At 43.0% G+C, this 71,087-nt stretch overlaps 2 protein-coding genes, 2 long non-coding RNA genes and 1 other non-coding gene across 5 annotated transcripts in view; 3 read left to right on the top strand and 2 right to left on the bottom strand.

Moving 5' to 3' along the window:
* LOC123640048 overlaps window positions 1-219 on the bottom strand; it is a 1,368-nt gene extending 1,149 nt beyond the window's left edge. The window contains exon 1 of the long non-coding RNA XR_006735857.1: window positions 67-219. This is a non-coding gene — a long non-coding RNA (uncharacterized LOC123640048). The remainder of the gene's footprint in view (window positions 1-66) is intronic.
* A 22,291-nt stretch (window positions 220-22,510) lies between these two features.
* Window positions 22,511-28,029, top strand: GDF3 (growth differentiation factor 3). The gene is made up of 2 exons (XM_045554388.1): window positions 22,511-22,837; window positions 27,141-28,029. Exons 1-2 carry the CDS (start codon window positions 22,570-22,572, stop codon window positions 27,968-27,970), a joined length of 1,098 nt encoding a protein of 365 aa, XP_045410344.1. The 5' UTR covers window positions 22,511-22,569; the 3' UTR covers window positions 27,971-28,029.
* Window positions 28,030-35,107: 7,078 nt separating this feature from the next.
* Window positions 35,108-35,169, top strand: LOC123640892. Its single transcript, XR_006736126.1, has one exon. It is a non-coding gene; the product is annotated as a U7 small nuclear RNA (small nuclear RNA).
* Window positions 35,170-39,329: 4,160 nt separating this feature from the next.
* On the top strand, window positions 39,330-51,849 carry APOBEC1 (apolipoprotein B mRNA editing enzyme catalytic subunit 1). Its single transcript, XM_045554387.1, has 5 exons — window positions 39,330-39,369; window positions 47,776-47,803; window positions 49,354-49,751; window positions 50,124-50,242; window positions 51,557-51,849. Exons 1-5 carry the CDS (start codon window positions 39,354-39,356, stop codon window positions 51,704-51,706), a joined length of 711 nt encoding a protein of 236 aa, XP_045410343.1. The 5' UTR covers window positions 39,330-39,353; the 3' UTR covers window positions 51,707-51,849.
* A 17,265-nt stretch (window positions 51,850-69,114) lies between these two features.
* Window positions 69,115-70,058, bottom strand: LOC123640045. Its single transcript, XR_006735856.1, has 2 exons — window positions 69,902-70,058; window positions 69,115-69,368 (listed from the first exon to the last, which is right to left on the bottom strand). It is a non-coding gene; the product is annotated as an uncharacterized LOC123640045 (long non-coding RNA).
* Between the last annotated feature and the right edge of the window lie 1,029 nt (window positions 70,059-71,087).

The raw sequence follows: 71,087 nt of genomic DNA, 5'->3' as shown, positions 1-71,087 counted from the left end.
AGCATAAGCCACTGGGGCCTGGCCTATTATGTGAGTGTCTCCCCTGCCCATATGACATAAGCTCACCCGAGAATATCCGTTGTTGAGTAAAAGATATCGCAGTCTTGCCAGCCTATCTCTCCGCTCAGACAACAGTGTCCTCACTCCTCTTCTTCTGTAAGGCCCAGCATCTCGGATATCCTGAGAGATGCGTCGTCTTCTAGCCTGTCGTTGGGTTAATTGTTGGGGCAAATCTTCCGGGAGAGGGGAAGGGAAATTGGTGCCAGCGCTGAGACTCAGTTGACTAAGGTTCCTTATTAAAGTTTCGGAGAAGTTATGAGGAGACCCTGAAAGAGAAAGTTAAGAACCATTAGAGTTAACTGCAACATCCAGAAGTAATTTGCTCCACACTCAAGCTAGCTCTGCTCTTAAGCCGGTGAACAATACACTGCATGGCAGATTCCTCAGGGTGGAAGCCTGCGCATGGGAAGTGATGCACGGTCCCGGGAATTTTCTCAAAAAGAGGAAAATCAAGGCCGGGCGTGGTGGCTCACGCCTGTAATCCTAGCAGTCTGGGAGGTGGAGGCGGAGGCGGGTAGATCGCTCCAGGTCAGGAGTTCAAGACCATCCTGAACAAGAGTGAGACCCCTGTCTCTACTAAAAATAGAAATTAGCTGGACAACTAAAAATATATAAAAAAAAAATTAGCTGGGCATGGTGGCGCATGCCTGTAGTCCCAGCTACTCGGGAGGCTGAGGCAGGAGGATTGCTTGAGCCCAGGAGTTGGAGGTTGCTGTGAGCTAGGCTGACGCCACGGCACTCTAGCCCGGGCAACAGAGCAAGACTCTGTCTCCAAAATAAATAATTAATGAAAAAAAACAAGAGGAAAATCAAGACAGAGCAAAATCACTTTTACGGGGACACATGGCAACACAGTTGGCCCTTGAACAACAGAGGTTTGAACTGTGAGGGGCCACTTCTGTGTGGATTTTTGCCAACCAGTCACAGGATGTGAAACATTTAGGCTCAACTTTGTTTGCAAAGCGCCAACTGTAGGACTTAGTATGTGTGATATGGGGGACACCTAGAACCAATCCCCAGAGTATGCTTAGGGATGACTGTAACCCCCTGGTCTCTGGGCTGGTTTTTAATGTTCACTTACACTTCCAAAGAATGTACTGTCTCACAAGCATTTCCTGCTATGCACTCAGTGGAACCCTGTGGGATAGACGAATGGAGCCCACATACAAGTGTCTCCCAGGATCCTCATCTTTAAGCAGAAGTGGTGGTTAAGTTGAAGCGGTGTTATCTCCAGTTAGTCCTTAGTTACCCAGCTCCTTCATGGTGTTAGATCTTTCCACTCAAACCCAATTATTTTGGGAAATCACCCATTCGTTCTTGCCTCTTCCCATGCAAGCTATTAGGCATATCCCATAATACCCGTATCTCATACAGTAAGAAAGTTATCATGACTCCACATGTTAAAGTATTAAGTAAAAGGCTCGGGATGATTCAACTTCTAGGGACCCATGCACATGGAAACGAGGATGTCGCGTTGTGGAACTGCCGGGCACCAAAGGCAGATCCAAGGAAAGGGAGGCCGAGGAGACCATGCAGATATTCTTTTCCTTAATTCCTCCTCCGCCCCCAGATAGAGCCACCGGGATTCTTCCTTTAAGACCCAGGGGATGCGGCCAGCGCGCTTCCGGCCGACTCCCTCCCTGCGCGGGGTGCGGGTGCGGGGCGTCGGCCGCAGGGCATCCGCCCCCCGCCCCGCCCTCAGTCACGCTAACGAGCTTTCAGCCTGGGCCGGGTGGGCCTCGGGGCCCAAGCCAGGGTCGGGCGAGGCCCCCTTAGGACGAGAATTCCTGCGCCGCAGAGTCCCGGGAAGCGGCCTGATTAGCAGTTTCCGAGACAGCGGCCTCCGGTCTCGCTCCCATTAGCAATTTACATGATAGAGCACTTTCACTGCCCCTTCCTCCCCTTTGCCCGAAAGCCACTGGCCCGCTGATTAACATTCCTAAAGCGTAGATTCAGCTGGAAAGCCTGCCTCGAAACTGTCGCGGAGAAGCGGGGCGCGGCGGCCCACGCCGGGGTCCCAGCTACGCTGGAGGCCGAAGCGGGAGGATCGCTTGAGCCCGGGAGTTCGAGACCACCCTGGGCAACACCGCGGGTAAAAGAGCAAAAAACTGCTGGCGAGAGATCAGAACTGGGATGTGAAACCAGGGAGTATTTCTTTACTTGACACACTTACATTCTTTTAACATGTTTACAAAGAGTACCTATTACCTTCTGAATAAAAATATTGGCAGTGATTGCTCAAGGTTAAAAAGAAAACTTTTTAGGTTAACTTGAACCTTAAGTTTGTGTTTGTTCCTTTTTACGGTCCCTGTCATGTATTGCTGACAAGGAAACATGGACCCTATGAGGCTACGACCCGCGTTCTAGGTTTCCAATTGCTTGTCCCCCAAAAACTAGTCTTAGAAATCTTAAGTAGACGGGGGGCTGTGGCTCAGGCTTGTAACCCTAGCACTCTGGGAGGCCCAGGCAGGAAGATCGCTGGCGGTCAGGAGTTCGAGACCAGCCTGAGCAAGAGCGAGACCCCGTCTCTACTAAAAAATAGAGGGAAATTATCTGGACGACTAAAAATATACAGAGGAATATAGCCGGGCATGGTGGCACATGCCTGTAGTCCCAGCTACTCGGGAGGCTGAGGCAGGGGGATTGCTTGAGCCCAGGAGTCTGAGGTTGCTGCAAGCTAGGCCGACGCTAGGGCACTCTAGCCCGGGCAACAGACTGAGACTGTCTCAAAAATAAAAAGTAGACAGAGCGCTGTGGCTCAGGCTTGTAATCCTGGCACTCTGGGAGGCCGAGGCGGGAGTATCGCTTGAGCTCAGGAGTTCGAGATCAGCCTGAGCAAGAGCGAGACCCCGTCTCTACTAAACATAGAAAAATTAGCGGGCCTCACGGTTGCACTGAGCTACAGTGGCGCCACTGCACTCTATCCAGGGCAGCAGAGCAAGACTCCGTCTCTCAAAAGAAAAAAAAATGTCAGAGGTATTCCTAACCTCAGTCGTGAACAAATACTGCAATTCTCACACACACGTGCACACAGCCCCCCCCCTTTCCTTTTTTCCCCTTCTCTTTGACCCCTGTTTGGTCACTGGAGGAAGCTACATCCCCTGGCCCTACTTTGGTTTGAGGTTTACTTCAATGGATTCCTCTTGCAATGCCTGGAGTTAATATAAAAAATGAGGGGCATCCTTTTGACTTCCAAACCCCCTGTAGCCAAGGACATTATCTGTCTTACCTGGATTGTCTTGAGAATTTTCTTCAGTGAGCATTTGTGAAGACTCTGGGATCAAAGTTGGGTCAGGCATTTCTGACCGGTCCATTGCAGTCTAGTCACAACTGCTGGATCTTTGGGTCCCAGCAGAACGACAGGGAAACCTGGAAAGAACTCTGTAGCTCAGAAGGAGCCTGAAAACTGGAACTCCAAAGGTGCTGGAAGAACTGATCTCAAACTTCAAGTCCGGTTTCCTCTGAAACTACAGATAAGCCAATCTTCCAGGCTATTTTAATGTTAATGATCCAATGATAAAAGGAGTCAAATGATTAAAAGTGAGTGGGCGTAGTTTGGACTAATGGGATAACTCTTCATCTGCTTTGCATTAAAATAATCATGTCCCTTGTCCAAACTCCTGGAAAATTTATCTAAGTTCTCTTTAGTGGTTCTGTTTCTCTAAAGCTGCCTTAAATATAAGTTTGTTGTTTTTGTGCCCCGCAAACTCTACTCCTGGAGATGGCTACTGGTTTGTGAACTGGGTTTAAGTGTTCTAGTGCAGAGAGAATGGCAGTTTTCTCCCCAACTGCCCATTAACTCCCAATTAACTGAGAAAGTATCCTCAAAGCTTTCCTGGCCTGAATCATCTTAAACCTTTGAAGCCTGTTCCACCTTGTTTGCCACTAAGGGAAAGTAGAGGAAAAATAAACAAGTATCCACTATGAACACTTTTTTTTTTCTTTGCCTACCCTCACATGAATACTTTCATACTTGGTGTTTTGTAGGCATGTATTTGTTTTTGATCTGTAATTTTAGTTTTTTTCATAGACTATAAATTTAATTGTATTCTAACATTTTTGAGCAACTGAAAGTAACTAAATTTATAAATTTCTACTCCCTCTCCACCAAAAAGATACTTGTATTGAATTCTGTCAAAGCTCTCTACACAGGGCTCATGTGGGAATAGAAAAAAAACAAAGGAAGAAAGGAAAAAGCATTCTGGCAAAGAGTGTCAATATTAACCACTGATTGTCTGCAGGAGGTGAGAGAACAAGTCCCCAGCTGCCCCTCTCTTGTTCCCTCTTATCCTTCCCCATTCCCCCTTTAGCTGGAAACTGTGAGAAAATACTCCAAGGTAATCTTGTTTGGTTTTGGTAAAAAGCAAAAAAATTGAAGTTAGGATCAATAAATATGTTTGTAGTGGCTAAGAAGCCATAGACATAGATCATGTCCCCACACTATTCAAATAGTTCTCGAAAATGTAGTCTCCAGACAGGCAGTATCAACAGCACCTGTTTAACTTGTTAGGCGAATTCTTGAGCTCCAACCCAGACCTACTGAATCAGAAACTGGGGCCCAGCAATCAATGCTTTAACAAGCCTCCCAGGTGATTCTGATGTGTGCTAACGTTTAAACAGTCCTGCTTCATGGCCCTTTGAACTTTCCACTCCTGTTGTCTCCCTCTTGCCCTGGGAACCTCTCCTAGATCAGTCTCTGTGAATTCCATTATAGAAGTGAGTGTGAAAAATCAGATTGCAGATTTATGATTAGGAGGTGAGACAGCAAAAATGGCTGAAATAGACTCTCATTGGAGAAAGTCAGGTTTAATGTTTAAGAAGGTGAGAGACTCATAGCTAGAGAAAGAAATGGGATGTTGATGCAGTTGGCTTCAACATGGCAGAAACTGGGCCAAAAGAGGCAGAACATAAAATTACTGTGAGGATGGTTGACAGCACAATCTTTACATGTTTTAAAGAGTCAGATACAGATAAAAATGTTTAAAAATTTATAACTTAAAAATTATGGGAGGACATTGTTTTGACTGAGCTCGTGCATTAGGCCCCCGAACAGAGCAGACCAAACAAAAATGAAGTCATTCCTTCTAAAAGCCACATAAACTAAAACTTTAGGAAAGCAGTTGGATCCCCAAACAGACCAGTTTTTCCTGAAAACAGAAGATTCCAGTCTTCCTGAGTCAATGTAATAAGGAAGTCCCCTCTGCTTTAACTCTTACAAAAAAGTAACTTAATATAACCTAATGTTAATGAATCAGGTTTTTTTTATTGTTCTGTTTTCTTGTTCAAATCTTACAAAACCCATTCTTCTGCTATTGCCCAGTGGGAGCTCTCATTCTATTTTGTAGAATGGAAGCTGCTCTACTGATGAATCATAAGTAAAAGCCAATTAGATCTATAACTAAATTTGTTGTAATTTTGCCTTTTGACACAACTTTCTAGTTAACGTGTTTTCTTCATAATATGCAAGATGAGACAAAAAGCCAAACAGAATGAAGCAACTTGAAAAAAACACTATAAAAGAACAGGTCAAGAAAACTATCACTAATTTTTTTAAGAAACCATATAATCTTTTTCAAACAAACTGGATGTTCAAGAAAGGAAAACTCATAGCAAAAAAGAGTACTTGGAAATTAGAAGTTTGATATTAGAAACAAAAAAACTTAAAAGAGGGCTTGAAAAAAATCAAAGATATTCCCTTAGTGAGCAGAGTAAAAACACAAAGATGTAAATAAAAGGGAAAAAAATACAAGAAAATAATAATCTAGAATCAGGAATTAGAATGGCTTCAGATTCCTTAGTAACAACGCTAAGCTTGGCGTGGTGGCTCAGGCCTATAATCCTAGCACTTTGGGAGGCCAAGGCGGGAGTACGAACCACTTGAGGCCAGAAATTCGAGACTAGCCTGAGCAACATAGCAAGACCCCATCTCTTAAAAAAAAAAATTAGAAAAAATTGGCTGGGTTTGGTGGCCTTTGCCTGTAGTCCCAGCTACTCAGGAGGCTGAGGCAGGCAGGAGGATCATTTGAGCCAAGGAGTTGGAGGTTTCTGTGAGCTAGGATAACATCACTGCACTCTACCCAGAGGGAGACTCTGTCTCCAAAAAAAAAGAAAAAGAAAATTCAGAGGTCGTAACTGTTAACTTCTGACCAACCTCTCAACCTCTCCCTTGGTAAGGTGGACTCTAGCCAAATTGACCCTTCAGGCATGTTCAACAGTGAAATGGCTTAATCTGCAGGACTGAAGGAGGAGGAACATGGATACAATCTGGTGAACGGGGCAGGGTGTGGCGGCTCACACCTGTAATCCTACCACTTTGGGAGGTCCAGGCGGGAAGACCGCTTGAGCCCGGGAGTTCAAGGTTGCCGTTAACTTTGGCTATGCCACTGCACGCTGCACTGGCGTCAGAGCCAGATTGGGAGGCGGGGGCTGGGGTGGGAGGGGGCAGGGAGAGTCCCTTGAATGTACTTTTAAAATTCTAACCTGCCCCAGGAATGTAAGTTAATGTTGATGTCAAAATCGTGGCTCAACTTTCTCTCTAATCAGTTGAGCCCACCTTTCCTCTCCAGGTGCCTTCTCTAACTCGGAAATTTTTTCATTCTACTACACCTGGCTGGTTTCAGATCAGGGAGTGAAACCCGCAAGCGAAATAAAAAGTTTTGCCTTCAAGGAGCATGGTGAAGACAAGGACAACCATCATCAATCTAAGTGATAGGTGTTTTAGAGACGTAAAGCCGGGGAAGGGGAGGGGGGAGGGCTGCTGTTGTGGAAAATTCTCCCAGACGCACAGCTAAGGAATCACCTGCCCGCTCCAGGGCTTTCCAGCCTGGCTGCCCCGCGGCTCCGCCCCAACTCGAGCTCCCTTTGCTCTCGCTTTCACTTTCCCCCGAGCTTTGTGCTGTACCCACGCGACGTTTCCACCAGGCTCTGAAGGTCATTCGCCCTGGATTGACGCAGCGGAAGCGCTATGGCCAGGGCGGGGTCCCGCAGCCCCGCAGGGGGGACGGCCGGGGGTCCGGCGTTCGCCCCGCGTGGAACAGGCCCTGGCTTGGTCGCATCCTGCGCTCCCCGCACCGCCCATAGTTGCCCTCCTTTCCGGGAGTCCACCTTGGTTCTTGCAATTCCACAGTGAGAAATCAGTACTCCCAGGGCTGGAAGCCTGCCTCAATTATTTGACGGGTTAGTGGAAAACGCTTCATGACGGCTTTGCACTGTGACAGCCCACTGAAGAGGAGCGTGCTGGAACGGACGGTGGTTGTGATGGGAATAGGGAAGTATGGGTGATAGATTTCCCAAAATGTGTGGTTTGAGTGAGGACATCTGGAACCATGGCTGACTGGTCAATTCGGCTAATTTTTTTTGTTTCTATTTTTAGTTGCCCGGTTAATTTTTTCTGTTTTTAGTAGAGACAGGGTCTCGCTTGCTCAGGCTGGTCTCCAACTCCTGAGCTCAAGCAGTCCACCCACCTCAGCCTCCCAGAGTGCTAGGATTACAGGCGTGAGCCCCTGTGCCCAGTGCTCCTGTTCTTTGGAGAAAGGAAATGTGACCTGGGGAGGAGGCTCATCCTTGTAATACTAGCACTTTGAGAGACCAAGGTGGGAAGATTCCCTTGAAGTCAGGAGTTGAAAACCAGGTAGAGCGATAGCAAGACCCAAAAAATAAAAAATTAGCCAGGCATGGTGGTGCACGCCTGTAGTCCCAGCTACTAAGGAGGCTGAGGCAGGAGGATCACTTGAGCCCAGGAGTTGGAGGTTGCAGTGAACTATGATGATGCCACTGCACTCCAGCCTGGGCAACAGAGCAAGACCCTGTCTCAAAACAAAAAAAAAAAGGAAAAGAAATCCAAGGATCAAGCATTGTCTTTCCTCTGGTCTACTATTCCCAAAGAACTTCTTGTGCATACAAGTTAAGAATAAAAAGACATATGTAATAACCCAGTTTTAAAATTTACAGACTTGTGTATTACATTTGCATAATTACAAAATTACAGACTTGTATATAGACATTGCTATAAACATACATGTTTTGCTCTGTCAGCCCAAAGAGACTAAAAAAATGAGACCCCAGCAGTAGTGAGCACTCTAGTGCCTAGATCATATTTTCTAATAACATTCTTCAGTATAAGAAACCAGGGATCCTTGGAGAAATGGCCAACTCTAGAACTGGGTAGATAATATTATATAAGATAAATCTAGAACACTTTGAAGTGCCAGAAAATAAGGACATGTTTAAAAAAAACAAAAACAAACAATACACATGTTAATAAGGTATGTAAAAGGATCATAGGAGCCAACTGAAAGAAACACCTGGAACAATTTGAGCAACAAAATAAATAGTATTGTATTATAACTGAAAGTATAAGTAAATATCCCTGAATCCATCCTTATATACATAAATGAGTGAACAAATTAATAAATGGAGAAGAAGTGACAAATCTCCTGTGCAGAATTCTAAATATATGCCCAAAGTGGGTGAGCATACATAACTTCCCACTCCTTAGGTGTGGGCTGCATATACGGCTCCTGTGTGGAAAGAGGGAAAACTAATTTTACACTGGAGAAACCTGACAGACACTACCTCAGCCAGGTGATCAAGGCCAACGACAACAGGTATGTTGATAGTATGTACTTATGATATGATGAAAATGGTGCTTTATCTCTGTGGACTGTCTTCTAATAACCCATAACCCTAGTCCTTTTTTTTTTTTTTTTTGAGATGGGGGTGGTCTTGCTTTGACTACAGGCATCTTGGACACATTTTTTTAATTAAATAAATGAAAATAAATTTTTAAAAAATGCCACAAGCACAGTGGTATTCACACAGTCTTGACAGTGCCCCACACTAAACAATATACCCAGTAATATGTACAGATAGTTGTTTTTCTTTTTTTTCATCCATCAGAGTTGCTCACTGATATAAATATTAATAGCTAAAAAGTTTCAGGAAGGAATTATTCGCAGTTGCACAATGCACTCTGAGATTTTCTATACTGTTCTCTTTCCTTTTCTTTTATTTAATGCTGGTGGAGACCCACAAAATTTGTTTTACTGTTCATTAATGAGTCAGAACAGTTTAAAAGACACCAACTTAGTGCATTGCCTGGAGCAAAGTTGATGTGTCATAAGTATCTGTTAAATAAACAAATAAATCATTCCTAAATCATTTAGGCATGCATATTTCATACTCTTTAATCAAGTCATAAGTATTCAGGAAAAATAGGCATATTTGTTTTCGAGGTTATTTTGGTTTTTGCTCTTTTTTCTGTTTGTTTGTCTCCCTGAAAACTTGTAAATTCTGCTACTAGTTTTGAAATAACAAAGATAAACTTGGAGCTCCTAAATCACAAAAGAGGGTAACCATGAGAGTAAAGGTCACGAGCAATACTTTTCTACCTCCTCTTCTGACCCTCTTAGACAATGAATGATACCTTTCAGATTTCCTTATCTAAGAATTCCAAATGCACAAAACATTCTTATCCAAGGAGATAAAAAAGACCCCACCAATCCTTATCAACTACAGATTTATACTCTTGGAAGAAATGGGGGCCAACTTTTTGTTTTCTTTGCTCTGGGCCTAGACATTTAAGGGTAATCTCTTAGGCCAGCCCGGGTGGTTCATGCCTGTAATCCTAGCACTCTGGGAGGCTGAGGTGGGAGGATTGCTTGAGCTCAGAAGTTGGAGACCAGCCTGAGTAAGAGCAGGACCCGTCTCTACTAAAAATAGAAAAATTAGCTGGGCATAGTGGTGCACACCTGTAGTCCCAGCTACTTGGGAGGCTGAGGCAGGAGGAAAACTTGAGTCCTGGAGTTTGAGTTTGCAGTAGGCTAGGCTGATGCCACAGCACTCTACTCAGGGCCACAAGTGAGACTCTGTCTCAAAAAAAAAAAAAGTAATCTTTTAGATAAGATAGACATTTAGGGTGGGCTGAGGGATTAAAAATTACCTATTGGGTACAATGTACACTATTCAGGTAATGCATGCACTAAAAGCCCAGACTTTACCACTACACAATATATCCATGTAACAAAACTCCACTTGTACCCCATAAGTAAGTCTGTTGAAATTTTAAAAAGACAATTTAGACATTTAAGCATTAATATTTTATTATCCTAACTTTTGCAGAAATCAAAAAGATTCACAAATATTATCCAGAAGAGAAGTTGTTTAGAGATATGTAGTTTTAAAGTTCCATTCAAGAAACTGCTTCTTGGCTGGTCATGGTGGCTCACGCCTGTAAATCCTAGCACTCTGGGAGGCTGAGGTATGCGGATTGTTTGAGCTCAGCAGTTCCAGACCAGCCTGAGCAAGAGTGAGACCTCCTCCCCCCGTCTCTACTAAAAATGGAAAAAAATTATATGGACAGCTAAAGATATATATAGAAAAATTAGCCTTGCATGGTGGTGCACACCTGTAGTCCCAGCTACTCGGAAGGCTGAGAGGCAGGAGGATTGCTTGAGCCCAGGAGTTTGAGGTTACTGTGAGCTAGGCTGACGCCATGGCACTCTAGCCCAGGCAACAGAGTGAGACTCTGTGTCCAAAAAAGACAACAAAAACCTGCTTCTTTCAGTTTCACAGCAAAGTGATGTGAAAGTAAAAAAAAGGCTTCTTAACCATAGTTTACAAAATATACAAAACATTACATGTTAAATTTTATAATGTAATACTTTATCTTTTATCTAATTTTAATTTATAAAGCTATTAAACTATGTTTTACATATTTTTTATTTTATAATTTCTTTTTATATGTCCTTCCAATGAATATTTTATAATTTTATTTACCCTGTCTAGGATATATAATTGACTATTACTAAATTCTTATATTTATTTTTATTCCTGGACAAGTTTTCACAAATGCCTAATACCTTGAGGTAAGCTATCCTCATTCTGAAAGTCTTCTGAATATATAAATTTATAAATTAAAGGTAGTAACTTCCTGGATGTCTTAATTTTTAAAATCTATCTCAGTTATTTTTATTTATTTATTTATTTTTACTACTTGTTATTAAGATCCAACTATGTCAGTTATGAAAAGAAAAACATAATACTGACTATCCTAAGTCAGTGGTTATCATACTTTGTGATTTTAAAAAACCATACCATTTCCACCTTCTAAAAAAATCCAATTTTTTTTCTAGTAAGAATGGTTACTGTCTAAAGCTTAATAAAAAAAAGAATGTTAATGAAAAATACCACCATTTATTTACTCTTAACATCGTTTCATAAAAGATAAAAGACATGCTTTCAGATTGTTAAAGGCCAGACTTAGAAAAGACAGTACTCCTGTGACAAATATTTATATGTGAATATATGCATATATACGTGTGTACATAAATGTGGAAACCAATTTTTCCTTTTGGTTGTTGATAAGCAATTTGGCTACAGTGTACAAAAGCTTAAAATGTGAATATTCTTTGCCGAAACAATTTCATTTCTGGAAATTTGTTCTACAGAAGTATTTGGGGAAGTGTCCAAAGATAAATCCATTTTTTTACTCAACAAATAATATTTACTTATTTATTATATTTATTGTATGCTGACTGTCCTCATACACTGGAATGTAAGTTGCTTGAGGTCAGAGATTTTTTTTTCTGTTTAGTTCACTGGTATATCCCAAATGCTTAAACAGTGTTTAAAGGCTGAAACAAATGTTTGTTGAATAGATAAATGAAATTATTAGTGCGTTAGAAGATAACATGCTAGGAGCAAAATACAACAGGGTACAGGAGATTGTAAACTGGTGGGTGAGGAGGACATGTTGGGATTTAAAATAGAATGGCAAAGATGACTCTTAAGGAGAGAGTGAGGAATGTACGCAGACTTGAAGGAGGTGAGGTCAGACTTGGGGATATCTATGGAGAGTCTTCCTGGCAGACTGAACAGCAAGTACCAAAAGAATTGAAGTAGCAGCAAAACGAGCGTGGCTGGAGCAGAGAGAGCAAGGGATAAAATTAGTGGATAAGATAACTGGGGTAGGGTCTGGTAGACGTTGGCTTTTATTCTGAGTGCAATACAGAGCCACTGAGGGTTCTGAGAAGAGGAGGGAATGAGTTCACTGAACGGTACAAGGAATTTGGCTGATGTGTTGAGATCAGACCGGCAGAGCTGAGGATGGGGCAAGGTTGTAAGCAGAGACTGATGTGAAACTTATGGCATAATTCAGATGAGAAATAATAGTCTCAGCCACTCGAGGTGGCACACCCCTGTAGTCCCAGCTACTTGGGAGGCTGAGGCAGGAGGATTGCTTGAGCCCAGGAGTTTGAGACCAGCCTGAGCAACATAACCAGACCCCGTCTCAAAAACAAAAAAATAGTGTCTCAGACTAGGGTCGTAGCAGTGGAGATGATAAGAATGATCTCATTCTGAAAATATTTTGAAGGTAGAGCGAATAAAATTACCCAATGAACTGAATATGGGGAATGAGAGTCAGAAAGGAGCCAAGGCTTTGTCCTAAACTACTGGAAGGACAAGGTTAGCATCAGATGAGTTAGAAAAGCCTCCAGGCAGTAATGATTATAGGGGTGGGATGGGATGGGGTAGATCAGGAAATCCATTTTGGACAGAAATTAACTTTTACAATGCTATTTGTTTGTTTATATATCCATTTATCTGTTTGTTTATTTATTTGATACAGGGTTTCCCTCTGTCACCCAAGCTGGAGTTCAGTGGCTCATGGCAGCCTCGAATTCCTGAGGTCAAATGATCCTTCTGCCTCAGCCTTCCAAGTAGCTGGGACTACAGAGGTGTGCCACCGTGCCCAGATAACTTTTTTTTTTTTTTAAGTTTTGGTTAAGGTGGTGTCCAGGCTGGTCTTAAGGGATCCTCCTGCCTCAGCCTACCAAAGCGTTGGGCATTATAAAGCGTGACCCACTGGGCCTGGTTTATAGTGCTTTTTATTTTATTTATTTATTTATTTTTGAGACAGAGTCTCACTCTGTTCCCCAGGCTAGAGTGCTGTGGCGTCAGCCTAGCTCACAGCAACCTCAAATTCCTGGGCTTAAGCAATCCTCCTGCCTCAGCCTCCCCAGTAGCTGGGAATACAGGCATGTGCCACCATGCCCGGCTAATTTCTTTCTATTTTTAGTGGAGATGAGGTCTCACTCTTGCTCGGGCTGGTCTCGAACTTCTGACCTTAAGCTATCCTCCCGCCTCGGATTCTCAGAGTGCTAGGATTATAAGCGTGAGCCACCACACCAGGACCTACAGTGCTTTTTAAACATCCGAGAGGAGATGCATAGACAGCTAGGTCAAGGGTTCTTGAGTTCAGAGAAAGTTTGAGCTAGATATATAAATTAGAAAGTCATGGGCATACATATGGCATTTGAAGCCATGATACTAGATGAGATCACCAAGCTAGTGAATGTAGTTGGGGAAGAAAGAGACACAAGGCCTGAGTCTTGGACATCCCAGCTCTAAGAGACCAGTGAGAAGAGGAACCAGAAAAGGAGCCTGAGAAAGAGTGACTGGTGTGATTGGCAGGACACCTAGAGAACCGCTATCCTGGAAACCAAGTGAGTACAGAAAGTAGGAAGGAGTGACCAACTGTGTCACATGCTGCTGTCGGTCAAGTAAGATCAAAGTTAAGAACTGGGTATTGGGCTGGATGCAGTGGCTCACACCTGTAATCCTAGCACTCTGGGAGGCCAAGGCGGGTGAATTGTTTGAGCTCAGGAGTTCGAGACCAGCCTGAACAAGAGCAAGACCCCATCTCTACTAAAAATAGAAAGAAATTATATGGACAGCTAAAAATATGTATAGAAAAAAATAGCCAGGCATGGTGGTCCTTGCCTGTAGTCCCAGTTACTCGGGAGGCTGAGGCAGGAGGATTGCTTGAGCCCAGGAGTTTGAGGTTGCTGTGAGCTAGGCTGATGCCACAGCACTCTAGCCTGGGCAACAGAGTGAGACTCTTGTCTCAAAAAAAAAAAAAAAAAGGACTGAGTATTGGACTTGGCAATGTGTCATCAGTAACTTGGACAACAGAGTTGTAGGATTAAAGAATAAGAATTGGAAGTAGCAAGTATGGTCAACTATTTCAAAAAGCTTTGCTGCAAAGGGGAGTACAAAATGGAGCAATAGGGTTATAACATTTTTTTAAAAATTTTTACTAAATTCATGGTTGGCAACGCTTATAAAACGTAATGGTCCTTTAAAATATCATAGACTCCTTATCCTTTGTTATTGGAGGTGTAAAGTTTTCTCAAAAAATGCTTGAGGAAACCATAAAGACATGATCTTAGGTTCCTCTTAAAGGAGGCAACAAACTAATCCCTCAGATGTTGGAGAAGAGGTGCTTTTTTGTTGTGTTAATATAGATGTTCTTTCCTGAAGAAATAAAAGATGTGATCTGTTTTAGTGAAAAAAAAATTTTAAGATGGGGAAAAGAATGTTTGTATATTGCTAGGAAGAACCCAGTAAAGAGGAAAACATGGATGAGATTGAAGAGAGAGATGAAAATGGCTGAGTTTATTTTATTTATTCTCCCTAATGGATTAGGAAAAACAAAAACAAAAAGATTAGTGAAGAGTTGGCAGTATGTGTTGGTTGGGAAAAAATGATACTTAAATGCACTGTTAGTGGGGTCTGCAGTGTGTGTTTGCTGCATTATTTGAGAATATTCACTTGTGTTATAGAGCAAAATAAAAACAAATGGGATGGACAAAACTGATAAACAGAGTTAAGGACAGATAGCCACTTATGATTAGCTTACAGTATGTAACCTGAGTATATGCATACATGACTTACTGTAGCATATGAGATATGGGCAAGACTCAGAGGATGGTTAAATATACATAATGAGCAAGCAAGAAGCTTGTGAGATGTAGGCAGAACTTATAAGATGTGCTAAATATAGAGTAAGTAAGACATTAAAGATAATAGAATAAATGGAATATATGATGGAACAAACAAAATTGTTACTTATAGAGGCTGACAGCTATGTCAACCCTACATTGGGAACCTGTGATAGCAACCATCATGGTTGCATTCTGTTCCACCGTGCTCTCCTCTGGAAATGCAGACAGATCCTACAGCTGTTTACCAGGCTGAGTGGCAGCCATAGCTGTGATACTTGTCCCTGCATCCCTCTGACAGGACAAGTGTATGTTGGCTCCCGGCATCTGCAGAGCCCCCTTGCTTAAAGCTCAGCTCTGCTTCTCATAACTGTATCACCAGCGGAAAAGGCTGATGTGGTAGAGAGGGAGACAGACAAGATGTGAACACTGAGTAATCCAAGCATCAGGCAGTGTGGTCCCTCCACCCCACTTTGCACCCCATTTCAAGTGCAAAGTGGGGTGCAAACCCCACTTTAACCCACCCCATGTATTTCCTCTTGCTTCTCAATGTGTTTCCAGTTCATTCAATAAAGGTGATTTGAGCATATTTTATTTTATTTTTTTTAGTCCCTAGACCATCAGGGATTGAGCATCTTCATTTGGTTTGTGAGCCTGCCTGTCCCTGACCTCTGGGATGGTGTATCAGCAGCGTATTTGGAGGTCACCATTGCATCAAGTTAATATCCCAAACAACAGGATGTAAGTTGTACATCCTTTTAGAAAAGCATTTTAGATTATATGTCAAAATATCTTAAACACGTGCTGGATAAAATACACATAAATGTATAAATACATTTTATACATCGTGGTGTGCGCCTGTAGTCCCCGCTATTTGGGAGGCTGAGGCAGGAGGATTGCTTGAGCCCAGGAGTTTGAGGTTGCTGTGAGCTAGGCTGCTGCCACAGCACTCACTCTAGCCCGGGCAACAGAGTGAGACTGTGTCTCCAAAAAAAAAAAAAAAAATCCCCTAAACCTGTGAATACGTGACCTTGCATGGCAAAGGAACTTTGCGGATGTGATTAAGTTAAGGATCTTGAATGGGAGATTATCCCGGATTATGTGTCAGCCCAGTGTAATTGTAAGAGTCCTTACATGTGGAAGAAGAAGATCAGTTAAAGACTTAAAGATGTTATGCCACTGGCTTTGAAAATGGGGAAAGAAGACACCAGTCAACAGATACAGGAATCTTCTAGAAGCTGGAAAAGGCAAGGAAAGAGATTCTCCTCTAGAGCTTCTAGAGGGAACACAGCCACACTTACACATGAATGTTAACTCATGAGGACCCCTGGGGGACTTCCGACCTCCAGAACTGTAAAATAATTTGTGTTGTGTTAAGGCACTGAATTTGTAGTAATTTGTTACAGCAGCAATAGGAAACTAATATACTGATTAAAAAAATATTTTAGAATAGCGCTTCTGGCAGGGTGCAGTGGCTCACGCCTGTAATCCTAGCACTCTGGGAGGCCAAGGCAGGAGGATTGCTCGAAGTCAGGAGTTTGAGACCAGCCTGAGCAAGAGCGAGACCTCGTGTCTACTAAAAATAGAAAGAAATGATCTGGACAGCAAAAATAAATAAATAAATATATATATGTATATATATACATATATGTATATATATATGTATATATATATGTGTATATATATATATATATATATACATATATACATATATATATATATATATATGGACAGAGAGAGAGAGAGAAAATAATTAGCCAGGCTTAAAAAAAAATAGAATAGCAGTTCTCAGTCTGTCTATGGTAAAGGATCAGTCTGCTGGGTTTTTTTTTTTTTTTTCTCTCTCTGTTCCCTGGGCTAGAGTGCTGTGGTGTCAGCCTACCTCACAGCAACCTCAAACTCCTGGGCTCAAGCAATCCTCCTGCCTCAGCCTTCCGAGTAGCTGGGACTACAGGCATGTGCCACCATGTCTGGCTAATTTTTTTCTATGTGTTTATTTTTAGTTGTCCAGTTAATTTCTTTCTATTGTTTTTAGTAGAGACGGTATCTCACTCTTGCTCAGGCTGGTCTTGAACTCCTGAGCTCAAACGATCCACCCACCTTGGGCTCCCAGAGTGCTAGGATTACAGGCGTGAGCCACTGTGCCTGGCCCAGATAAAGTTTAATTGACGTATTATAAAACGCAGCTAACGACAATTATTAATACTTACTGTCTAAAGATTAAAAGAAAAAAATCCCAAATGAGTAAAATCTAGCACATTCATACAAAGTGATATGATTACGTAGTCATTATGTGATTCTAGTGGTTTTCATGAATTATTTTGTTTTGTTTTTAGCAGTATGGGAAATGCTCAAGCTGTTAAATGGCAAGAATGAGGTCTCATAGGATGTATGCAATACTATAAATATTAACCCCGGTACCTTCTGTTTTCTCCACTCAACATCCACTGCTATTCCTACCCAGACTACAGTTCTTACCATTCACCCAGCCACTAAGCATAATTATAAATAAATACCACAAAGTAGTCAAATAAATCTAAGAAATGAAAAAATTCCAGTTTTTTTCTTGATGTCTATCTCAATTTTTAAAATGTCAGATTCTTTTCAAAACTTGTTTTTGATGTGTTGGCTGTTCAGGCACCCTCAGCAAACTCTTTTTTTTTTTTTTTTAATTAGAGACAGGGTCTAGATCTGTCACAAAGGCTGGATTTTTTTGTAGAGATTGGGGTGGGGGGTCTCACTATGTTGCCCACGCTAGTCTTGAACTCCTGGCCTCAAGTGATCTTCCTGCCTCCTGCCACCCCACGTGACCCAGCCTCAGTAAATTCTATTGTACCTATTTAGGTAATATCTCATTGCCTGTGTTCATTCCGCTCCTCTGAAAACTAGTGAGGGACAGAAATGGTCACCAGGGTTTGGATTATAATTAGTATGAGAAATCTCAATGAATTTTCCTTAATTCCCAAAGATCTTCTCAACATTTCTTTCTATGTCCATAATCATGCTAGGGCTTGCTATCGTGTTTAGAGATGATGGAGAGTGTATCCACAATTCAATTGAGAAAATAAGGTAAAAAAAAAAAAAAAAACCAACAAAACCAGTCAGGATCTATCAGGAAAAGGGGCTCAAATATCAGTAGGAAGGTGTGAAGGAGGTCAGAATTGAAGAATCTTCATTATACGTTTGAAGTTCTTCTTGATTCTTAGTGTAGAATTTACCCAATTATTTGTGAGGCTTTTGTGGGCAATTTCTATATCCCTAGTACTTAGAACAGTATTCTAGACACTCAATAAATATTTGTTGACTGACTGGCAAAAGCATCCAAATCACTTTGTGCTTCAGTGATCACCACTATGTTGTTTTATTTAAGTAACTATTTTCTATTTTTTTGAGAGATGGAGTCTCATTCTGTCACCTGGGCTGGAGTGCAGTGGCGTTATCATAGATCACTACAGCCTCGAATTCCTGGACTCAAGTGATCCTCCTGCCTCAGCCTCCTGAGTAGCTGTGACTACAAATGTACCACCAAACCCAGCTTATATAACTATTTTCTGATGATAAAAATAATGAATGCATATTATAAAAGCATTTTGAAAAATATGCAAATTTTTAAAAAATTACTAAAGCAGTTATTAATATTTTGATATCAATCTTTCCAGATTCCTTCTGTGCATGTTTTTATAAAGTTGGGATTATTTTCTGCATATTGTATTTCAAAATATGCTTTTTTTGCTTTTAATATTTATGAGTACATTTCCATGCCATTAAATATTCTTTTACAACATTATTTACAGTTGCGTAATAATCTAGTTTATGGATATTCTGTAATATATTTACTATTAAACAATAAGATTGTTTTCTCTATAATAAAATGAATATATGTGTAATTTTTTGTTCACTCTCATTACTTAATTCATTCAACAAATATTTATCAGCCAGGTGCAGAGGCTCATGCCTGTAATCCTAGCACTTTGGGAGGCCAAGGGAGGAGGATTACTTGAAGCCAAGAGTTTGAGACCAGCCTGAGTAATCTGGTGAGACACTGTCTCTACAAAAAGTAGAAAAAATTAGCTGAGCATGGTGGCATGTGCCTGTAGTTTCAGCTACTCAGGAAGCTGAGGCAGGAGGATGGCTTGAGCCCAGGAGTTTGAGGTTGCAGTGAGCTGTGATGATGCCACTGCACCCTAGCCTGGGCAACAAAGCCAGATCCTGTCTTAAAAAAAAAAATTATATATATGTTTATCAGATGCCATCATTTGTCCCTGCCTTTGTATAGCTTGTATTCTAGTGCCTTAGAATAATATTCTAGAAGTGGAATTACTGGTCAAAGGACATGAATTTTTTAAATGTATAAATTGTAGTACAATGAAAATAAAATTCATTATCTTAATCATTGTTAAGTGTACAGCTCAGTGTTGTTAAATGCATTCAGGTTGTGCTACCATCACCATTATCCACCTCTAGGGCTCTTTCTCATCTTGCAGAACAGATACCCTGCATACATTAAACAGTAACTCCTCATCCTCCCCTTCTGTCTCTAGGAGTTTACTCTGGGTACCTTATATAAGAAAGACATGAATGGGTTTTAAACTTTTAATATATATTGCAAACTTTTCCTCCTCAGAAAATATAATACTAACACATACCCCAGAGCCATGTACAACAGTGTTTATTTCCTTGCTCCCTCATTTACACAAGTTATTGTCTTTTTCATCTTGCTAATTTCAGAGACATTTCATTGTTTTAATTTGCATTTCTTCTCTTACTAGTGAAGTTGAATATTTTTTATGCCTATGATGACAATAATTCTGCTGGACTGATATTTTTCTTATTGATTAGAAAACCAAAGACCAGAGAAACAATTTGTTTGTCCAGTACCCTACAGCCAGTAAGTGATAAAACTGGGATTTTACTCTAAGTCTATGACTCCAGAACCAGTTCTATACACTTAGCCATATTGCTTTGATTTTAATTTTCTAATCTGGGCTTAGTCCAGAATTCAGTGGTTTTGTTTGTAAAATCATTAAAGACAAATGAAATTCAACCCTATGATTTTATAGGTAAGGAAAGTGAGGCCCAAATGAGTTAGCTCTTTATGATATCTCAGATCATTCAAATTCTTCTATTTAAAAAATTTCCATGCCTGGGTATGTATTATAAAAGACTGAGTGGATTGCCCAAGATTACATGGTCATTAGCTATGCTGTGATTAACTCAGATCCCTTGATTTGGCACTTTTTCTGCTATATTAGGCAACTGCCACACTTGCAATTATTTCTTTCTGTCCCTTGATCAAAATCCCTTTCTTAGAGGGGGAGTCTTGCTATGTTGCCCAGGCTAGGGCAAAATGAGTATTCACTGGCAGGAATATAGCCCACTACAGCCTTGAACTCCTGAGCTCAAGTGATCCTCCTGCCTCGGCCTCCTAAGTAGCTGGGACTACAGGCCTACTACTGCATTGGGCCTTTAATAAATAAAAATGATAATAATAGACTGTGTGTGCTGGCTTAGCCTATAATCCCAGCACTATGGGAGGCTGAGGCAGGAGGATTGCTTGAGGCCAGGAATTCAAGAGCAGCCTGGGCAACAAAGCAAGAATAATTTAAAAGTGTTAACTAGGATACAAGTAAAAAGAGATAAAAGAAATGGGAGCCCAGCACAGTGACACACACCTGTAATCCCAGCTACTCAGGAGGCTGAGGTGGGAGAATCACTTGAACCTAGGAGTTGGAGATCAGGCTGGGCAACACAGCAAGACCCCCATCTCTAAAAAAGTCTTTAGAAATTAGCCAGGCATGGTGGTGAACACCTGTAGTCCTAGCTACTCAGAAGGCTAAGGTGGGAAGGTCGCTTGAGGCCAAGAGTTGGAGGCTGTAGTGTACTGTGATAGAGCCTACAAATAAATAGCCACTGCACTCCGGCCTGGGCAACATAGTGAGACCCTGTCTCTAAAAAAAAAAAAAAAAAAGAAGAAGAAGAAAGAAAGAAAGAAAAGAAAAAAAAGGCATGGGAATGGAGAAAATCTGGTTATCTAGAGGAGTAAGACTTGTAGAAATAGCACCAATTTACCCGTTCATTTATTTATCTATCGCACTGTTATTTATTGAATGTCTCCTACCTGCTAGACACTTTCCTCAGCAGTGGGAATACTTAGAGGAAAAAGACACAGTGGAGAAACTTAGATGAAAAGACATAGTTGTGACAAGACAAAGTGAAGAGACTTACATGGAAAGACAGTTTTGATCCCCAAGGCGTGACTGGTCTTGGGAGGAGGAAGACAAACACAGTGAAGGGCACTGTGATAAGTGCTATAATGGATGCTCATGCGAGACTCAGTGGGAGAAAGAGGAAGTATCTCAATCTATTTTGGTGAGTCAAGGAAGTCTTTGCAATAGAAGTGACCTTTAAACTTGGTCTGTGCGAAGACTCTGAGATAAAATGAGTCCACAGAACTACAACTAGGTCGGTATCATTAAAGCATCCCCAGTGAGGATGGTGGGTGGCAGGAAATGAGGCTGGCTGGGGAGGTGGGTGCCAGACCAAGAATGTCCTTAGGTGCCAAGTTAGAGTTTAGATTTTATTCTGTACATGATGAGAAGTTATTATATATTAGATACGACATTTGTTTTTCCTTTGGGGGAAACAAGTTCTTACAATAGGTGGTATAAAATAATGTAAAATGATAAAATTCCTGTTCTCAAAAAACTTGAAAATTATTTTGGCAACAAGCAAGCTAATTCTTCTTAGCATTTGAAAATCGTCTAGTTGTTTGAACAAAACAAAATGAAATAAACAAAAATCAAAATTAGAAAAACAATAGATGCTGCCAAGTTTAAACTTCTCAGTAATGTACATGCTTTTTTTTTTTTTTAGCCAAAGGGCTCATTTTACAACCTCCATGCTTAGTAGTTCCCGCAACCTGACTGTCTTACTGAAATATATCTGCTTAAACTTCAAAGCTGTCTCCTTTGCAAACGTTTTCTATGTGCTTACCATCTGGCAGACATTGTGCTGACCACTCTAAACACATCATATCATCAAATTCCCACGGCAAATTAGGAGGTCCATTTTTATTTTCATTTGAGAAAACAAAAATCTAGGAAGGTTAAAGGACGTGCCCAATACCTTAGGAAACAGAATTAACCCAGCCTGCCTGATTCTCGTTTAATTACAAAGGGCAAAGATAGATGAATGAAATTTATTCCCTCTCAGAGCTGAAAATTGATGGAGAGTGTAGATTAACTTCCTTGGGAAGAGTTTTCTCTCCCTGGTTTGGTTTTCCACATCCTTGCAGATATAATCTGTTAGAAATTTACCTGTGTATTTGTCTAATCAATCTAATGAAGTATAAGACTATGAATTACTTGATACTGTGTTTCTAGCACCTATTTCAGCACCTTGCACAAAATAGATGCTTACTGTTTGTTAAATAAATAAATGCACGTCTCCTCTTCACCCTGTCTACTGTTGACAACCTCAGATTGTTGTAGAGTTTATGTCTGTGCCTTGTTAATCTGTTTTGTGAACCTTTTTTCTGGAAAAATAGAGCAAGAGAAGAGAAAAAAATTCTGTCTTTTCATATCCAATTGCCTTTGAGGAGCTAGGAAGAGAGCAATTCACACTTGATTATCTCACATCAGGTACATTAGCAACACTGAGTGGCCGGCAGTCTGGCCTCAGCGCTCTCCCCAGCCTGACGAGCCAGGTGTGTGCCAACGCAGAGGCCATGCTTCCTTCCCTGCCAGTTTTGGCTCTGGGCTACCTGTTAACTCTGGCCTTGAGCCAGCCATTCCAATTTCAAGACTATGTCTTTCTCCAATTTCTGGGCTTAGACAAGGTGCCTTCGCCCCAGAAGTTCCAACCTTTGCCTTATATCTTGAGGAAAATTTTCCAGGATCAAGAGGCAGCAGCAACCGCTGGGGTCCCCCAAGACTTATGCTACGTAAAGCAGCTGGGCGTCCCTGGGAATGTACTTCGACTTCTCCCAGACCAAGGTAAGGAAATTTTGAGTGTTTTCCAGAGAAAAACCTGGAAGTGAGTGGTGTGAAGAATGGAAAGGAGAAGGAGAAATAATAATTACTGATGGCTTGTGGAAGCCCTTGTGCTGGCATTTTGCATATTTTATCTCATTTAAGCCCAATCCTGAGAGGAAGCCAGTTACTCTTATCAAGTCTTTAACAATAAGGAAATCAAGGCTCAGACAGTAGGTAACCTGTAATCTATTCAAGATCATACAGCTGGTGTGTGAACAAAGTCAGGATTCCTAAGTTTTTTTCTGAATCAACTGCATTGTGCTTCAGCTCAGGTTAAAGTGGTGAGGTGGCCTCAGTACTCGGTCTCCCACTCTTCAGCCCACAACATACACATCCTGATACATTTCGTACGGCGAGCAGGGGACGATTTTGAGCTCAGTTTTCCCTGGAGTCCTGCTTACCTTCTCCACACCTCTCCATTACCTTTGTTGGGTGGAAAAGGTTGTTCTTGATTTGTAACTACAGAGCAATAATACACGCCACTGTCGTGTCCTCCACATAAGGATCCATCCCATAGTTTCCGAAACCGACCACCCCCTAGGTTCGTCAGGTCTTCCTTTAATAGATTCTCCTGCCCGGTTCCGCCCTTGCCTCTTCCACCCAATTCTTATGTAAAGTTTCAGATGGGTTCTGAGGATCTGCATGTCTATACAGCCTCTTAGGTGTTTCAGATGCAGAACTGAGAGCCGCATTAGTTAGTTTTACAGCTACTAGAGAGAAAATTTGAATATTTGTCCAAAAAGCTTTTATCGGATATCTACAGTGAGCCTGGAACTGTGTATAGCCTTGAGAATATGAAGAACACTGAGAGAAAGGCTGCCTTTTTAAAGAGTTTGTACAAGGGGAGATAGAAAATAGACAACTTCCATGTGTTGTGCTAAGTATTATGATAGAGGCTCAGGGCTTTAAACGTGGAGCATCGGGGAAAATTCCATGAGGGAAAGAGGTAGGAGGAGTGTGAAGGGCTAGTTGAAGGATTTTCTGTGGAGAGTGGAGAACAGCGCAGAATACAGTTTGGAGAATGTTCCTGCTCCCTTTTTGGAAGGAACTTTGATTTTGAGATGATCGTAATTCTATCAAATGATATTGAAAAAGGACATAATCTCACTATCACTCTTCCCCAGTCCTGCGAGAGAAAACTACCACTAATAGCTGGTGCATATTCTTACAGATTTTTCTTTTTTGCATATATAGATTATTAACTTGGAATATTTTTGTTTAAATGGGGTCATACTATACATTCTTCCAGTATCATGAATATCTCTTACACGTCAGAAGAAAAATGGTCTCCTTGTCTTTATTTTAATGGTTGCATGATATTCCAGTGTACAGACATACTATAATTTATGTAATTGGTGCCTCATTCATTGGCATGGATGTATTGTTAATATAAATAGTGCTGCTTTACATACACTTTGGTGTGTGGGTACATGCTTTTTCTATTATTTCCTTGGGATAACTTCTTTGAAGGAGATTGTTGAATGAAAGAGTAGACCCATTTAAACTTTTATTTTATTTTATTTATTTATTTTTTGAGACAGAGTCTCACTCTGTTGCCTGGGCTAGAGTGCCGTGGCGTCAGCCTTGCTCACAGCAACCTCAAACTCCTGGGCTCAAGCAATCCTCCTGCCTCAGCCTCCCGAGTAGCTGGGACTACAGGCATGCGCCACCATGCCTGGCTAATTTTTCTATATATATTTTTAGCTGTCCATATAATTTCCTTCTATTTTTAGTAGAGATGGGGTCTCGCTCTTGCTCAGGCTGCTCTGGCCTGGGCCTCCCGGAGTGCTAGGATTACACAGGCATGAGCCACCGCGCCCGGGCCCTTTTTTTTTTTTTTTTTTGAGACAGAGTCTCACTTTGTTGCCCAGGCTAGAGTGCTATGGTATCAGCCTAGCTCACAGCAACCTCAAACTCCTGGGCTCAAGCAATCCTGGTGCCTCAGCCTCCTGAGTAGCTGGAACTACAGGCATGTGCCACCTCGCCTGGCTAATTTTTTCTATTTTTAGTTGTGTGGCTAATTATTTTTTTTCTATTTTTAGTAGACATGGGGTCTCCCTGTTGCTGAGGCTGGTCTTGAACTCCTGGCCTCCCAAAGTGCTAGGATACAGGTGTGTGTCACTGTTGCTCAGCCCTGATCATTTTTCTATTGAGGATTCTTCTTTTCCTTAGTGCTTTGCAAGGCTTCCTAATCATTTGTAAGAGCTCTTTATAACTAGAGGTTTTATCTCTTCTTGTATAAGTATTCTTAGTTGTTCTTTGTGTTTTTAATTTTGTTACATGGTCTTTTGTCTTTTGAATGTAGAACTTTTTTGTTTTCACACTGTCAAATCTGTGCATCTTTTCCTTTCTGATATTTGGGTTTTCTTTTCATGCCTAAGAATGCGACTTAGTGATATGGGTAAATGTATTAGAATTAGAAGCTGTGAACAGGAGAGATCGACTGTTTCAGAGAGATTGAGGATAAAGACTGAAAACATCCCTGCCTTTGACAGTTAGCCAACCTTTGAGAATGCAGTTTCAGTGGAGTAGTAAGAGTTAGAAAATAACAGAAGAGTGTGTGGTAAGAAGTAGAGACAGCAAATGTAAACCAATCTTTTTAAAAGATGGGCAATGAAAAGAAAGGGACAGATGACACAGTGGGCTTGAAGAAGAAACTGGGTAATTTTAAATGTGTCTTAACTTTGTTGTGTTTTAAGAGGCTTGAGAATGAAGAGGCATGATAGTAGGGTGCCTGGAATGTTCATTTCTGGGTTGTAATTTCTCCACAAACTGAATGACCTCAGAAAAATACCTACGTAGGGTGGAGTCCCTCTGCCAAACAAAATAGTGGGATTAGGCCAAAGAAGTTATTTGTGGAAAGGGAGAAATTGAATATGCAAAAAATTAAAAAAGTAAAGGTATACTCTCTTGGGTCTTGTCCTTGTGGAATAGGTGAGGTTTGAAAATTCAGGCAGGAAAGTTAGCTTTGAAAACAGGGGATACATCTACTTCCAAAGAAGGACATTATATAGGGAGAAATTGAAGAATCACAGTGTTCCTCAATATCAGTGAGGTGGGAGACGAAATATTCAGAGATACAATAATGGAAATTTTTGACATTGACAACTGTGGTCCTCAGGGAAGGAATTGCCTAAGGATGAGACATCAGGGGTTTCTGGAGGTTCAGTCTTGGCTGGATGGCTGGCATTTGTGTTAAGTCAATCTGAGTGATTGCACTTTGGCCAGCAACACCTGACAGTCTAGACTGTTCTTAAACATTTTTTGTGCCCTGGGTCTCTTTGGCAGTCCATTGAAGCTGATGGATCCCTTCTCAAACTAATGGTTTACATGCCTGAAATAAAATATTTAGGATTTCAAAGGAAACCAATTAAATATTGAAATATATTTTTAAAATATTTTAAAAACCAAATGTATATATAATAATATATATGATGCTTTATTAATGCAATAAATAACAAGTCCTGGAGGGGACTATAACTATCATAATTTCAATGTAGCAATAGCATAACCTAGTGTATGAACATACCTATGATTTTTATTTATAACAATGTCATAGGCCATGATAATATTACTGGGATTTGTTAACCTATATTCGTAATTGAAGGAAATACTAAATTTCATTTAGAGTTTAGAGGAAATAAAGATGTAAATATTTTTCCCATTCAAGTTCATGGGCCCTCTAAATTCTATTCGGATCCCCTTGGGGACCTGTAGATGTGCAGATAAGAATCTCTGTCCTTACAGCTGGACATGGTAGCTCACACCTGTAATCCTAGCACTCTGGGAGGCTGAGGTGGGAGGATTGCTTGAGGTCAGGAGCCTGAGACCGGCCTGAGCAAGAGCAAAATCCTGTCTCTACTAAAAATAGAAAGAAATTATATGGACAGCTAAAAATATATATAGAAAAAATTAGCCAGGCATGGTGGCGCATGCCTGTACTCCCAGCTACTCGGGAGGCTGAGGCAGGAGGATTGCTTGAGCCCAGGAGTTTGAGGTTGCTGTGAGCTAGACTGATGCCATGGCACTCTAGCCCAGGCAACAGAGTGAGACTCTGTCTCAAAAAAAAAAAAAAGAAAGAAAAGAATCTCTGTCCTTGAATGAGGAAAGGGAGAAACAAATCCTCCCAAATGGTAGGCCTCGAGTATAACTGATAATTCTCTACCTGTGTGTTATATATGTGCCATTTGAGATTTATATCATATCGTGGAATGTGAAGTCAGATATATTATGGTGGCTCTCACATGTCTCTGTTCCTGTCTAGGCTTCTTTCTTTACCCGAAGAAACTTTCCCAAGCTTCCTCTTGTCTACAAAAGCTCCTCTACTTTAACCTGTCTGCCATCAAAGAAAAGGAACAGTTAACAATGGCCCATTTGGGCCTGGACCTGGGGCCGCGTTCTTACTATAACCTGGGACCAGAACTGGAATTGGCCCTGTTCCTGGTTCAGGAGCCTCACGTGTGGGGCCAGTCCAGCCCCAGGCCAGGTAAAATATTTGTGTTGCAGTCAGTACCATCGCCACAAGGTGCCCTTTACTTCAACCTGCTGGACGTAGCTAAGGATTGGAATGACAACCCCCAGAAGAACTTGGGTTTATTCCTGGAGATACTGGTCAAAGAAGACAGAGACTCTGGGATGGATTTTCAGCTTGAGGACACCTGTGTCAGAGTGAGAAGTTCCCTTCATGCTTCCCTGCTGGTGGTGACCTTCAACCCTGAGCAGTGCCCGCCTTCCTCCCGAAAAAGAAGGGCAGCCATTCCTGCCCTCAGGGCTTCTTGCAAGAACCTCTGCCAACGTCACCAGCTATACATTAACTTTCAGGACCTGGGCTGGCACAAGTGGATCATTGCCCCCAAGGGATTCATGGCAAATTACTGTCATGGAGATTGTCCTTTCTCACTGACCACCTCTCTCAACTGCTCCAGTTACGCTTTCATGCAAGCACTGATGCATGCAGTTGACCCAAAGATCCCCCAGGCCGTCTGTATCCCCACCAGGCTATCCCCCATTTCCATGCTCTACCGCGACAATGATGACAATGTCATTCTACGACATCATGAAGACATGGTAGTTGATGAATGTGGCTGTGGGTAGGATGTCAGAAATAGGAATAGGAGTATCCCTAGGGCAAATCTTCTAATAAAACTACCTATGTGAAATGAAAATATACCTATGTTTATAACTTGACTTCCTGGAAAATCTATCATGATTATGCCTATAATTATACACACACACACACACACATACACGTGCTGGAGCCCTAATGATCTTGGCTAATTTCTGCTCTAACATATTCATTATGTATATGATAGTATAGTAGACTCTAGACAGAAGGAAACTGGCATTTATGGATGGTCTCGTGTGGGCAGGCATTATTCTCTGTTACTTTACAAACATTATTTCACTGTTCTTTGAGGTGGGCATTGTCATTTATACTTTAAAGATGAAGAAGCTGAGGTTTAGAGAAGCTAAATAACAAATTTTCTTATGGTCACCAGTTTTCCCTGGCAGATCTCATATACTAACAGTGACTTAAAAAATTATTTTAAGAAAATATAAATATAAATAATATAGAAAACTCTAAAACCGAGAGAAACCTGATATCTACTTTTTCTTCTGGTCTTTTATTGATGTTATATGTGATTCCTATAACTCAGATCACATGTACATATAATTTTTATATCTTTCTTTTCTCACTGAACATTACATCATAGGACTTTTTGCCTATTGCCAACATCTACAGCTAATATAATGGCTGCACTATATGTGATTGTTTAGGTATCTCATAATTAAGAGAAGATTTATCATTAGACATTATGAAGTTTGCAGTTTTCATGATAGTATTGTAACTCTTTGTTTATTTGTCATTGTTCATATTTTGTCCCCATCCCCTTAGAAAATTTTCAGACATAGAATTACAGAATCAAAGGCATAAGCTTGGCTCCGCCTGTAATCCTAGCACTCTGAGAGGCCAAGGAGGGAGGATCACTTGAGGTCAGGAGTTCAAGGCATAAGCTCACTCCTGTATAATTAAAATATATTGATATTAAAACAAATATGGGTGTATTTTGGGGTAAAATGAAAATTCACATAGATTTCAAATATGAAACTCTAGACATGGTAAAATACTCTGGGTTATCTCAGGAAGTATGAGTTTGCTTACTACTCCCTTTGGGAGAACTAAAGTGGAAAAGTTAATGAATCATTGATTTATTTAGTCCCTTCTTTAATGTCAGTTGTCACCACGTTAAATCAACCTCTCCACTCTCACCTGGATTGTTTCTACAATTTGTAACCTGATCTTCTGTTTTTATAATTTTTTAAAAATATAGATTGTAACTTAGCTATATTGTAAATATATGCAAAGACTCCTGGATAGCTTCCCAGTCTCTTTTCCTATCCTCCCAATGAAACTACCATCCTGAATTTGGTGTGTATCTTTTGTATTCATCTTTCTTTCTTTCCTTTCTCTCTCTCTCTTCTTTCTTTCTTTCTTTCTTTCTTTCTTTCTTTCTTTCTTTCTTTCTTTCTTTCTTTCTTTCTTTCCCTCCTTCCCTCCTTCCCTCCTTCTTTCTTTCTTTCTTTCTTTCTTTCTTTCTTTCTTTCTTTCTTTCTTTCCTTTCTTCCTTCCTTCCTTCCTTCCTTCCTTCCTTCCTTCCTTCCTTCCTTCCTTCCTTTCTTTCTTTCTTCCTTTCTTTCTTCCTTTCTTCCTTTCTTCCTTTCTTCCTTTCTTTCTTTCTTCCTTTCTTCCTTCCTTCCTTCCTTCCTTCCTTTCTTTCTTCCTTCCTTCCTTCCTTCCTTCCTTCCTTCCTTTCTTTCTTCCTTTCTTCCTTTCTTCCTTTCCTTCCTTCCCTTCCTTCCTTCCTTCCTTCCTTCCTTCCTTCCTTCCTTCCTTTCTTCCTTTCTTCCTTTCTTCCTTTCCTTCCCTTCCTTCCTTCCCTTCCTTCCTTCCTTCCTTCCTTCCTTCCTTCCTTCCTTCCTTCCTTTCTTTCTTTCTTTCTTTCCTCTTTTTTTTTTGAGACAGAGTCTCAATCTGTTGCCCGGGCTAGAGTGGCGTCAGCCTAGTTCACAGCAACCTCAAACTCCTAGGCTAAAGCAATCCTCCTGCCTCAGCTTCCTGAGTAGCTGGGACTACAGGTGCGTGCCAAATTGCCCAGCCCTTTCCCATTCATTTCTTTAAAATTTTACTATGTATATTTGTAACTATAAATAGTGCAAAGCATTGTTTCACAAATATGTAAACTTCATACAAATAATATTGGAATATGTTTTTCTACCACTTTTTCCTGAATTTATTATTTTTGAGATTCATATAGGTTGATAAGTGTGGTTATAATTAATTTTTTTCCCAGTTGAATAGTAATCCACTACATGCATGTTCCACAATTTATTTATTGACTATGCAATTATTGGACACCAAGGACATTCAAACAGATTGCTACAGTCATTTCTGTAGAATGGACACAGAATCTCTTTGCATGAGATCTATTTGTCCAGCTAGGGCTTCAGGGTAGGACAGCAGTGAATGTGGGCAATTTTTTTTTTTGTAGAGACAGGGGCTCACTCTGTTGCCCAGGCTGGAGTGCAGTGACTATCCACAGGCAAAATCATCGCACACTACAGCCTCCAGCTCTTGGGCTCAAGGGATCATCCCACCTCAGCCTGCTAGTAGCTGGGACTACAGCTCACCTCGTCTGGATGGGCAATTTTTAAGGAGAATGGAGAAAAGCCTATGGAGTTTGCGGCTACTCTAAATGTATGTCCTTGAACACAAACAAAACTGATCTTTAAAAAGCACTCACCTTGTCAAATGCATCATTTGAATGAGAAACACCATTCTGACAGACATCAGTGGGAGATTGACTTTGGACTAATCATTTAGAACAAGTTAGTGGAACTATTACTAACTGGGATTATGTTGGACAGTAATAACCTATATCAATATGTTTACAAGGCACTTTTGGATGTTGAAGAAAAACTTAAAAAGTTAATGTAATGAAAGAAAGATGAGTAGTTGTTTTGGTAAAGGTGGCAGAGCTTCGGTGGGGCTACTGTGGTACCAGCACTGCCCTCTGTTTTGTGGGCCCAGGATTTTTTTTTTAATTTGTAGAGATGGGCTGGGCGAGATAGCTCACGCCTGTAATCCTAGCACTCTGGGAGGCCAAGGCAGGAGTATTGCTTGAGCTCAGGAGTTTAAGATCACCATGAGCAAGAGCCAGAGACCCCTGTCTCTACTAAAAATAGAAAAAATTAGCTGGGTGTGGTGGCATGCACCTGTTGTGCAAACCACTCAAGAGGCTGAGGCACGAGGATCGCTTGAGCCCAGGAGTTTGAGGTTGCTGTGAGCTAGGCTGACGCCATGGCACTCTAGCCTGGGCAACAGAGTGAGACTCTGCCTCAAAAAAAAAAAAAAACAAAAAACAAAAAAGAAGTACAGATGGAAATCAAGTTCTCATTTGAATGTGTATTGGGAAATTAGAGGAAGGGAATTAGGCTAAGTGATCTGAAGGGCAAGATTTATTAACCTCCAGGACCAGACACTAGAGAAATTTTTCTAGTTATTTCAGACCTTATCTCAATGATTAATATTCTAATCAGCCTACTATATGCTCCACTGGATTCTAGCTTCCTTATTTACATTACCTGCCAAGGCTGCTTCCTTGAGTCAGCAAGCCGCTTATATTGACTGGCCTGATCCCAAATCACATCAGCCAAACATTACAAATCATCTTATAGTGCAGGTTATTTCTGAAGCAAATTCTCTCCACAGTTTCACTTTTATTTCATCCAACTGATGAAATTTATAATTTCAACATATAATTATTGTCTATTACATGCCAATTACTGTCCTAGGTCCTGGAAAATAAGGATAAATGGTCACTTTCATTGTAGAGCTTAAAATCTAGCACATTTGACTATAAATTACTTGAATATATGCAAGTTAAAAAATAGCATATGCCTCAATATATGCATATTTAATTATTTGTAAATTATATGCATTATTTTATTAATATTAATATATTGTGCATATTTGAAAATGCTTCACATTAAAGTTTTATTTTTAGATTCATATTTTCTTCTCTTGCCTCAATGTTTCAGGCAAGAAGTTCTAAAGTTTTCCTTCTCCCACTGGGATGTTTCAAGGGGCACATCCCTCAGGCTGTGTGCATCTTGCTTTGGAGACTTCTGCTTCGTCAGGAACTTGACTTTGCTCCTGTTTACTATATTGACTTAAATGATCCTGATCTTCTGACTCCAGCCCGATCTTGATTTGCCTTCCTTCCATGGCCTTCCTTACCTTAAACCTTGAATTCTTTGGGCTAATTTCTAAAATTGCAAGTGTATGCCAAAAAGCCTACTGATCAGGGTTGCATGAGTAAATTTATGTTGACTGACTTTTACTGCTAGATTTCCGTAGTCTAATAAACATATTTCAATTTCTGTGTCCATGTGTTTAATACCCTCATATCATTTAAAAAATTATTAAAAGGATAGTGGCTATTTCCTTCTTCTAGTAGTTCTGTGGTTGGCTGATTTGTTCTGCTTCTGAATTAATCAGATTATCTCCTGAAGCTATTATCATGCCCAAGGCTAGAAAACATGCATAACCGCCTTCATGGCTTTGGGACCCACAATATCCTATTTTTTTTCTTTATGTCTGTCAGACTAGTCTACAAATAGAGCTTATAGGTCAGTGCTCCCCAACCTATCGTGAGTTGTATAATTATTTCATTATATATTACAATGTAATAATAATAGAAATAAAGTGAAAAATAAATGTAATGAGCTTAATCATCCCAAAACTTTCCCTCTCTACCTGGTCTGTGGAAAAATTGTCTTCTATGAAAACGGTCTCTGGTGCCAAAAAGGTTGGGGACCACTGCTGTAGGTCAAGTTATGTGCTGTGATTGGGGCAGGAGAGGGCAGGGTAGCACTTTTTATTCTAAAATATAAATAAATGCTACAGGTGTTATGGCGCAGCTATTTCAATTTTTTTTTTATTTTTTAAAAGACAGGTCTTGATCTGTCACTCGGGCTGGAGTACAGTGGCCCAAATCATAGCTCATTGTAATCTCAAAATCCTGGGCTCCAGCAATCCTCCCCACCTCAGCCTCCTGAGTAGCTAGGACTACAGGTGTGTGCCACCATGCCCAGCTAACTTTTAAAAAAATTTTTTGTGAAGACATGGTCTTGCTGTGTTGCCCAGGCTGGTCTCGAACTCCTGGCCTTAAGTGATCCTCCCACCTTGGTCTCCCAAAATGCTGGGATTACAGGCGTGAGCCACTGTACCAAGTTCTTATTTTTTTTTTTTTTAAGAGACAGGGTCTTGCTCTGTCACCCAGGCTGGAGTGTAGTGGCATGATCCTAGCTCACTGCAGCCTCCGACTCCTGGGCTCCAGCAATCTTCCTTTCTCAGCCTCCAGAATAGCTGGGACTATAAGCACGTGCTACCACGCCTGAGCATAGCTATTTCAGAGCATTTTAAGACTCATGATCTTATTTAAAGGCAGGCCTGTCCACGAACTCACAGACCGTCAATTTGATTTATTTCTATTCAACTTTGCATTTATTGAATATCTTTGTAAGGAGAAAAGAGACTTCTTTCCTCACTAATTTGTCCGTTCGTGGCTGAGGCACCTGTGACATATGACAAAAGGTAGATTAAGAAGAGAAAACCATATAAATTTATTTCATGTAAGTTTTATATGACATAGGGCCTTCAGCAAAGATGATGCAGGGGAGCCTGTATAATTTTATGCTAAGTTTGATAAAGAGGGGACAGTCCTGCAGAAGCATGATTGGACAAAGGGGGCATGTTCCAGTGGTGAAAAGCTGGGGGGAACTCAGCAAGGCCTGTTTGGTCAGGTTCTTGGCATCTCTTTGGCTTCAAGGATAAGGGCATGTTTTTCCTTTGGGTATGGGTGGTACCTCTGGAGTGAAGTTTTTCTTCAGAGGAATGGCAGAGTTCTGTTATGGCCTGCTTCAGCGCGGAAGGGCAGAAGGTGAGAGTGACCTGCCTGCTTCTGCTCTTTCTTCAAATGCCAAAGTGTCATATTTTGGGGTGATGTGTCCTGAACCTTATTACTTTGCAATGTAGAACAACAGCTAAGGCACAGATTCTGCCTCTGGGTAGTTTACCATAAAATGATGTTTTCCCAAATCAGGTCAGGCCTAATTTTTGTTTATTTTAAAATTAGAAATGGAGGCTGGGCACGGTGGCTCACCCCTGTAATCCTAGCACTCTGGGGGGCCAAGGTGGGAGGATCCCTTGAGCTCAGGAGTTGGAGACAAGCCTGAGCAAGAATGAGACCCTGTCTCTAAAACTAAAAAATAAAAGTGAATTCTTCTGAATAAAAGAAGGGCTGCTTTTTATATGCTTATTTAGAGATAGTATTATTTTGACAGAGGACAGTTAGCCTGGTGAAAAGCCAGAGCAAAAGCAGGAAGTAGACAGCAGAAATCTAGAGGGACTTGAATTACGGGGATGTATATATTGGGGGGCTTGTGGGGGAGGTGTTGGCTCTGCTAATTGTATTGCTTTTCTGCCCTCTGCTGATTTAAACGGGGAAGAGCAAATCTATGAAAACACACGGTTCCTGGTTCCTTACATCTGGGAGACAAAAGGACCTGTGGGGACCTGATGAAACATACAGACACTACCCCAGAAAACAATGCAGATAAACACACAAGATTTCTCATATAATTTTCAGTGGCTTCATGGATAAACTATAGGATGGTAAAGAGCACATTCTTTTTTTTTTTTTCTTTCTGCTTTTTTTTTTTTTTGAGACCGAGTCTCGCTCTGCTGCCCAGGCTAGAGTGCCGTGGTGTCAGCCTGGCTCACAGTAACCTCAAACTCCTGGGCTCAAGCGATCCTCCTGCCTCAGCCTCCCAAGTAGCTGGGACTACAGGCATGTGCCACCATGCCCGGCTAATTTTTTCTATATATATTTTTAGCTGTCCATATAATTTTTTCCTATTTTTTGTAGAGACGGGGTCTCGCTCTTGCTCAGGCTGGTCTTGAACTCCTGAGCTCAAACGATCCGCCCGCCTCGGCCTCCCAGATGGGTTGTCTTTTATTATTGAGTAGTAACAGTTCTTTTTATACTGATGATACTGGATCCTTATCAGATATATAATTTGTAAATACTTTCTCCCATTCCATGAGCTGTCTTTCACTTTCTTGATACTGTTCCTTGTAGCACAAAAGTTTTTAATTTGATGAAGTCCTAGTGTTACAGCTCTTTTAGAATTTGTCTAGCAGGTTTTCCGGTCTTTACCGGAAAACCCCCACCACGCTTAAAAAAAATAATAATAATAATAATTTGATGAAGTCCAATTTATCTATTTGTCATTGTTACTTGTCCTTTAGGTAGCATATTTCAGAAATTGTTGCCTAATCCAAAGTCATGAAGATTAACACCTATGTTTTCTACTAAGAGTTTGATAGTTTTAGCTCTTACATTTAGGTTTTTGATCTATTTGGAGTTAATTTTTGTATATCTTTTGAAGTAGGGGTCCAAATTTATTATTATTCATGTGGATATCTAGTTATCTCAGCACCATTTGTTGAAAGGAGTATTCTTTTCCCACTGAATGATCTTCTTATTTTTTTTTTTTAATTTCAGCATATTATGGGGGTACAAAAGTTTAGGTTATGTATATTGCCCTTGCCCTCCTCCCCCTGCCACCCTTCTTAAATGTCAGTTGATCACATAGCTATTGGGAAGGTTACTATATTAAAAAAAAACAACAAAAAAACAGAAAATGACAAGTGTTAGTGAGGACGTATTAATAGAAAAATTGGAACTCTATGTACTATTTATTGGTGGGAAGGTAAAATGGTACAGCCACTATGGAAAATAGTATGGAAGTTCCTCAGAAAAATAAAAATAGAATTGCCATATGAGCCAGTAATTCCACTTCTGGGTTTAGCCAAAAGAACAGAAAGAAGGATCTTAAACAGATATTTGCACACCTATGTTCATAGCAGCATGATTGGCAATAGTTAGGAGGTAGAAGCAACCCAAATGTCCATTTACCAATAAGTAGACACACAAAATGTAGTATATACATACAATGAATATTATTCAGGCTTAAGAAGGAAGAAAATCCTGTCACATGCTACAGCATGGATGAATCTTGAGGATATTATGCTAAGTGAAATAAGACAATCATAAAAAGACAAACATTATATGATACCCCTTAGTTGAGATATCTAAAGTAGTTGAATTCACAGAAACAGAAAGTAGAATGCTGGTTGCCAGGGCCTGAGGCGGAGGGGAAAACGGGAGCTGTTGGTTAAGGGGTACAGAGTGTCAGTTTTGCAAGATGAAAAGGTTCTGGAGATCTGTTGCACAACAATATGAATATATTTAACACTACTGAACTGTACACTCAAAAATGGTTAAGATGGTAAATTTTGTATTGTGTGTTTTTATCACAACGAATATAAAATAAAACCAATTGACCATAGATGTGTGGGTTTATTTCTGTGTAGAGGTTTGTAGATGCTTCAAGGGATAAAGGGAGAGAGAGAGAGAGAGAGAGAGAGAGAGAGACAGAGAGAGAGAACAAAAAATAAAGATTAAGAAAGGGGGGCAGCAAAAAAAAAAAAAAGAAAAGAAAAGATTAAGAGAGGGGGCTGGGCGCGGTGGCTCACGCCTGTAATCCTAGCACTCTGGGAGGCCGAGGCAGGAGAATCACTCAAGGTCAGGAGTTCTAGACCAGCCTGAGCAAGAGCGAGACTCCGTCTCTACTAAAAATAGAAAGAAATGATTTGGACAGCTAAAAAAAATATATATAGAAAAAGAAATTAGCCGGGCATGGTGGCACATGCCTGTAGTCCCAGCTACTCGGGAGGCTGAGGCAGTAGGATCGCTTGAGCCCAGGAGTTTGAGGTTGCTGTGAGCTAGCCTGACGCCATGGACTCTAGCCCAGGCGACAGAGCAAGACTCTGTCTAAAAAAAAAACCAAACACTAATCTGTAGAGACAAAAAGTTCAGTGGTTGCTTGGGACTGGGAATAGGAGGATTGACTGCAAACAGACACTGAGAATTTGGTGGCGGGGGGTGATGGGAATTTTAAATATATTAATTGTGGAGTAGTTACATAAATGTATGTATACATTTTTCAAAATTCATAAATTTCGAGGTGTAGGATACTGACCTAAGCTGAATAGTTATATTTTATAGTTGATTATCTTTGACCTCTCTTACAAACGAAGTCATGATAGTCTATCATATCTCACGGTTCCAAATGTTTTTAAACAAAAGAGAAGATGGATAAAGTGCTCAATAGGAGTTCTAGTAGAAAACAAACCCAAATTGTACACCTTCTTTAGTACCTCCTGTGAGTATGTCCTACTGTATTAGTTTTCTGTTGATGCTGTAAAAGATTAACACACAATTAATGGTATAAATCTGTTGGGGTAGCTTAGAACTGTTAGGGTGACCTAGGAGTATTGCTGGCACAAGAACCTCTGCGGATGTGACAGTCTGCATAGGTGTGGCTGTTTTCCAAATGGTAAGGACATTCCAAGGGCAAGAGGAACTGAAAACCGTTTCTCTCCTGGGGTGGAAAACTGCTCCAGGGCTGCAACCAGGACCGCCCAACCTGCTGGAAAACAATCCCAAATTTATGTTTTTGTTTAGCTTTAGGCTAGAAATAGCTTTGCTGAGATCATTATGCACCTCAATATCTTAATCTTTATAAATAATCTTTAAAGTTTGCCTGTGGGATATCTTTAGGATATGTAATCTTTATGGAAACCTATAGAACATTGTTTGCCTGTGGGATGTCTTTCGAACATGTTTGTTTATATGATTTACGATGATCTTTTGTTTTTGGGATGAATAAATACAAGTGAGGAATTACTCTCAGGACTCTTGGTCTGGAAAGCCTTGAGTCCTCTGACCCCACTCTTTCTCTTCTATTGTCTCGTTTCTTATTCTTGCACAGTGCTCTGTCTTCCACCCTGTCGGCTGGGGCATTTCCTGGCATAAAATAATACAAATTATTTTGCAGTTCTGGAGGTCAAAAGTACAAAATGGGTCTCACTGGGCTAACATCAAGGTGTCATCAGGGTTGCGTTTCGTCTGGAGTCTCCAGGAGAGAAATAATTCCCTTGCCATTTCCAGTTTCTAGAGGCTTTCCTCATTCCTCGAAGTGTGGCCCCCTTTGAGCCAGCAATCATGTCACTCAGATCTCTGCTGCCATCTTTCTACCTCCATCTCTGATCCTGACTCTGACTCTTCTACCTCCCTCTTGTAAGGACCCTGTGATTAGATTGGGCACACCTGGATAATCCGGGATCCTCTCCCCATCTCAAGTTCCTTAATCAGATCTGCAAAGGCCCTTTTGCCTCATAAGGTAACATATTTATAGATTCCAGGGGTTAGGGCATGGATATTTTGGAGGGATGTTATCCCACCTTTATTCTACCATTATTCTACACTTGCCTAACTTGAAAAACTTGGTCTCTGAAGGACCTTTATTTATGATGTGGGTTATCTGCCCCTTCTTCAAAACCCTCATCTGCCATTGTCCGAAACAACTGCTTTATCTTGTGGAGGCTGGAGGCTGACTTTCATCGCTAAATAAAGCCTTATGTTTACGGTTCAGGTTTGAGGTTCATGGGGTCTTGAGATTTAAAGTTCAGAAGATCTAGATTTGAGACCCTACAGGGAGACTTAGGTCTTGAGAGAGTGACCTCAATTCCGGGCGTAGGTGCTGAGTGAGACTCAGAGGAATGTGTGGCTTGAATTTCACCCAGAGCTCAGGCAGCAGAGGGCAATGGCAATAGGGAAGTTTAGCATTCACGTTTTCAAGAAGGATAAAAAAGCAGAAGTGGCCTTGTCCATACACTTAACCTTAGCTTCAGGGAGAGAGAGCCCCAAAGACTTGTATGCTAGTTACCTGACTCAGAGGCCAAGGTCCTTCTGATTTTCCATCTAACAGTGCCCCTCCCCTTTCCAAGTGGGATTTATAGCGAAGAGCAAAGTGAGAGGAAGTGAGAAATAGACAAGTAGTAGCTGAAGGCCAACGCCACAGTGTCCCTACCATGTAACATAAAAACTTGCAGGTTATAGTAACAAACTCTCTCTTAACTTTGTTCTTCCTCTCTTCTCTCCATTAACCAATGCTGTGTCTATCTTGCCTTAACGTTAATTTAAAGGAAAGAGAAATGTTACAAAATTCAGATGTCATCAGAGAAGAACTTTGGAATTTGGCATCCCCAGGGATCTACTCTGCAGGGTGAGTGTTATTTGCATCGTAGGCTTCCTGGTCAGTAAAGACCCGTATCCCCAGGCTAACTTCCCTCTGAGTCTGCCGCCTGAGACTTAGAAATGAGTCATCCTCAGTCCAAGCAGGTGACAGTGGGCACACCTGAAGAAACAAAGTCCAGGCATGCTGCTGGCAGGAGCAATCAGCACAACATACAGTTTCAGGTGAAGGAGTCCAGAGACAGAGCGCCATGACTTCTGCGAAAGGTAAAATAGCTCTGCGGGCCTGGCGAACTCCGTATTCTTGAACAGAGAATCAAAAGTCGTGTGTGTGTGTGTCCTGCTCATGCTTGTGTTCTTGGTATTTTCTAATTTTCCTGTCATTGATTAATATATTAATATTATTCTTAAATAAGATTTATCATTATTATGAAATATTTACATCTCCAAGTGATTTTGACCAAATGACAATAAATCGGTACTTGTTTCACTGAAATAAAAAGTTAAGTAAAAATACAACTGTTTCAATAACAGTTTAAGATAAGAACAGAAGTAATAGCACAAGGGCAACTTGTCAACTAAAAAATGAATTGACAATGATTAATTGATAAATTAATGTGCAATTATTTGGTTATTTAGAAAGAGTCACAGGAGAGGGAGAACACTTCAGGATGTGTAAGTAAACGATTTCAGATGAGGTGAGATTTGAGCAGAATCCTAAAAGAAGAGTAGAATTTAGATTGACCAAGAAGAGGAGGAGATTCCAGGTTGATTGAATCCTACTGACAAACAGAATTTGAGAGAATTTACAGAGACCTGTTTTTGGAATATAATGATTAGGCTAGAGAAGAATTTATGGAAATAATCTGCAGTTAGACTAGAAAGCAAATTTGAAGTGATATTATAGACGGCTTTGAATGCTAGGCTAACGGAATGGAGGTTTATCCTTTTGGTGGAGAGAAAGTCTTTGTAGAATTTCTGAATAGCATAGAGATATAACTAAAATAGTGCTTTAGAGACATTTACATGGTATTTGATGGGTTTTGGACTGGAAGCAAAGAGACCAGTTAGAAGACTTGCAATAGTGGTGGGCATGGTAAGACAGGTGGTAATATACACAGCAGTTTGGGGCTTAAGTAACAATATATTTTCTCCATTATGTTCTCCTTTTACTAAAATTTGCTTTTAAGTGGCATATTGAAGGGAACACGATGCACATTATTTCCCTGAAGTATCTGGGTACCTTCCCTGGACTTGCCTATGAAGATGGTGTGTTTTATGCCTCAGACCACCCGAAATCATGTGGCTGCTAGCCTTGTCTTGCATCCCAGGGATAGTATTGGTCAGGTAGACAGTGAGCATATATCACTCTCTCCTTTTCTGAAGTTCTTACGGCTGCTTCAGTGCCTTCAAAGGAAGTGGCTTCTCATCATTAATATGCCCCTCTCCTATAGATACGGCCTCTGTTTTTGTAAGGCCCCCTTGGAGCAGATCACTGGTTCAAGGGCCCCAATTAATAAGGTCTGAGAAGTGCCCATTGCAAGATGTCAGGCACTCTGTTCCTCCTTCATATCAGTGCTCAAATTCCCTGTTCCTTTTTTTAAGACTATGAGATTTATTCTTCAGGTCACACTTAGGATAGTGTTTCCTGACTCTGTCCTACTCCCTAGATATCTGGCTAATTTCCCATTTTGGTTCTTCTTCCCAGCTAGAACTGATTTCCATCTACAGGAAACTGTGCCATGCATGGGCCCCTTCTCTGCAATCCTTCTCCTATCCCATGCAAATGCACAGATGTTACACACTCACACACACACCACACACATACACTCAGGCTTGGGTGAAGCACACCCTGTTTTAGAGGAAATGTCTCCCAGACCTTGTGACTCTTTGTTGAAAACAGCACTTGAGAGTTCAGGTCTGGCTAAAAGGGGGGCTGAATCTCTTGTCTGCATTCCCCCCGTAGCCACTTCTCCTTCAGATGGGGGAGTGGCTGACTTTGGTGTCTGTCTCTGACCCCTTGGGAAAGAGTTCCATGTGGGGGAACTGCTGCTCTCTGTCTCAAACATCGTGGATATCTGCTTCCTTGGAAAAGAGAGATTGGTGATGGTAATTGAGCTTCTTGATCTATGGCCTTTCCTCCTGCCTTCCCAGACAAGCTCCCAAATAACCAGGGCAAGTCCCTAACATGAGTTCTTTTTATTATTATTATTTTATATCACCTTTACTGGTTCTATTAACATGAGTTCTCATTGTCAAAATAAATGTCCATGTTCACCCAAATAAAACAAACGAGTTGAATTTTTGCCCTCCATGTCGTGGATTTCTGCACCACGAGTATTCCGAGTCCAGGCCTGGCCAGTGCCATTTCATCACTGGGGGCATCCCCAGGGCTCTGAGTCCTGAGGGGCAGGGCCCTCTCAAATCCAGTCCTTTTCCTTGAATCATCCCCACATTATCCAGAGTTTTCTTGCACTTGTAATAATGCCCAGGGCTTGTAAGGTCCTATGTGATCTGACTCGTCTCCTATCATCGCGTACCTTGGTCACTCTGACCTAGCCATGGTGACCTGCTTGCTCTTCCTTGAACAAGCCAAGGTCCTTTCAGTTCGGGTCTTTTGCACTTGCTGTTCCCTGTGCTTGGCATGCTCTCCCCTGCCCGATGTCCACACCTCGCTCCCTAACTTTACATTCACATCTCAGCTTTAATGCTCCTCTTCACAGAGGCCTTCCCTGACCACCATCTCCAAGATAGTGCCCCCATCACCTTTTATCCCCTTCCAATACTTTTCATAACACTGTCACTACCAACTTGATATTATATATGTATTTACTGTCACTCTTTCTCTTTTTTTTTTTGAGACAGGGTCTCACTCTGCTACTCAGGCTGGCACCATCATAGCTCACTGCAACCTCAAACTCCTAGGTGTCACGTGATCTTCCCACCTCAGCCTCCTGAGTAGCTGGGACTACAGGTGCACCACTACACCCAGCTAATTTTTGTAGGGACGGGGAGGGGCAGGGGGCTGGTCATGAACTCCTGGCCTCAATCAATCCTCCTGCCTCAGCCTTCCAAAGTGCTGGGATTATAGATGAGAACTATTGCGCCCAGCTCTTCCTCGTAAGCATATAAGCTCTATGAAAACGGGGATTTGTTTTGTTCACTGCTGTATCTCCACTACTTAGAAGAATGCCTCACATTTAGTAGGCTCTTAACACTGTTTTTGAAAGGATGAGAGGATAAATAAGTAAATCCACCCACACCCCCATACAGACTATAATTTGCCAAGTTCCAGGAGTGACTTAATATATGCTGGTCATTGGTATCCTCTCCTTGGCTGTTCTTGGTAATATGCCCCTGTGTGACAGCAAAGTGATAGGCACAGGGACCAGCCAGGGCTCTCGGCTACTTTAAGGATTCTTCTGACTACAGGAGGGATCAGGATTATCCCCATTCCCCGAGGCCCTGTGCGGCAGGAACCCAGACTGCTGTTCATGTCCACATCACCTTTCATTTCCCAGCTCCCGATTCTGGTGCTGACCCTACTGTTCATTTCTTTTCCTAAGAGCAGTGATTGTTCCTTCTTTTCTTTCTCCTTCCAAATTAACAGGATCCAAAGGGAGAATTTGTGCCACCTTTGAGATCCCCTATGCAGCAGGATTTTGCTGTAAATGTCTTCAGTAACCATGGGCTCCAGTTGAAGCCTGGTTCTCTTTTGCTGGTTCAGTGAGGTCTTGCTCTTGGCAATGTCATTTTACTGATATTACTTATAAAGATATCTTGTCTCCTTTCTCTTGATTTGTGGTATATATATATATATACATATATAGCCAGACACAACGGCTCATGCTGGTAACCCCAGAACTTTGGGAGGCCAAGGCAAGAGAATCACTTGAGGCCGGGAGTTCAAGGCCAGCCTGGGCAACATAGTGAGACCTTGTCTCAACAAAAAATTTAAAAAATTAAATTAGGCTGGGTGCGGTGGCTCACGCCTGTAATCCTATCACTCTGGGAGGCCAAGACAGGAGGATCACTCGAGGTCAGGAGTTCGAGACCAGCCTGAGCAAGAGCGAGACCCATCTCTACTAAAAAATAGAAATTATCTGGACAACTAAAAATATATAGAAAAAATTAGCCGGGCATGGTGGTGCATGCCTGTAGTCCCAGCTACTTGGGAGGCTGAGGCAGAAGGATTGCTTGAGCCCAGGAGTTTGAGGTTGCTGTGAGCTAGGCTGATGCCATGGCACTCTAGCCCGGGCGAAAGGGTGAAACTCTGTCTCCAAAAAATCAAAATAGAAACAAATAAATTAGCTGGTCAAGGTGGTGTACAGGTATAGTCCTAGCTACATACTAGGACTTGGGAGGCTGAGGCAGGAGGATCACTTGAGCCCAGGAGTTTGATGTTACAGTGAGCTATGATTGAGCCACTGAGCAACAGAGAGAGATCCTGTCTCTAAAAAAAAAAAAGCAACAAATTTATATACATATATGTGTGTGTGTGTGTATTTAAGTCAAAGGAGTCCTGGATTCTCTGCACACTGCCAAACATCCTTTCTTTAAATTGAAACTTTAGTTGGGATAATCATAGATTCACATGCAGTTTTAAAAAATATTATGGAGTCTCGGGACAGGCGCGGTGTCTCGTGCCTGTAATCCTAGCACTCTGGGAGGCCGAGGCGGGAGGATTGTTTGAGCTCAGGAGTTTGAGGTTGCTGTGAACTATGGTGACACCACTGAACTACTGAATTCTAGAGGGGAAATTCCTTATACACTTTTCTCAGTTCTATCTAATGGTTACATTTTACAAAACTATAGAATCATATCACAGCTAGGATTTCAACATTGGTACAGTCCAGCAGTTTGACTTGCACTCATGTGTGTGTAAGAGTGCTCAGTTCCATGCAATGCTGAGGCCTGTGCAGGGCACACAGTCACCACCACAGCCAGACACTGAACAGTTCCAACGGCTCAGAGACCTTCCGTTGCCCTTTCATAACCAAACCCTCCTCCTTCCTGCCCCACTCCTGTCCCTAACCCTTGACAGCCACTGATATGTCCTTATTTCTAAAAGGTTGTCATTTTAAAGTTTTATATAAAAGGAATCATACAGTCTGCAACCGTTTGAGATTGGTTTTCTTTTGTTCAGCCTGCTTTCCTGAAGAGTCATCCAAGTTGTTGCATGCAGCAATAGTTTGTTCTTTTTATTGCTGAAGGGAATTCCATGGTATGGATATACCACAGACTGTTTACCCATTCTCCTGTTAAAGGACATTTGGGCTGATTCCAGGTTTTAGATACTACACACAAAACAGCTGTGAGCATTCGTGTTTCAGGCTTTTGTGTGAACCTATGTTTTCATTTTTCTGAGACAAATGTTCAGGAGTGCAATTGTGCTGGGTAGTATGGTAGTTGTATTTTTAGTTAATTACCTTTTTTTAAAAAAAACTACCTTGAGGCCGGGCGCAGTGGCTCACACCTGTAATCCTAACTTTCTGGGAGGCAGAGGCAGGAGGATTGCTTGAGGTCAGGAGTTTAAGAGTCCTGCTCCAAGGACCAGTTCAACTTGAGTTCTATATCATGCAACTAACCGTTCGGCTAACAATTTGGCACTCATGGTTAGGATACATATATGCTAGGCTCAATTCAAGAGTAGTGACTTAGTACAAAATGCAGTTAGTTCAAATGATCCTGGCTGGGATGCCAAATTTAGATGTTTATGTCACAAGTATTATTGCTTCGCCTTTTCCTCTGTTAAATATTTATACACACACACTCATATATATATACACAGCATGCTAGGACACTGGCATTTTTTGCAACCCAGGCATATGCATGGCATATGCATGGCAAACCAGATAGTAGAGATAAGAAAGAAAAGCATTCTTACAGAGAAGGCTCTTACCTAGTGATTGGCATAGAGAAGACCAAGTCCTCAAGACCCTTAACTTGACATTTAATGCTATGATGTTTTTGCTACTGTAATAAATATGATATAAAACAGGCATCTTTCCAACACTCTAGGATTCTGATGCAATAATAACAGTGCCTACTGTTTATTAAGCATTGCTGTATCAGACACCATGCAAATGTTTTATATCATTGTGTTCTTAGTGTCTGTATTTGACAGATTAGGAAACTGAGGTTTAGAGAGGTTAGGGAACTTGCCAAATGTGTTGGAGAGAGTAATTGGCTAACTGGGATTATAGCCCATTTTTTTCTGATTCTAGAGCTTAGAATTTTGATTGCAACACTATATTGCTTCTTGAGACTATGCTAAGGCTCATGGATCCCTTAAGTTCATAATACCCTTCGAGAGTCCAAATGAAGGAGATTGTTTTCTTGGTTTTTTTTTTTTTTTTTTTTTTTTGAGACAGAGTCTCACTCTGTTGCCCGGGCTAGAGTGCCCTGATGTCAGCCTAGCTCACAGCAACCTCAAACTCCTGGGCTCAAGCGATCCTACTGCCTTAGCCTCCCAAGCAGCTGGGACTATAGGCATGTGCCACCATGGCTGGCTAATTTTTTCTATATATATTTTTAGTTGTCTGGCTAATTTCTTTTTATTTTTTTAGTAGAGATGGGTCTCACTCTTGCTCAGGCTGGTCTCGAACTCCTGAGCTCAAACGATCCTCCCGTCTTGGCCTCCCAGAGTGCTAGGATTACAGGTGTGAGCCACCTTGCTCGGCCGAAAATGAAGATTGTTGATGGCTGGGTTTTCTGCCTCCTCTGGGGCATGGAGTCCACCCTCCATGGAGGGTAAGGGCCAGGAGAGCCATCTAAGCAAAGTACTACCCAGATCACCCCAAACTCAGGGCCTCTGTCTTTCCAGTCCAGGTTTTCGTGCAGGTAGTGATGCTGATTGGTTAGTAGGCCAGATGAGGCACAATTTCATAACCATGGATAGTGGATGGTGATGTGACCAGTGTCATCCATGGGAGTCACAGGACTGCAGTATATAAATCCTCAAATATACATGTTTCCATTTGTGTATTTAGACAAAATCAAAGTCCCATCAACACCTTTTCCTTTTCCTGTTTTCCAAATTACTCCACACCCGTGATCTGCACCAGTCCCTAAGGCACCCAAAGCTGCCCATTTCTATGTCCAGACCAGGCCTCTGCATCATGTCATAACATGCACTTCCTGGATTTCCAGCTCATCACACAGGGAGTGATTGGTAATCTGGGCTACTTGGGCACCTTGCAATGTTTTCTTGGTGATTGATATCATGCTAAAGTCAGTTCCTTTCCCTTGTATGCAAACTGTTTCATGCTTCAGGGATCCAGATTACATGAAGTACTAGACCTTCACTTTCCGACTAAGCATATGGACAAGCGGCATTTAACTGACGTCCTTTTTTTTCCCTTTGCACTGTCTTTTTTCTTCAGTTCTGTTTTTTAACACTAGCCAATTTTTCTTCAGATTATTTTTCTACTTATTTCTAAATATTACCTGACGTTGAACATTAGTTTACTATCAACTTTATTCTTCATAATTTAACTCCTTACAAAATAAGATTTTAAATTATCGATTTGGTAAAATTAATCTTTGAAAATTTACTCTTTTATGAAGAGAATATCTGGTACAGTGAAAAGAACTTTGGAACTTTGGCATCAGATATATATACTATTTCTTTTCCTTTTTTTTTTTTTTTTTTTTTTTTAAGAGAGACAGAGTCTGTCTCCCAGGCTGGAGTGCAGTGGCACAATCATAGCTTATGGTAACCTTGAACTCCTGGGCTCAAGCCATCTTCCTTCCTCAGCCTCCTGAGTAGCTGTGACTGCAGGCCCACTGCCACATGCAGCTAATTTTTTTTTTTTTTTTGGTAGAGATGGGGGTCTCACTATGTTGCCCAGGTTGGTCTTGAACTCCTGGCCTCAATCAATCCTCCCACCTCAGCCTCCCAAAGCACTGGGATTACAGGCGTGAGCCACCATGCTCAACCTGAAATTACTATTTCTTAGGTATTAATGATTACATGTCCTGGGCTTGTTCCATTAGAGTTTTGTTATTTCTCAATTAGGTGACAAAAATATTTTAATGGTTAAATGGGTTGTGAAGTAAATAAAGAAGCTACTGCTGTTGGGTTCCATCATAAGGTCTAAGGCATAAGCAAAAAAAGAGAGAAGTTAAATAAGGCAGAAAAATAAGGAAGGGGAAAATATGTACTGGATAGTAGTGAAGGTCATTCAATCATTTATTCAATAAATATCTATTTCAGGCAGTGTGGTAGTGTCTGGAACAAGATATACATAATCCATATCTCATATAATTTACAACTTAATGTTATTACAGTCATGTAAATAGGCAATCATGATATAGCATGATAATTGCTCTGATGAAGGAAGTACGGGAGACTATGAGGTCACATAGAAATTACACCTAGGAGCCTCTGAGAAGTGACTTTCCCATTGCACTTTATCATTTCTGTTGGAGCCTTAAGGAGGATTACCTGGTTTGGGATTGGGTGTCTGGGCAAATAGATTTCAGCAGAGCCCTTAAAAATCTTGCTTTGCTCTGGCAAAATGAGCTGGTTCAATACAATTAATCCAGGAGAGAGCCTTTTGATTCCATTTTCTGCTACGATTTGCAGGTTTGGAAAAATTAGAGCACTTTTTCTTAGCAACTCAATTGGTATTTGGATGTTATTTGACATAATCATCTCTTGGTCAACAGGTCCTTCAACTGGTGATCCCACTCTGAGGTAAGAATGAAACCATCACAGTGCACACTGAACTCAATCAAGACTAAATGGGTCTTTAAGAGCAGCAGGACTACAGCTTTCTTTCTTGTTCCCTTTGCCATAGTTCCATTCTTTCTTCCTTTTTGCCTTTTCCAACTCCATTCTCTGTGATTATTGCTTTCTGTATCTTTGTTCTTATGTCCTTTGGTTTCTGTTTAAATAAATTACCTTCTAGATTGCTTCAATCTGTTACAGTTTTACTATTCTTTTTCTCTCTTTAAATCATATGTTTTTATAGCCATTAGTGCAATGTCTTGGGAACTCATTTGTGACTTTGACTTCTTTTCATACTATCTGCCCATTTTCCAGACATATCATTGTAACGGGAGATCACGTTAAGGAATGTGTTGTCTCATGATAGGTGGAAGGACTGAGCTATGTGATAAATGAATGTGATACTTTAGAGACAGTGGGAACTATTAGGATGTAATGAGTTTACAACTTAACCACATTACAAAGAGGAGTCCTCAGCACAATCCTATTTGCCTTGAGTCACAGACATGGATAGTGTTAAATCTAAAGATACCGTTGACAGACATTTGAATTTCTTTCTTATGAGGAATTAGTATACAGAATTCTAATGTAGAAGAATCTTGAGGCTCAATTACTCTTTGCTTAGACTCAACAATAGGATCTTGTTGGCAATTTGAAGTTTCAACACTTAAAATCTGGTTAAAGCCGGGTATGGTGGCTCACATTTATAATCCTAGCACTTTGGGAGGCCGAGGCTGGAGGATCACTTGAGGTCAGGAATTTGAGGCCAGCCTGAGCAAGAGCAAGACCGTGTCTCTACTAAAAATAGAAAAATTAGCCAGGTATGTTGGCCCTCAACTGTAGTCCCAGCTACTCGGGAGGCTGAGGCAGGAGGGGTCTCTTGAGCCCAGGAGTTTGAAGTTGCAGTGAGCTGTGATGATGCCACTGTACTCTAGCCTGAGTGACAGAGTGCAACTCTGTCTCAAAAAAGAAAAGAAAAAGAAAAAAAAATCTGGATAGAGCCCATCGTTGAGGAATAGTAAAGATAAGAATTAGGACATGGTACCTGTCGGTATGAAATAGAAAGATTAGAATATAGCCAGGTGCAGTGGCACGTGCCTGGAGTCTCAATTACCCAAGGGGCTAAGGCAGGAGGATCCTTTGAGCCTAGGAATTCAAGGCCAGTGTGGGCAACATAGCAAGACCTTGTCTCAAAAACAAAACAAAAAAAGGAGATTAGAATTTAACGAGGAAAGCTTTAAAAGAGAAACTAGGACACACTTATGCCTGAATTCAAGACTAAAATGCAATGGTGTTAGAGAGTGGTCTCCAAATAACATAACTAGGAAAAAGACCTCTTCACTGTGTTTGTAGGAGAAAATTGGATAATTCTAGCTAACTTTGAGGCATAGAAGAAAAAAAATGTTGCCTGTGATGTCATGTTTCAGATCTGCCTGATAGAAGAGGGGACTAGGAAATGATGTCTAAGGTCCCCCGAAGGATTGTGTGACAACATGGGGGTGCTTTTTACATTTCAGGAGAAGAATTGAGCCCTGGGAATTTGAAGCCTTCTTTGACCCCAGAGAACTGCGTAAAGAGGCCTGTCTGCTTTATGAAATCAAGTGGGGCTCAAGCCACAAGATCTGGAGAAACACAGGCAAAAGCACCACCAGTCACGTTGAAGTAAACTTTATAGAAAAATTTACCTCAGAAAGACGTTCTGACTCTCCCATCAGCTGCTCCATCACCTGGTTCTTGTCCTGGAGTCCCTGTTGGGAATGTTCCAAGGCTATTAGAGAATTTCGGAGCCAACACCCTAGGGTGACTCTGGTTATTTACGTAGCACGGCTTTTTTGGCACATGGATCAACAAAACCGGCAAGGACTCAGGGACCTCATCAACAGTGGGGTCACTGTCCAGATGATGAGAGTCTCAGGTAAAAACAGTACACAACGAACCTTAATTGTTCATGAGAGACTGTGGAGGTAGCAGCTGCTTGTAGGCCAGAAAATTGGTTACCTCAGACAGGAAGTCTCAGAAGTAAAAGTCTGGAATAATGTGAGGAAGGACTAGGTCTGAAATCCCTGGCAAGGATAGTATCGAAAATAACAACTCCTTCCTTCAGTCTCGCCACTGTGGCCTCTCAGCCATCTTCAGATGAACTGCTCTATTCTTTTTAGGGAGTCTAGCCCAGCTCCAGCAGCAAATAGGTCAGAGGTTTTATGTATGGTACACTTTCACGTTGGGGCTCTCTTTAAGTAATTTAACCATTGTGCTTATCGAATGATCCAGATTTGTGTTTCCTTAGAGTATTGTCACTGCTGGAGGAATTTTGTCAACTACCCACCTGGGAAAGAAGCTTCCTGTCCAACATACCCACCTCTGTGGGTGATGCTGTATGCACTGGAACTGCACTGCATAATCCTAGTAAGTTACTTTAAGGGGCAAAGATTCTAATGCAAAAAGAAGCATCCTTCTTCAAAGTTTTTGCTTTTTGGTTTTTATTGAGACTGGGTCTCGCTCGGTCACCCAGGCTGGAGTGCAGTGGCGTAATCACAGCTCACTGTAGCCTCCAACTTCTGGGCTCAAGCAATCCTCTTGGCTCAGCGTCCCAAGTAGCTGGGACTACAGGTGCTCACCATCACACCCCAGTATTTTTCTTGCTTTTTGTTGAGTTGAGTTTTCACTATGTTGCCCAGGCTGGCCTTAACCTTCTGGCCTCAAGTGATCCTCCTGCCCTGGTCTCCCAAAGTGTTAGGATTACAGGCCTGAGCCACCACACCCATTTTTTTTTTTTTTTTTTTTTTGAGACAGAGTCTTGCTCTATTGCCCAGGTTAGAATGCTGTGGCGTGGCGTCAGCCTCGCTCACAGCAACCTCAAACTCCTGGAGTTTGAGGATCCTCCTGCCTCGGCCTCCCAGAGTGCTAGGATTATAGGCATGAGCCACCGCACCCTGCCAAAATTCTTTCCTGAGAATTTTGAGACATATTCTTTTCATTATCTTTTTGCCATTTATATTGAGATTGAGTTATTTAACTAGTTGGTCCATCCTAAGAAAACTTGAGAACAAGATAATCTCTTTGTGGGAAATAAGTGGGAAAACAGGAATTTGCATAAACTTGTCTCAGATATATGTGGATCCCTCATTTATTCCATTTTATCATTATAACTGTTGTTATTACAACACACAAGGCTCTGTAGTATTTCAAATATTGTCCTCTCCCTTATTGGTATGTGTCATCTTATTGAAGAAATGTAGGTATCTCATTTGGAGTCTCTTGAAAGTAGTTCAGGGCCGGGCGCCGTGGCTCACACCTGTAATCCTAGCACTCTGGGAGGCCGATGTGGGAGGATCATTTGAGCTCAGGAATTCGAAACCAGCCTGAACAAGAGCGAGATCCTGTCTCTACTAAAAAATAGAAAGAAATTAGCTGGACAACTAAAAATATATAGAAAAAATTAGCCAGGCATGGTGGCGCGTGCCTGTAGTCCCAGCTACTCGGGAGGCTGAGGCAGGAGGATTGCTTGAGCCCAGGAGTTTGAGGTTGCTGTGAGCTAGGCTGATGCCACAGCACTCTAGCCAGGGTGACAGAGTGAGACTCTGCCTCAAAAAAAAAAAAAAGAAAAGAAAAGAAAGTGGTTCAATGGTCTTCCAATTGACATTTTAAATGTTCATGGTAATAATAGTATTAATTAAAGTATTTATTCTAAGAATTAAATATAATCCTTTTTTATTCCAGAGTCTTCCACCCTGTTTAAAGATTTCAAGAAGATGTCAAAATCAGCTTACATTTTTCAGACTTACTCTTCAAAATTGCCATTACCAAACGATTCCCCCCCACATCCTTTTAGCCACAGGGTTGATTCAGCCTTCTGTGACTTGGAGATGAATAGAATGATTCCTTGCCTGTACTGTCTCAAGAACAAACCATGGTGACCCACTAAAGAGTGAATGCCATTAAGAATCTAGAAATGTTCACAGATTACCCCAAAACTTTGTAGCTTTAAACAAAAATAAATATTTATTATCTCTCACAGTTTCTGTGGGTCAGGAATTTAGGAGCAACTTATCTGTGTGTTCCTGGCTCGGGGTCCCCCATGTGGTTGCAGTCAAGATGTCAGCCAAGAGTTGGGTGTGGTGGCACATGCCTGTAGTCCCAGTTACTCGGGAGGCTGAGGCTTCAGTGAGCTAGGATTGCACCACCACACTCCAGCCTGGGTGACAGAGTGAGACCGTGTCTTTAAAAAGAAAAAAGAAAAAAAGATGTCAGCCAGGTTCGTAGTCGTTTGAAGGCTTGACTGAGGCTAGAGATTGTGCTTCCCAGGTAGCTCACTGACATGGCTGCCAAGTTGGTGCTAGTGGCTGGTGGAAGGTCTTGGTTTCTTGCCACGTCAGCCTCTCCACAGGCCTGCTTAAATGTCCTCAGGACATGGCAGCTGGCTTCCTACAGGGCAGGTGGTCTAAGAGAGACCAAAGTGGAAATTTTCATGCCTGTAATGACTTAGTCTTGGAATCACATCCCATTTCTTCTACAGTATTCTATTGGTCACAGAGGCCAGCCATGACTCTGCAGGAGGGAACTATACACAAGGACCTGAATCTCAGGAAATGAGAATCACTGGAAGCCATCTAGGATGTTCCCTGTAGGGACTTTCTCTGTGTTTTCAGGACAAAAAAGTACATGGAACCAATTTCTAAGAACACAGCTAGAAAAAAAACAAAGGACAAAGTATCATTTATTTTTATTTGTTTCTGAATTAGAACATCATAAGATTTAATAGATGATTTATTCATCAGAATTTACAGGATGATTTATTGTTGCAATGACATTAACTCCAAAATTTGAGTAGCTTAACACAAAACAGATTTATTTCCTGTTCTCATTGCAGTTTAATGCAAGTTGGGTGGGAATGTCAGGGCTTGGAGTCCTCTACTGAATTCTCCACCCTGAGCCAGCATGGGGGCAGGGGGAGCATTGAAGCAGTGTGGAAGAGTGTTTTTAGGGTCGAGGACTGGCAAGCATCACAGACACGCCGAGGAGAAGGCTGGTGAGGATGGAGGCAGAGACTGGAGCTGCGCCAAGGAAGGCCTGCAGCCTCCAGAAGCTGCCTGGCAGTGTCATCCAAGCATCACCTAAATCAAAACAGGTATCAAGCAAGTAGACAGCCAGTCTGCTCACACTCTGTCGTACTGGCTGAGTATCAGTCCAACCTATAACACATAAATATTATGATAGTTTAACGACATCTTTGAGCACACTCCGGTAGTTAAGTGAACAGAATGGAGCCGAGGGGCTGCTCAGATCCTAGCTCTGTGACTTCCTGCTGTGTGACCTTGCGCAGTTACTCCACCTGTCTGTGCACCAGTTCCCTCCTCTATAAAATACACCACTAGGTTGTTGTGAGAATCAAATTAGATAATACATATAAAGCTTTAGAACTGCCTGGAATACAAGAAGCACTCAATAAATGATAGTTATTATCATTCATCATTCCAGAGCTATGTCTCTAACCTGGAGGGTTTTTTCTCCCCTTTTCCCGGAGCAACAAAGTTACAGATTAAGTGGTTTTCCCTCCAAATGTGTCATGAATGCTTGGGAAACCTACAAGGAAGTCTCAGTGTAATCACTGGAGGGAAACTTCTAAACAAATAGGAACAATTAAGTTTTATATGTACATGATTATATGTACTGAGTTCAATGGGAGAAATAGTAAAATCAGCAAACACATATATGGTACCAATCATGTACCAGGTACGAAGTGTTTTCTATATGTGAACTCATGTGATCTTAACAACTGCCCCATCAGGTAAGTACTGTTATTATCCCCTTTACTATTATTATCTCCATTTTATACATAAAAAAACTGATCAGGTGCAGTGACTCAAGCCTACAGTCCCAGCTATTCAGGAGGTTGAGGTGGGAGGATGCCTTTAGCCCAGGAGTTCAAGGCCGCAGTGCACTGTGATTGACCTCTGAATAGCCACCGCACTCCAGCCCGGGCAACATAGTGAGACCCTGTCTCTAAATATAAATAAATACATAAATACATAAATAAATAAATAAATAAATAAGAAGATATAATTGAGAAAACTGAGACAAAGGCTCAAATGCTTTGACCAAGGGCACGTAGCTACTAAGTCTTACGCCATTCTGCCTTCAGAGGTTACGTTCTTTCTCACACTACTATACTGCCTCACTAAAGAGGAAGCAGTCTTTTATGATAAAAAGAGCATTTTTTACAACTTTCTTTACATATGAGATCTATTTTCTCCAGATTTTACGATTCAAAAATATCCCTTGGGCCAGATGCGGTGGCTCACGCCTGTAATCCTAGCACTCTGGGAGGCCGAGGCAGGAGGATCACTCAAGGTCAGGAGTTTGAGACCAGCCTGAGCAAGAGCAAGACTCCGTCTCTACTAAAAATAGAAAGAAATTCGCTGAACAACTAAAATATATAGAAAAAATTAGCCGGGCATGGTGGTGCATGCCTGTAGTTCCAGCTACTGGGGAAGCTGAGGCAGAAGGATTGCTTGAGCCCAGGAGTTTGAGGTTGCTGTGAGCTAGGCTGATGCCACAGCACCCTAGCCCGGGCAACAGAGCGAGACTCTGTCTCCAAAAAAAAAAAAAAAAAAAAATATATATATATATATATATATATATATATATATATATTCCTTGGAGGAAAAAAGGTGTGGACCCCTGTCCTGCCAGTTAATATGTTCTTACTTGGAATCAATACCCTAATGGTGACATTTTCTGATTTAATATTTGTAAACATCCAATCCTCCAGCATGAAAGATATAGTTCTCACTTTAAAGCATAAAATGGGCTGGCACAGTGGCTCACACCTGTAATCCTAGCACTCTGGGAGTCCAAGGTGGGAGGATCACTCGAGGTCAGGAATTTGAGACCAGCCTGAGCAAGAGCGAGACCCCATCTCTACTAAAAATAGAAAGAAATTAGCTGAACAACTAAAAATATATAGAGAAAATTAGCCAGGCATGGTGGCACATGCTTGTAGTCCCAGCTACTCGGGATGCTGAGGCAGAAGGATTGCTTAAGCCCAGGAGTTTAAGGTTGCTGTGAGCTAGGCTGACGCCACAGCACTCTAGCCCGGGAAACAGAGTGAGACTCTGTCTCAAAAAAAAAAAAAAAAAGCGTAAAATGTATTCCCTGGGACAGAGCAATCTGTCAGCCTGAACAACCCTGCTTCCCTGCTTGATTGCTAAAGAGTCAACAAATACAACAGGACCTGGGGACAGAGGAACAAATAAACTTGAGTCATTTCCTGAATGCCTACCTTTTTGTCCCCAGAACTCAGTGTAAGTGAACACAGAGATGTGTGCACCCGTGTACGGACTTGGGTGATGGGTTTTGACCTGCCCACAGAAAGTGCACACTTCTTACACTGTGTAATAAGAAGGTGCCATTTGTGTGTCCGATGTTAATGATAATCTTGGCTTCGCCGAGACCCTGTACTTACTGAGAACAAGCATCTTCTGAAACTGGCTAAAGCAGTGTTTTTCAAATTGAGGTTCATAAATTCCGAGCACGCTACAGCCTTTTGTGTTGCGGCCCGATTGCGATGGCAGAACGGGGGATGAACACAGAAAGAAACATACAGACACACAGAGACGGTACAAGACTGCAGTGCCGAAACCACCAGTCATTTTATTTTTATACTCTTTTTGTCCAGCAGCTACTTCCTGGTACATGACCATCTTTAGAGCCCTGAGGAAACGTGTTCCATTCCTTCTGGATGATTGCTCAAGGGAGGCGGATGTTTGCATCTTAACCTCTTGACCTCATCACCTTGTGCAGGGCAATGAGACGCCTTGGCTTGTGTGCAAGACCTCAGGCCCTTGGCTATCTGCCATAGGGAACAGTTTGTTTGTCCAACAGGCCGGCCGGACCTGTTGACCTCTGGCCACAAGAAGCACGTCCAGCTTCGCTGACTCTGGGCAAAAGCCAATTCCTGCCCAGGGACAGTCCCTACATCTCCCCCTTTTCTTTTAAGTTTGAGATCAAATATGCTCAAAGACCGTCATGATATTTTGATTACATTGGTTGATTTTTATTTTTCGGCAGTGCCAGCATCTGTAGACTAAAAACAGGCAAAGAATAAAAACAATTAAAATTCCGGCATTAGTTCCTATGCTATTAAGGAAAGATTTAAAAGGAGTTAAAGGATTAGCTTGTGACAGGCCATTTGCCAAACCTTGAAAGAAATTTTGTTCATTAAATTCTGGCAAATTCTCCTGGAATGTACTGGTTATTTCTTGTTCTAGGCTTTGTAAATCAGCCGTCAGGTTATGCCCTCCAGTTAGCAGTTGGCGTAGAACTCCCCAACGTTTGCTACTGTTAAAAGGAATAGGCGTAACACAAAACCTGGAAGAATTCCAATCGCAACGCAAAAATGACTGAGTGGTGAAGACTTGAATTTGATCTCCCAGCCATTGGACAGTATTTTGTAAGTGTAAGATTTCTCCTTCTAAGTGGCTATCAATTTCCTGTTGGTGTTGCCACAGTTGGTGGGAATCTTCATGCCACTTATGTATGAAGTCAATGGTTTGAACAGACTGTTGCAATGCTACTCCTGCTGTAGCAGCTGTGGCAGCTATAGATATTAACCCAGCCACAACGGTGATTATAAGACCGATAGCTCTCTTAACTCAGTGGCTCAAGGAAGTTATTTTGTTTAAAAGGTGGTAATTAAGGCAGATTCACTCCAAGGCTGGGATAAATTAACTGGAATCCAAAGCTCTGTCCTAGCCCTTAAAACATATAAACTTTGTGAACTAGCATTGAAGTTAGCCCATGAAGAGCGGTTAAGGCAAGTACATAAAGAGCAATTACCAAGACAGGAGATATTTCCTGTGGACTCATCCCACCGAACAGAACCTAGCAGTAGCAAATAAGGATAGGACACACAGGCCAATAAAGGCTGAGAGACATTACTATGAGGATTAACCTGAAAGGGAGCAGAGGCTGAATGGTTAAGTGACATATTATCAATCCATATATTGACTAACTCCCCAGCTGTTAATAGTTTACATAGATGGCCCTGAACATGTGACGTTCCCAAAAGATGAGGTCGAGGGGGGTGGCTAGACCCTTGTCAGACCATTTAATGGTTTCATTAGCATTGGCACTTAGATAGTTCCCCTGGCGATGCCATCGTAAAGAGTGGTTGGTAAATTTTTCATGAAAATCACCGTGAGGGCTCTAATCTACAATCTGAGGGCGATCATGTATTTGTTTAAGACTCAATCCCCGGCACTGTTTCCATTCCAAATGAGACGGAAGGGCCAACATGAGGCATAGAACAATGAGGTATTTGAGGCTGTCCCTCAGACCAAGTAGTAGGTTTGCCTTTAAGCCCTCTGACTGACAACAGTACGGTGAAGGCCATGAAGGTTGAAGTATTATATTGCAAGCCCCATGCCTCATGGGAAATGTTTAAGCAATGACGACCATATCTGAAACAAATGGGAAAGGCTTCTGCACTAACAGAATAGTTACTAACCAGCCGGCCCTCCTCATTCGGATGGGAGGAACCCGTCTGATACGGTGCCGGCATCCAGGTGGAGTCATTAGTACAGACTAGAACTTCAGGGTCCCCCCAAGAGACAGCTTTAAACAAGGGAGGATATGGCACATAAGTCCAATAAACATGTGAAGAGTTCATAGACCCTACTTGACAGGTGACAGTAGCTAACATAGCCAAAAACAGAGTACTCGGGTTACGTGGTTGTTTAGCCCAGGAGATGACTGTCTCAGCTTCCTGAGTCAGCTTCTTGAGTTAGCCCCATGTCGGTGGAACTGCACGTGTTGTTCCTGGCGTCGGTCCCCTGGCTTGCGCAGTCAGATTCTCGAATTCCTTGAGGAATTCCTCGGTCCTGGTCCTCTTTGCCATACCGCCACTTAAGACGATGAGTGGGGACCCACTCACAGCCCTGTCCTGTGGAGACATAAGCATAGCCCTGACACCATTTTAGAACCTCTCCCTCCTTCCATTCTCCATTCGGTGTGGACACATATACAGGATCACAAACGTTAGGCAGGGGAGAGGACGAGGTTGTGCAATGACGTTCTGCTGCAGAGGAATTCAAAGTCTGCCAATGATTTAAAAAATTAAGGGTAAAGAGTGCTCGTAAGAGATGATGATGAGGAGACTCAGGGACTCACCCTTTTTGTTTTTGTAATTGAAGCTTTAGGGTGCGATTGGCCCATTCAACGATGGCTTGACCCTGACTGTTAAAGGGGATTCCAGTAACATGGCATATGGAATATAGTTGAAGGAAGGTAGCAAGTTTATTAGACGTATAGGCGGGGGCATTGTCCGTTTTGAGTATAGCCGGAAGGCCTGTTACTGCAAAACATGAATATAGATGAGTGATAACAGCATCAACTTTTTCAGAACTTTGCGCAGTGGCCCACTGAAAGTGAGAATGAGTATCAATAGTATGGTGAACATAACGAAGATGGCCAAAAAATGTAACATAAGTAACATCCATCTGCCAAATATGATTACCCTTTAAGCCTCGTGGATTATAACCTGGCGGTAAAGAAGGAAGAGTTAAGGGCGCACAAGAAGCACAAGAATGCACGATAGCATGAGCTTGTTTACGCGTAAGAGAAAAATGGTGTTGAAGTCCTTTTGCATTAGTGTGATGGAGGTCGTGTTCTTGTGATGCCTGTTGAATAGAGGCTATGAGTAAAGAGTCCATGTTTTTGTTGCCCTTGGAGAAAGGTCCAGGGAGTCCGGAATGTGGTCGAATGTGAACAATGAAAACAAGATGATGACGCATACGAAGAAGTGCCTGTAAATGGGTAAACAAATATTGTAACTTACTTTGGGGATTAAGAGGCAATGAGGCAGTAGGAAGGTGAGAGGTAACATAAACAGCATATTGTGAGTCACTAACAATGTTAATGGGTTCTGTGGAAAAATCTTGTAAAACAAGGCAGATAGCATAAAGCTCACTCTGCTGCACTGATGGAAAAGGAGAAATAACAACCTTTTGGCTCACTGTGCTCCTATAACTGGCCTTATAAGAACTCGAAGTGTCAGTAAAAAAGGTGGTTCCTTGTAGAGGGCTAGAAACAATGGGAAAAACAGGAAGAACAGAGTGAGTTTGCAGAAAGGAATATAGCTTACGTGGAGGGTAATGATTGTCAAAAGTCCCAACGTAATTTGCACAGGCCACCTGCCAAGCAGTGGAAAATTCAACGTTAGTTTGAATATCCTTAGAACTCAGATTAGTAACAATTCGGCAAGGGTCTATTCCCGAGAGTTGACGACAGCGCCGACATCCCCGAGTAATTAGTTGTGCTAGCTTGTCCATATAACGCAAAAGCCTTTTGTTTTGTTGGTTAGGGAGAAATATCCACTCAAGAATTCCATAGGACTGCCCCAAACAACCTGAAGGGGAATGAGACGTATAGAAAAGAAAAAGAGTCATGGGGACAGAGGGTTTAAGAAACGTTGAGCTCAAGCGTTGCTCCACAAATTGCAGCTCAGCTTCAGCCTGAGGGTTGAGACAACGCGGGCTGTCGAGAGCAGAATCGTCCTCTAAAATAGCAAACAAATGTTGTAAAGCATAAGTGGGTATACCAAGTGAGGGCCGAAGCCAATTAATATCTCCTAACAGTTTTTGAAAGTCATTTAGCGTTTTTAAATTATCCCTCCGTATTTGTAACTTTTGTGGCTGTATTTGGGATTCTGAAAGACAATATCCTAAGTAGCTGAAAGGTGGAGTATCCCGAACCTTTTTAGGGGCAATTATTAAATTATAAACTTTGAGACTCTCCTCAAGATCTACAAAGGCTGCATCCTGTATCTCTCGAGAGGGTGCTGCAAGAAGAATATCATCCATACAATGATAGAGTACAATTTGTGGGTGCCGCGCACGAACGGGATTAACGGCACGATCAACAAACTCTTGGCATAGTGTAGGACTGTTTAACATCCCCTGAGGAAGCACCCTCCACTGATAACGCCTAGTAGGGCGGCCATTATTATATTCTGGGATGGTAAAAGCAAAATGCTCATAATCTGAAGACTGCAAAGGAATGGTAAAAAAGCAATCCTTGAGATCAATGACCATCAAGGACCAGCCAGTGGGAATCATAGAGGGCAGAGGCAAACCAGGCTGTAAATGGCCCATAGGTTGGATACATTTGTTAATTTCCCGAAGATCTGTGAGAAATCACCATTTTCTAGATTTCTTCTTGATAACAAAAACAGGAGAATTCCAAGGAGAGGTGGAGGGTTCAATATGACCGGCAGCAAGCTGCTCAGCTATTAAGGACTTTAACGCCCCAAGCTTTTCTTTTGTAAGAGGCCACTGCTCAATCCATACAGGCTTATCTGTATTCCACTGCAGGCAGAGGGCTCGAGGAATTTCTTCAGCAGTGGCGATTAGTTTAAAGAATCCTGTGCATCAGGATGTTGGATGGGGTTGTAACCCATCTTTAGCATCATATTTTTAACATTAGGTGATACGTGAGGGATGGTTACAAATGTCCTAAACTGATGTAACAGGCCTCGACCCCATAAATTCACAGCAATATCAATAATATAAAACTGTAAAGAAGCTTGTTGGCCTTCAGGTCCTAAACAGTCATAGGCATCTTTACTGCGGAACACGCATTGAGCCTGTCCCAATCCAGACAGCACAGTAGGAACCACAACTTTGGGTCAGTCAGGGGGCCACTGAGCAGAACAAGTGATAGAAAGATCAGCTCCCATATCCACTAAACCCTTAAAAGTACAGCCACCAATGGTGAGAGAGAGAACAGGTCGAGAATCTTGAATAAGAGTCTCCCAAAAAACTTTAGTTCCAGTACTGCCGAAACCCCCTTTTCGCTCAATGTTACGGGTAGGGAAGGAGAATATGGGAACAGCAAAAAGTTGGGCTATACGGGTGCCAGCAAAAACCTGAGTAGTATGGAAAACAGAGACCATGATCTGGATTTCGCCAGTATAATCTGAATCAATGATTCCTAAATGGACAAATATTCCCTTTATCGTGCAGCTGCTCTGCCCTATGACCAATCCAACTTTTCCCTCAGGCAAAGGCCCGAAGACTTGTGTAGATAACTTATGAATGCCACCAGCAGGAGTTAGAGTATATAGGTTTGTGCAACAGGAAGATCAGCAGCTGCACTACCAGACGAGGCAGCGTATAACTGAGGTACTTTTTTTTTTTTTTGAGACAGTCTCACTCTGTTGCCCAGGCTAGAGTGAGTGCCGTGGCGTCAGCCTAGCTCACAGCGACCTCAAACTCCTGGGCCTAAGCGATCCTCCTGCCTCAGCCTCCCAAGTAGCTGGGACTACAGGCATGCGCCACCATGCCCGGCTAATTTTTTCTATATATATTTTTAGTTGGCCAGATAATTTCTTTCTATTTTTAGTAGAGATGGGGTCTCGCTCTTGCCCAGGCTGGTCTCAAACTCCTGAGCTCCAGCTATCCGCCCTCCTCCGCCTCCCAGAGGGCTAGGATTACAGGCGTGAGCCACCGCGCCCGGCCCTGAGTTACTTTTAAAGATTGCTCAGTTGATGGGCAGTCCCATTGCTCACTGGGTATTGTTGGAATTGCGGTCTCATATTGTTGTTGTTGGGGCCCTGAGGCCAGGGCCCCCTCGGGGAGTTTCCCGACTGCATGCCACCGTTTGTCCCAGTAATGGGAGGGAGCAGATTGCCATCTTATCAAATTTTGACCGACATTCATTAGTCCAATGATGTCCTTGTCCACATCTGCCACACAGTTTTGAAGGCTGTGGTTTAGGGGTTCATGGGGGAGGACCAGAATTATTATGTCCTCCTTGCCTACATTATTTCCTTATATGCCCAACCTTTCCGCAGTTAAAACAGGTAGGATTACTGTTGCCTTTCTGAATAGCTCCCGCCAGCAAGGCAGCGTGACAAGCAGAGTCACCAACACCGGCACAAGCGTGGACATATTCGTCTAAGGAAGCCCCACTAGCCTTTAAAGGGCGTAAAATTTTCTGACAATCTGGATTGGCATTTTCTACACAGTTAAGGACTGAATTATAAGGGAAGATACTTCTGTGGAGCTGACACTACACTGAATAGCATCTTTAGGCCAAGACAAGAAATCAGTATTGTAAGAGCAAAGGTAACTCCATGACAGGCTAGGCTTCCTGGAATAGACCTAAGTTTCGGTTTCCCGGGTGCGGGCCCTCCCCTTCCCCGAAATGACGCCAATGACCACCAGAGGATCCTGAGACTTGGAGCCGACCAATCAGGAGTTAACGAGACCATGGAACTGACCAATGAGGAGCCGACATGGTCAGCCAGTCTTGAAGGAACAGATGAACTGAGGGAGGGAGGGGGGATGGTGTGTCCACCGTATGTAACCTACTGGAAAGTATAAAAGCTTAGTTTTACCCCAGGGCGGGGTCCTGGTTCGTGGAGAGGCCACTGCGTTGGTGCTCTGGGACTTGGACCCTAGCTCGAGCTGGCCAGTAAACTCCTTTGCCTTTTGCAGCCTCGGTGACTCTGCCTCTCTGTTCCTGGGGCCGAGGGAAACTGGTTCTAACATTTTTGGGGGCTCGTCCGGGATCCCGAAACCCCCGGAACAGAATCCAGACCGGAGGAGGAGTTGGAGCTCTGAGAATCCGTATAGTGCAGGTAACTAGGCCCTGGGAAGTGACCGGCAGAAGGCCTAGGCAGACGCGCTGGAGGGTCGCTGGTCGGGAGCAGAGGGAGACGTCCCTCACCCCCTCGGTAGGTTTTCGGCGCAGGCCGATAAGGGTCCGTTTGGGAGGGAGACCAAGTTGGCTGCAGGACCAAGAATCAGGGATTTGTGAAACGTCTTGTCATTGTCGATCCGTATTATTGTCTTATCGCCATTGTCGTTCCGTATTTGAGCTTTTGGTGTCAGTTTGTTGCTTGCCTCGTCGCTTTTGTCCGTGTTTTATGTTTCTTCTTCATTCATAGGACTGGACTGTGAACTTGATCCGATGTGCAGAGAGACGATTCCCAGTCCCAAAAATTCCTTGGTCAACAAAGGAGTTAGCTGTCCCTATTGTCGCAGAGGGAGCAAAGACGGGTGGACTAAGTCCCCTTGCCCAGTAACTTTTTCTCTTCCTCTGCAGCCTACTATGTCGCCCAATCCTTGGCCCACGACTTCACCAGGCCCTGGAACCCTGGCCCCTAAGGCCACTTCCTCACCCTTCTGATATTTCTGACTCCTTTTATACTTGCAGGGATGGGACAGACTCAGACGACGCCTCTGTCTATCCTCGTAGACCATTTTAAAGAAGTCGGGGACCAGGCTCATGATCTCTCTTTAGAAATCAGTAAAGGAAAATTTATTAAGTTTTGTGAGACCGAGTGGCCAACCTTCGGGTTTGGGTGGCCCCAGGATGGAACATTCGATCTTAGTATTATTTGTAAGGTGAAAGAAATTGTTTTCAATTAAGGGTCCCATGGCCGCCCTGACCAGATCCTGTACATCATTGTCTGGCAGGACTTAGTCCAGGATCCCCCGCCCTGGTTGAGGAAGATCCTGCCCCCAATAGGACACAGCAAGATCATGGTAGCGAAGGGGGCCAGGAAAGAGGGAGAGTCCAAATCAGGACCCACAAATGGCGCTCCTTCGGACTCGCCCCCTGTTCTTCCGGATTCCACTCCATATCGTGACGTAATAGACCAGGAGTGGAATCTGCCCCCTCTTTATAACCCCGCTGCCGCTCCAGCCCCAGCGGCAGCAGCTCCTCCGGTGGACGGCTGGGTGTACGGGACCGGCAGCGGGCCGCTGGACGCCAGACCCAGAACTGGTAATGGCTCTCCCCTTGCATGCAATAGGGTCCCCGCGAGCAGATGGGGAGCAGGCTTACCAATATTGGCCATTCTCGACTAGTGATCTGTATAACTGGAAGTCTCAAAATGCCAACTTCTCAGAGAACCCTAAAGATCTGATTAACCTCTTAGATTCTGTTTTGTTCACTCACCAGCCCACCTGGGACGATCGTCAGCAACTACTAAAAGTTCTCTTCACCACTGAAGAGAGGGAAAGAATACGGGGGAAGCACGGACACTGGTTCCAGGAGATGACGGCAGACCCACCGCTAACCCAGGGATCATAGACCGAGCGTTTCCACTCAGACGACCCACCCCCCCGCAACCCCCCCACCCCTGGGACTACAACAAGGCTGAAGGTGGGGAACGTCTCCGGGTCTAATGACCGGTCTCCGAGCAGCGGCACAGAAGCCAACGAATTTGGCTAAGGTAGGAGATGTTCACCAGGGGCCAGAGGAGAGCCCGGTGGCCTATTTAGAAAGGCTAATGGAAGCTTTTAGGCAGTATACGCCTATGGATCCCACTATGGATGAGAGCAAGGTGGCAGTAATGATGGCCTTTGTAAACCAGGCAGCCCCCGATATAAGGAGGAAAGTACAGAAGATAGAGAGGTTATGTGAGAAGACACTGCAGGATCTATTAGAGGTGGCTGAGAAGGTCTACAATAATAGGGAGACCCCAGAAGAAAGGCTAGAAAGAATTAGACAAGAGGATAGAAAATTCCAGGCTGGGGAAACTAGAAAAGCCAGCAAAGAGATGGCCAAAATTCTTCTAGCGGCTACAGGGAGCACGTTAGGGAGAAAAGAGTTCAACGAGGAAGGAAAGGGCTGCCCCCGTAGGGGAAGGCTAGAGAAGGATCAGTGTGCATATTGCAAGGAAAGGGGGCACTGGGCTAGAGAATGTCCCAAGAAAAGGGGGGCCCAAGGAGGAGAACATCGCCTAAGAGTCTTACTTAGCGGGGCAAGGAGAAGATAGCAAGTAGGGAAGACGGGGTTCCGACCCCCTCCCTGAGCCCAGGGTAACCTTAGATGTGGAGGGGAGCCCAGTCAGTTTCCTGGTAGACACAGGGGGTGCTCACGCAGACGCTGGGACCTGGGAGGCGGCCGGTGGCGTACCTGTCCAAGAAGCTAGACCCGGTAGCGGCAGGATGGCCGGCATGCCTGCGGATCATCGCAGCTACTGCTTTGCTGGTCAAAGACACTGACAAGCTCACCCTGGGACAGCGTCTGCACATCACCACCCCTCGCGCCATAGAGGGGACCTGAAGCAGCCGCCAGGACGATGGATTACAAACGCGAGGCTGACTCACTACCAGGGACTTCTGTTGGACGCTCCTCGTATCAAGGTCCAGACTCCTGCCATCCTGAAACCGGCCATGCTTCTGCCAGATCCTGAGCCGGCAACGCCCGAACATAGCTGCCTTGAGATCCTGGCGGAGACCCAGATGGCCCGGAGGGACCTGCAAGACCGCCCCCTCGCGAACAGCGACCTGATCTGGTTCAGGGACGGGAGCAGCTTCGTCCAGGACGGACACAGGTATGCAGGGGCGGCCATAGTAGATGGACAAGGCAGGCTTATCTGGGCCACGCGCCTTCCACAGGGGACATCTGCCCAGAAGGCTGAAGTGGTTGCATTGACAGAAGCCCTTTGCCGGGCCCAAGGAAAGAGGCTGATGGTGTATAGCGACAGCCGCTATGCCTTCGGGACAGTGCACATACACGGAGCCCTCTATAAGGAAAGGGGCTTCATCACGGCAGAGGGCAAAGAAATCAAGCATAAGCCTGAAATACTTCGATTGCTAGAAGCCATCCTGTTACCAAAGGCAGTGGCTGTAGTCCACACTCCGGGACACCAGAAGGGGGGACTCCCTAGAAGCTCGAGGCAACCGGGCGCGGATGCCGAGGCCAAGAGGGCGGCAGAAGGACCTACACTGACAGATGTCCTGCACTTGAGCCTGCCGCCCCCGGGGATGGGACAGATGCCACCTCAACCGGACTATCCCAGTACGGACATGAACTGGGCCAGAGAAGAACTGCGGGTGACACAAGGTAAAGATGGCTGGTTCCAGGATGGAGAGCACTGCCTAGTAGTTCCCGAAGCCTTGGGGAGCCACCTGCTAGGACACTTGCACCAGACAACGCATCTCAGCAAGAAGTTGTTACAGCTGCCGGACATGGCACAACTCCGGTTCAAATCGCAACGAAAGACAGCAGAAAGCATCGCCAAGAATTGTCGTGCCTGCCAGGTTATGCAGCCGGGGAGGATCAGAGGGACCCATGCAGGGAACGGGGAGCAGGGGAGGCAGCCAGGATTATTTTGGGAAATAGATTTTGTGGAGGTAAGACCAGGGAAATATGGGTACAAGTACTTGCTGGTCATGGTAGGCACCTTCTCAGGGTGGGTAGAGGCTTTTCCTACTGAAGCAGAAACTGCTTTAATAGTGGCAAAGAAAATATTAGAAGAAATAGTTCCCAGGTACGGGCTGCCGGAGAGCATAGGGTCTGACAACGGACCAGCCTTCACAGGTCAAGTTAGTCAAGGGCTAGCCCGGGCTCTGGGGCAGATTGGAAATTACATTGTGCATATAATCCCCAGAGCTCAGGGCAGGTAAAAAGAACGAACAGAACCCTAAAGGAGACTTTGACTAAATTGGTTCTGGAGACTGGCGGGGACTGGGTGACCTTCCTTCCCTTCGCCTTGTTCCGAGCCCGGCACACCCCCTACCATTTAGGCCTAACCCCCTTTGAGATAGTACACGGTGCTCCTCCACCTGTAATACCAAAAGTGAAATCTGGGGCTCTGCCTAAAAACCCATGAAGTTTCTAACAGAACCTTTGGAACTGCCCCTCTTAACACCTGGTGGCCAGACCTGTACTTCAATTTAGAACAAATGGCCCCAATACCCCAAGACCATGAATTCACGGGACGGGGGCGGGACTGGTGGAGTAATAACTCATATGGGGGAGGTGGAGAGTATCCATGAGTAGAAATGGGTTTTATGCATGTCCTGGGTTTAGGACAGGGGAAATGAGATGCACATGCGGGGGAATTGAGTCTCTTTACTGTGCAGCCTGGAGGTGTGTGACCACCAATGACGTGGAATGGAGATGGCAGGTACCACCTCTTTTTATCGAAATGTCTTTTGTCCGGCCATGCTCACAAACCAGCTATGCCTCTGACTGTAACCTGATACGTGTAAGGTTCACAGATGAAGGAAAATGGGACAGACGATGGGTCTCAGGACTATCTTGGGGAGTTTTACTCTATCAGCACCCATATTTTGGCACAGTGATACAGCTTGAACTAAGGGTCACTCCCATCTCAAGCATTCTGGGACCCAATCTGGTGCTGGGGCAGACGCTACGGGGACAACAAAACGGCCCCCGCCCGACTGTAGCCCCACTTTCACTTTCAACAACCCCAGTGACAGAGGCAGAAGCTCAAGTAGTCCCCAGAGCAGATGAGTCAGCAGATCCTCTATGGAAAATGCTGACAGCAGCTAATGAGGCATTAAATCAATCCGACCCCAACGCTACGGAAGCCTGTTGGTTGTACTATGATATCAGACCCCCCTTTCTGTGAAGCAGTAGGAGTGGATGCCCCTTTCCACTGTTCAGGAGAAGAGGTCCCTGGGGCCTGCGCGTGGGATCGCGAGGGCCCGGGGCTGACACTTCAGGCGGTCACAGGGAACGGACCCTGCATAGGAAAGGTGCCCCCTAGTCATGCACAGTTTTGTGCCAGAGTCCACCCGTCTGTAGACCGGACTGGAGGAACAAAATGGGTAGTTCCGGCGCTCAGTGGATGGTGGATTTGTTCTAAATCAGGTCTGACTCCATGCCTCAGCCTGTTTGTCTTTGAGGAGTTAGAGGAATTCTGCATCATGGTGCTAGTATTCCTTAAGGTTATTTACCACCAAGAAAATATAACATATGATGCATGGACAAAGGGCACAGAAGGTGCCAGGTTGGCTAGAAAAAAAAAAGAGAGCCCTTTACAGCAATAACCTTAGCCACCCTTTTTGGCCTGAGTGCAATAGGAGCAGGGACAGGTATCTCACCCTTAGCGGTGCAGCATAGGGGGCTTGACAGTCTAAGGGCCGCCGTAGATGAAGATATAGCCAGAATCGAGCAGTCCATCTCCCATTTAGAAAAGTCATTAACCTCACTGTCTGAAGTGGTGCTGCAGAACCGGAGGGGACTAGACCTAGTATTTGTTCCAACAGGGGGGGCTATGTGCGGCCCTAGGGGAAGAGTGCTGCTTCTACGCTGACCATACCGGGGTAGTAAGAGAATCCATGGCTAAAGTTAGGGAAGGACTGGCAAAGTGAAAAAGAGAGCGTGAACAAAGAGAAGGATGGTTTGAGTCATGGTTCAATAGCTCCCCTTGGCTGACTACTTAGCTTTCCACTTTATGAGGACCCCTAATTTTGCTTCTGCTCTTCCTCACTCTCAGACCGTGTATTCTGAATAGATTAGTGACCTTTGTAAAAGAGCGAGTCAATACCGTGCAATTGATGGTATTGCGGCAACAGTACCAACAGCTGAGTCGTGACTCCTGCCTAGAAATGTGGGAAATACGGGACCCCATGTACAAGCAAGAATGCTCGTAGGAACAAGAAAAAGGGGGGAATGTAAGAGCAAAGGTTACTCCATGACAGGCTAGGCTTCCTGGAATAGGCCTAAGTTTCGGTTTCCCTGGCCCGGGCCCTCCCCTTCCCTGAAATGACACTGATGACCACCGGGGGATCCTGAGACTTGGAGCCAACCAATCAGGAGTTAACGTGACCATGGAACCGACCAATCAGGAGCCGACACGGTCAGCCAGTCTTGAAGGAACAAATGAACTGAGGGAGGGAGGGGGATGGTGTGCCCAGCGTATGCAGCCCACTGGAAAGTATAAAAGCTTAGTTTTACCCCAGGGCGGGGTCCTAGTTCGTGGAGAGGCCACTGCGTTGGTGCTCTGGGACTTGGACCCTAGCTCGAGCTAGCCAGTAAACTCCTTTGCCTTTTGCAGCCTCGGTGACTCTGCCTCTCTGTTCCTGGGGCCGAGGGAAACCGGTTCTAACAGTATAAGGTTCAGCGGGTCCTTGTATAGTTTTAGCAAAGGATGGGGCCAAAGAGCCAGAGGTCTCAATTTTTCTCCAAGCCTTTAAGAAAATCAATTTAATCTGAGTTATGGCTGGATCACCCAAGGCTGCCTGGACTTCTAAGGTAGCATACTGTCCTGTCCCAGTGAGCTGCTCCTCCATGGGCCCGGGAGGTTGCTGTTGTGTGTTAAGGCGAGCCTGTACTCTAGCCCCCTCCATCCACCAGCTACGTAATTGTAGCCACTGTGGACTTGCCAGAACCATTGTCCCCAGCTGTTCCCAATCTGTAGGCAACAAAATATTAACACCAGAATAAGCATCAATCAAGCCATTAAAAAAAGGGGACTGAGGTCCATATGCTTGAACAGCCTGTTTGAGTTCCTTTAAAAATTTGTATTGCAAAGCCTGATATTGTACATTCCATCCTCCATTAGGGAGATTGGGATCTTGGCCAGGAGGCACTTGATGAGTAATGGGAAATGCAAAGGATCGAGGAATAATAACGTTAGGATCTGGTTTCAGAGGATGATCATCAAAGTCAGGGGGCAAGGGGAATTCATCATCTGGCCCTTGGGTAAAAGGAATTCTAAAGTTTCATCCCACTGGAGGGGCAGAAGGCCGAACTGGGAAAGCTGAAAAAGAAGGTGGAGGTAAAGGGCCTGGAGTCACCTTATTCTTTTTAAGCACAGAAATTAATTCTTATATATCTGCACCAGTGGGCAACTCATCCGGAGGATCCTTATCTGGCAGCTCCTCCCCATCCCTGAACTCTTCGGGGAAGGGGCCCGGGATGGCAAGGGCTCCTTTTCAGGTTCTTCACCTGCATAAGCTTTTTCTGATTCTGTCTGCAACAAGCATAATGCCTGAGTGATTGTACTGCAGACGGTCCAAATTTTTAAGTCCATAGTCTCACCTTGCTGGTGGGTGACACCAAAGGCTTTAATTACTTCCTGCCAACTATGAAGATTTAGTTGCACTTCTGACTGACATTGAAACCAATAACAATGCTGCTGCCCCAGATCAAATAATTGTTTTAAAGTACTTTCCTTCACTTCCACCCCTACGGAGTGCAAAATTCCCTGAATTAGTTTTTGATAATTACGTTCTGGCGCTGAGGGGGAATTCCCCATTTTTCCCCGAAAGCCCCCTGTTGGATGCTGCTTACCGATGGCCAAAGAGGTGCCTCTTCAGTCCCTCCATCCTGAATGACACAGACCCTGCTCGCTGTGCCACTTGTTGCAGCCCTATTGCAGAACGGGGGATGAACACAAAGAAACATACAGACACACAGAGACGGTACAAGACTGCAGTGCCGAAAGCACCAGTCTTTTGTCCAGCAGCTACTTCCTGGTACGTGACTATCTTTAGAGCCCTGAGGAAATGTTCCATTCCTTCTGGATGATTGCTCAAGGGAGGCGGATGTTTGCATCTTAACCTCTTGACCTCATCACCGAGTGCAGGACAATGAGACGCCTTGGCTTGTGTGCAAGACCTCAGGCCCTTGGCTATCTGCTATAGGGAACAGTTTGTTTGTCCAACAGGCCGGCCGGACCTGTTGACCTCTGGCCACAAGAAGCACGTCCAGCCTCGCTGACTCTGGGCAAAAGCCAATTCCTGCCCAGGGACGGTCCCTACATTTTGTGTACTGGTTCATCTGGAATGTCTGTTTCATAACTGATAACTGCTAATGTCCCCAGTGAAAGCAGCAGGCACTGTGCCAAGGAAAGAGTCATAGCGGCCTGAATAAAATGAAAACTGTGGAACAGCTAAACCATCCTGGGAGACAGGATGAAATTTTAAACTCAAGTTCCATTGTTCTATAAGTTATTGCCATGTTTACATTGTACTACATATTTATGAAATCTCATGTTTGTGTGAACCAACGTGACAACATCTTTTTAGGAATCAATAGTCATTGAAACCTGCTTAGTTAGGAAAACAAAGTGTGGGAGTTTGTACTACAAGTAGATGATCACCACAGGCTCCTTTGGATGTTATTCTGTCATTGACTAAGTTTTGTGTGCTTAAGACTAGTTCAGCTTCACAGATCTTTGTTAAAGTCTTTGTTTTTTTTCTTTTTTTTAAACCCCTCCCCCCACCTTTGTTAAAGTCTTTACAAACTTCTGTAGTTCGCTGATATCAATGTACTTTATCCCTTTTGCCTTAATTTCTTATTCAGATCTCATCTATGACAAAGGGTGCCTGCAGCCCCCACAGGATTTAAATTAGGAGGAAAAAGCAACCAAATTTTATGGACCATGACGGCTTTAAGACCCTAGGGGCAAATTTTATTTGATTAACACTCAAGGTGGTTATTTGTGCTGTGCAGATTTCACGGTCCAAAGATTAGA

Source organism: Lemur catta, chromosome 6, assembly GCF_020740605.2.
Source record: "Lemur catta isolate mLemCat1 chromosome 6, mLemCat1.pri, whole genome shotgun sequence".
NCBI classification, from domain to species: Eukaryota; Metazoa; Chordata; class Mammalia; order Primates; family Lemuridae; genus Lemur; species Lemur catta.
This window is presented reverse-complemented; position numbering and strand designations above follow the sequence as displayed.

Excerpts from the sequence above, each read along its gene's own strand:
- GDF3 (XM_045554388.1), top strand. The coding sequence starts at position 22,570 with ATGCTTCCTTCCCTGCCAGTTTTGGCTCTGGGCTACCTGTTAACTCTG. Across the intron at positions 22,838-27,140 it reads TCGACTTCTCCCAGACCAAG|GCTTCTTTCTTTACCCGAAG; the intron begins GTAAGGAAATTT and ends GTTCCTGTCTAG.
- APOBEC1 (XM_045554387.1), top strand. Across the intron at positions 47,804-49,353 it reads ACTGGTGATCCCACTCTGAG|GAGAAGAATTGAGCCCTGGG; the intron begins GTAAGAATGAAA and ends TTTACATTTCAG. Across the intron at positions 49,752-50,123 it reads CCAGATGATGAGAGTCTCAG|AGTATTGTCACTGCTGGAGG; the intron begins GTAAAAACAGTA and ends GTGTTTCCTTAG.